Here is a 65670-nt window from a genome sequence, read left to right as displayed (position 1 = left end):
TCCTTTGTATTTCTGTGGTATCTGTTGTAATCTCTACTCTTTCATTTCTGATTGTGTTTATTTGGGTTTTCTCTCTTTTTTTCTTGATGAGTCTGCTTAAAGGCTTGTCAATTTTGTTTATCTTTTCAAAGAACCAACTCTTGGATTCATTGATCTTTAGAATTGTGCTTTTAGTCTCTATGCCATTTAATTCTGCTCTGATCTTGGTTACGTCCTTCCTTCTGCTTGCTCTGGGCTGTCTTTGTTGTTGTTCCTCGAGTTCTTGTAGACGTAGGGTTAGGTTGTTTGTTTGAAATGTTTCTAACTTTTTTAGGTGGGCCTGTATCGCTATGATCTTCCCTCTCAGGACTTCCTTGGCTGTGTCCCATAAGTTTTGGGTTGTTGTGAGTTCGTTTTCATTTGTTTCCAAAAACCGTTTGATTTCTTCCCTAATATCATTCTTGACCCATTCATTGTTTAATAGCATGCTGTTTAATCTCCATGAATTTTAGTGTTTTGGGTTTTTTCCTTGTGGTTGGTTTCTAGTTTCAGTCCCTTGTGATCCAAGAAATTGCTTGGTATGATTTCAATTTTTTTGAAGTTGTTGAGGCTTCTTTTGTGTCCTATCATGTGGTCAATCTTTGAAAATGTTCCATGTACATTTGAAAAAAAAAATGTGTATTTAGCTTCTTTGGGATGGAGGGTTCTGTAAATATCAATAAAGCCCAGTTCGTCTAGGGTATTGTTCAATGCCACAATATCTTTGTTGATATTTTGTTTGGAAGATCTGTCCATTTTTGATAGAGGGGTGTTAAAATCCCCCACAGTAATTGTGTTGCTGTCTATATCTTTCTTGAAGTCCTCTAAGATTTTCTTTATGTATTTGGGTGCTCCTATGTTGGGTGCATATATATTTACTATATTTATGTCTTCTTGGTGAATTCTTCCCTTGAGTATTATGAAATGACCTTCTGGGTCTCTCTTTATGGATCTTCTTTGGAAGTCTATTTTGTCAGATAAGAGTATTGCTACCCTGGCTTTTTTTTTCCTGTCCATTTGCTTGGAAAATTTGTTTCCAGCCCTTCACTTTCAACCTTTGCAGATCTTTTATCCAGAGGTGGGTCTCTTGTAGACAGCATATGTGTGGGTCATGTTTTCTTATCCAATCAGCTATTCTCTGTCTTTTGATTGGAGCGTTTAATCCATTTACATTTAAGGTTATTATTGATAGGTACTTATTCATTGCCTTTTATGTACGTGTGATCCTCTCTCACTCTCTCTTTTCCTTTCTTTCCTTAAAGCAGTCCCTTCAGCATCTCTTGCAGAGCTGGTTTAGTGGAGGTGTATTCTTTTAGACTTCTTTTGTCTGAGAAGCTTCTTATTTGGCCTTCTATCTTAATTGAGAGCCTTGCTGGGTAAAGTAGTCGTGGTTGCAGGCCTCTGGTTCTCATTACTTGGATTATTTCTTGCCATTCTCTTGTGGCTTGGAGTGTTTCCATTGAGAAGTCAGCTGTTAGCCTTATTGGGGCCCCCTTGTATGCTACTTCCTGTTTCTCCCTTGCTGCCTTTAAAATTCTCCCTTTGTCTTGAAATTTTGCCATTTTAATTATGATGTGTCTTGAGGTGGGCCTCCTTGGGTTCCTCTTGATTGGGACTTTCTGTGTTTCCTGTATTTGTGTGACTTTTTGTCTCATCAAATTAGGGAAGTTTTCCATCATCACTTGTTCCACTAGGTTTTCTATCCCTTGTTCTTCTTCTTCTCCTGGTATCCCTATTATACGGATATTATTACGTTTCATATTGTCTTGCATTTCTCTTAATCCCTCTTCATTCTTTCTGAGCCTCTTTTCCCTTTCTTGCTCTTTCTGGGTGTTTTCTTCTATTTTGTCCTCTAGCTCGCTGATCCAGTCTTCTGCTTCATCGATCCTGGTTTTTATTCCTTCTACTGTGTTCTTCATTTCAGAGATTGTATTCTTCATTTCCTCTTGGCCCTTGTTGAGAGTTTCTATTTCCTTTTTTATGCTGATGTAGTTTTCATTGAGTTCATTGTAGCTTCCCTGTAGTTTCTCGTAGCTCATTGTGAGCTCATTGAGCTTCCTGACAATCACTGCTTTGAATTCAATATCTGATAGTTGAATTGCCTCTGTTTCATTTAGCATTCTTTTTGAGGCTTCCTCCTTTCCTTTCATTTGGGGAGTATTTCTTTGTCTTCCCATTTTTTGTGAGACTCTTCTTGTTCACCTCAGCTTCTTATATTGATCTGTTCTGGCTCCCTTGGTTTATGATGTGAACTTCTTTAGTAGAGTAGCAGTGAGTTTCAGTGGTGCTGTTTCCTTGACCCCCCTAGCTTGCTGGTCTTGGACTGTTGTTTAAGTTGGCTTTGTGTTTGCCTTTGGGTTTTGATTGTTGTTGAGTCTTTCTTTGGTGGTTCCTTCCCACCAGCTGGTTAAATGTGGGTCACTCTGTCCACCACCTTCTGTATTTTGTTGTGCTGGTGAGGGCAGGTTGTGTTGAGGCTGGTTCTTCTGTGTGTACAAGGTTTAAAGAAATCTTGTTCAGTTGTTTGTATTGGGTACTGTCTCTACTGTTTAGTTGTATTTCCAGATAAGTCCTGGATTGAGGTTTGTGTGGTTACTACTCCCTCCTTCACCTTCTTCTGCTGTTATCTGTTAGTGGTTCCTTTGTTGTTGGGTTTCCTCTTCCAGTGGGTATCCTGGTGTTCACCTCTTCCACCTATTCTTTTTTGTCATCAGATGGAGGGGAAGGCAAAATGGTTTAAGACAGCAACCGAGAATTCTATGCTATTTACAGTAGTAGCAAGTAGGGAAGATATAGGAGATCCTTTCACTATGCATAGTGGTAACCGTGATCTTCCACCCAACTAGCTGATTTTTAGAAAGGATGGAAAGAAGATAATACTCTTGTTGGGGAAGGAAGGATTGTGAGTTGGATCTATAAAGCAGAGAGGTTGTGGGCGGTCAGATTCTGGGGTAAGGTGAGAATAAAGGATAGTAAATAGGTGTAGTGTGTGAGAGAATAGAGTTAACCACTACAGTAATAGAGTTCAGGAAACTGAAATGGGCTAAGATCTGGGGGGGTGGGTGTTGTGAAGTAATTACAATTGCATGGAACAGCAGTTATTTATAATAATATTATGGCAACATTCATATGGCAGAGTCTATGAAATCTGGGTAATAAGGATAGGGAGTACAGAACATTGAGTAGTATGCTGATAGGACACAGGTGAGCTAATGGACAGTAGATTAGTAATACGGTATAGAAAGAGATATCAGGGGAAAGCTGTCAGGTCATATAATAAAACCAGCCTAGCAAAGCAGGCTATACAAAAATAAGAGGGATATAAAAATACTGTTAAAAAAAAGATATAGGAACACTGGAAAAATAATAATAATACAAATATGCAATAACTTGCAGGTTCTCTGTAATAGCAGAGTGACCTTTATCTCACTGTCCCAGCTGTTGTGATGCCCCTTCTTTGGGTTCAACTTTGGTCTTTTCACCGATCCAGGATTTTGTCTCACTTGTAGGTATTTAGGAAAAAATTTAAAAAAGAAAAAAATAGAAAAGGCAGACGAAGGCAGGAAGAAGAGATAAAATTGGAGGACAGGAAGGAGGAAGGAATAAAACAAGAAATCAGGTAAGAGAGGAAAAAGAAATCAAAAGAGAATAAAAACAATAAAACTTAAAAAATTAAAAATTGTTAAAAAAATAGAATGAAATTAAAAAGTCTCTTGATTTCAAAGTGGCCAAACCGGTTTTTCTGCTCTTGCTGCTTGAGGCAGGCTGAAGGATGACTTGTTTGGCTTTTCTTCCTAGGCCCGTGGGGTTCGCACTGGCTCCTCAGCTTTGGGTCCTGGGTGTGGTAATCAGGTCTTTCCCCAGGGTTACTGCTGTGGGCTGGTGTGAAGGGATACTCCCCCCACAGGCGCCGCCCCCGCACCGGCGCTCCGCTGAGCAGACGTGGCCCGTGCACCACCGGCGCAACCTGTGGTCCCGTGAGCTGGCTCGGCCCGTCTGCTGCTCGAGCAGCCATCGGCTGCCGCGCGACCGGTACCCCCGTGGGCGGGCGCGGCCTGTCAGCCGCCTGCGCTCTCACAGCTGGGGAGCAGATAGGCCAGAGCCACTGATCACTTCAGGAGAATTCCCCAAACAGTGTCTGTGTCCATTCACTCCTTCCTCTTGAGAAATTCCTCCCGATCGAGCCCGCTGCTCTCCGCAGTGGCCCGGCTTCTCTCACCACCAAAGCTCCAGCCAGAACGGTGACTCTGGGAGTCCGGGTCCACAGCGCGACTTGGCTCTGGAGTTCACCGCCTCCAAAGCTGCTCGCCACGCCACCCAGTGTGTTTGCAAGCACCTGGATTCCTCCCAGAGCCGCCCAGACCTTGCTCGGCTGGGGAGGGAGCAGTTGGCCTGGCTCTCTCCCAATAACCCTATGGTAAACCCAGCCCCGGCCCGCGGGCCTGGGGCTGCAGCCCCGGGACCACACGCCTGTCCTGGGAGCCTACCTTGATGCAGCACTCCCCCTAGGATCCGTTCTTTGTTCTTTCGGTTCTGCCACAATCCTTGGTCCTCTGTTTTCAAAAATGCTGAAATATGTTGGTTGCTTGCCTTTCTACTCCAAAGATCGGTCAGGACTCTCTCCCCTGAGCAGAGGAAAGCCAAATCTGCTCCTTCCTACTCCGACGCCATCTTAGAAGGTGTTCTGTAGATTTCTGAGTACAGGTCTTTTACATCCTTGGTTAAGCTTATTCCCAGGTACTTTATTTTTCTTGTTGCTTAGTAAAAGGGATTTTTCTCCTAGTTTCTTTTTATCATATTCATTTTTAAAGTACAAAAATGCCTTTGCTTTCTGAATATTGACTTTGTATACTTCTGTTTTGCCAAATTCATTTCTTTTTTAATGATTGTTTTTATTTATTTTTAGAGAGAGGGGAAGGGAGGGAGAGAGAAAGAGGAAGAGAAATCCCAATGTGTGGTTGCCTCTCACATGTCCCTTACTGAGTACCTGGCTGGCAACCCAGGCCTGTGCCCTGACTGGGAATCGAACCTACCACCCTTTGGTTTTCAGGCCCGTGTTCTATCTACTGAGCTACACCAGCCAGGTCCCAAATTCATTTATTAGGTAGAGCCATTTTTGGTGGAGCTCATTGTATTTTCTATGTACACTATCATGTCACCTGCACACAATGACAGTTTTACTTCCCCCTTTCCAACTCAGATGCCCTTTTTTTCCTTGTCTGGTCACTGTGACTACAACTTCCAATACTATGTCAAAGAGAAGTGGTGAATGAGGACACCCTTGTCTTGTTTCTAATCTTAGTGGGAAAGCTTTAAGCTTTTCCCTGTTGAGCATGATGCTGGCCATTGGTTTCTCATATATGGTCTTTATAATATTGAGGTATGCTCCCTCTACTCCCACTTTGCTGAGTGCTTTTATCATAAATGGGTGTTGTACTTTATCAAATGTTTTTTTCAGCATCTATGTGCGTGATTATGTTTTGTTCTTTCATTTTGTTTTTGTGATGTATTTCATTTGTTGATTTGTGAATATTGTACCACCATTGCACCCCTGGGATGAATCCCATTTGATCATGGTGTATGATTTTTTTAATGTGTTGTGGGGTCCAGTTTGCCAATATTTTGTTGAGGGTTTAAGTATCTATGTTTATCAGTGATATTAGCCCATAGTTTTCTTTCTTTGTTGTGTCTTTACCTGGCTTGGAATTAGGATAAAACTGGCCTTATGAAAGTAGTTTGGTTGTTTTTCCTCTTGAATGTTTTGGAATAGTTTAAGGAGGGGTGGAGTTAGCTATTTCTTACATGTTTCATAAAATTTGCTTGTGAAGCCATTGGGTCCAGGGCTTTTCTCTGCCAGGAGATTTTTTTATTACTACTTCAATTTTACTAGCTGTTATTGGTCTATTCAGGCATTCTGTTTCTTCTTCATTCAGTTTTGGAAGGTTATATGTTTCTAGAAATTTGTCCATTCCACCCAGGTTTTCAAATTTCTTGGCATATAGTCGATCATCATAGTTTCTTAGAATCTGTTGTATTTTTGTGATATCCATTGTAATCTCTCCTATTTCTTTTCTGATTTCACTCATTTGGTCCTCTCTCTTTTTTGCTTGATGTGTGTGGTTAAGTCCTATTGATTTTTATCTCTCTTTTCAAAGAACCAGCTCCTGGATTTATCAATTCTTTGGATAGTTCTTTTAGTCTCTACGTCATTTAATTCTACTCTGATCTTAATTATTTCCTTCCTTCTACTCATTCTGGGATTTGTTTGTTGTTCTTCCTCTAGTTCTTATAGATGGAGAATTGGGTTGTTTAGTTGAATTTTTTGTACTTTTCTTTTTTTTTTAAAGAATGAAACTAATCTCCTTTCTTTTTTAAAAATTTTAAAAGATTTTATTCATCTATTTTTAGAGAGGGAATGGAGGGAGATAGAGAGATAGAGACATAGAGACATAGATAGATAGAGAGAGAGAGAGAGAGAGAGAGAGAGAGAGAGAGAGAGAGAGAGAGAGAGAAACATCAATGTGCGGTTGCTGGGGGTCATGGCCGGAAACCCAGGCATGTACCCTGACTGGGAATTGAACCTGTGACACTTGAATTTTTTGTACTTTTCTTAGGTAGGCTTGTATTGCTATGAACTTCCTTCTCACAACTATCTTTGTTGTGTTCCATTGATTTTGTTCTGTTGTGTGTTCATTTTATTTTTTACAGAAACTTTTATTTTTATCTTGATCTCATTATTAACCCATTCACTGGTTTATATCATGGTACTCATTCTTCAAGAATCGAATGTTTTTGAGTTTTTTCCTTGAGGTTATTTTCTAGTTTCAAACCATTGTGATTTGAGAGAATGCTTGATATGATTTCAATTTTCTTGTAATTGTGTGAAGCTTGTTTTGTGTCCTACCATGTTGTCTTTCTTTGAAAAATTGCCCATGTGAATGTATAGTTTCCTTCTTAGGGGTGAAGATTTCTTTATATATCAGTTAAGTTCATTTGATCTAGAGTTTGTTCAGTATCATTGTATGCTTGTGGATTCTTTTTTAGAAGATTGTATTTATTTATTTTTTTTAGACAGAGGGGAAGAAAGTGAGAAAGAGAAGGAGAGAAATACCAGTGTGTGGTTGCCTCTTATGTGCCCCATACTTGGGACCCAGATGGCAACACAGGCAGGCGACTCAACTGGTAATCAAAATAGCGACCCTTTGGTTTGCAGACCGGTGCTCAATCCACTGAGCCACACCAGGCAGGGATGCTTGTGAACTCTTTGTTTGGAACATCTGTACATTGTTGACAGTGGGGTGGCAAAGTCCCCTACTTTAACTGCATTACTATCTATATCTTTCTTGTAATCCTCCAAGATTTTCCTTATATATTTTCTTGCTCTTATATTGAGTTCATATATGTTTACAATGGTTATATCTTCTTGATGGATGTTTCCCTTAATTATTATAAAGTGTTCTTCTCTGTCTGTTTTAATGGCCTATGTTTTGAAATCCACTGTGTCTTGTATAATGATTGTTACCCTGGCTTTTTTCCCTTCCATTTGTTTGGTATATTTTTTTCCATCCCTTCATTTTCAGTGTGAGGTGAGTTTCTTATAGTCAGCACATATGTGGGTCATGTTTTCTTATCCATTCAGCTACCCTTTGTCTTTTGACTGGATCATTTAATCCATTTATATTTAAAGTCACTATTTATAGGTACTTATTCATTGCCATTTTTTCTGTTCTTCTCTTTCTCTCTCTCTCTCCTTCTCTCACTGTCTCTCTTTTGTCTCCTTTTCAGAGCAATTCCTTTTGCATCTCTTACAGAGGTGTGGTGGAGACATACTCTTTTAGCTTTCTTTTGTCTGGGAAGCTCTTTATTTCACCATCTATTTTAAATGATATCCTTGCTGGATAGAGCTGTCTTGATTGTAGGTCTTTGTTTTTCCTCATCTAGAATATTTCATGCCAATCCCTTCTGGGTTGTAATGTTTCTATTGAGAAATCCATGGACAACCTTATTGGAACTCCCTTGTATATTACTTGCTGTTTCTCCCTGCTGCCTTTGAGATTCTTTCTTTGTATTTAACATTTGGCATTTTAATTCTGATATGTCTTGTAGTAGGCCTCTTTGGGTCTATCCTCATTGGGACACTCTGTGATTCCTGAACTTTCATGACTTTCCCCCTCACCAAGTGAGGGGCATTTTCTGTCATTATTTTTTCAAACAACTTTTCTATCTCTTGCTCCTTTTCTTCTCCTTCTCATATTCCTACTGAAGAATGTTGTTACTTTTCATGTTATCCTGAAGTTCCTTTAAGTTATCCTCATTCTTTTTGAGGCTTTTTTTGTATTTTGTTATTTTGTTGCTCTGCCTGTGTATTTCTTTCTACCTTGTATTGTAGCTTGCTGAATCAGTCCTCTGTTTCATCCAGCTTGCTTTTAATTCTTTCTAATGTATTTTTCATTTAAGATATTAAATTCCTCATTTCTTTCTGGTTCTTGTTCATAGTTTCTATTTCTTTTTTCATGCTACTGTAGTTGCCACTCAGTGCTTTGTAGTTGTCACTGAGTTCATTGAACATTCTTATAATCATTTTTTAAAATTCTGTGTCTAATAGATTTCTTTCCTCAACTTCATTTAGATTTTTTCCCAGGTATTTCTCCATTTCTTTTGTTTGGGGGTTGTTTCTTTGTCTCCCCATTTTAGGCAACTCTTTTTGTTTGTTTCTGCATCTCAGGATACTCTACTTTGCCTGATTGCCTACATGAGGTGGAATTCTGTGGTAGAAGTCCTGTAGGACTTAGTGGTGCAGTCTCATTTATCTCCTCATCTAGATGCTCTATACTTGTCCATAATTAAGTTTTAGGGGCTCTCTTGTTGTATTTGGGCTTTGTTTGTTGGTGTCTCATTCATTGGTGTGTTCTCCCCCCCCAGATTGTTGACTGATAGTCACAACTGCTGCTGCATCTTGTATGCTGTTGTACAGGTGTTGGTTAACAAAGCAATATTACCAGAAAACCAAGACCATAAAATAAAAAAGTCAGCAATATCCACAGCATTTGAGTAAAGATTTAATAAAATTGCAGAGATTAATAATATTATAAGATAGGGAAAAGGGTATATGAGATTCTTCGAAGAGGGAAATAATGATTTTTAATGAGAAGATGGAGAACAAATAATAAGAGTCTGGAATACAAATGAGGCAAAAAAGGGAAAGAATAAAATTTAAAACATAAGTGACCCAGGGAAGAGCAATTGCAATAATGGAGCAAGAAAAATGAAGAGTATACTATGAAGTTTGAAGTAAAATTACAAAGGTATTAAACCAATGGGAATCCAACTGCTAGCAAACCATGGCAGGGTCAATAACAATAACAGCTGAGTGAAGGTTAATGAAGGTGGAAAGGGACTAAGAATACTAGAAATAGAGAAAAGTGAATATGAGATATCCACAGTAAAGAAAAATGATTTTATGAGGGTGGACAGGAAAACTAACAAAAGTAAGGATTAGAACCCAGTCTAAGAAAGGGAAAATAATTTAAAAAATAAAAAATTAAATTCCTAACTCAACTGATCAAGGACAAGGAGAAGGCAAATTTGAGTAAGACAGGGAGAAACTATCCTATGGGATTTGAAGTACAAACAAATACTGAACAAATAGAGATACCACTGGACAAGAACAATAGTAACCATGATATCCTCACTGACTAGCTACAATTTATAAAGGTGGAAAGGAAATAAGATTATTATAAGAGTGGGAAAAAGAATATCAGCTGATGTGGGAAGGAAGAATGCTTTGCAAAGATAGATGGAGGAGAAATAGTAAGAGTAAGGAATAGGAACATGACATAATGTGGGAGAAAATAAAGTTTACAACAACAATAAGAAAGGTATAAAAGGCAAAATGCCATAAGACCAGCGAAGGGTGCTATGTGAGATTTGAAAGAACAATAATATGAGGAAATGATAATATGAATAAAAGAATAAAAAATAAAAGGTCAATTGTAGTGAGTCAGTTGGAATACAACTGAAGCAAAAAAAAAAAAAGGAATATAAAACACTATGTGAAAGGAAAAAAGAAGAAAGAGAAAACATGCAAGTTCTGGGGAAGAGTGAGGTGAAATTCATCTTAACTGTTGGTGTTCACCTTATGACTTCTTTCTGGACCTGTTTGGTTTTTTGTTTGTTTGTTTGTTTGTTTTTTATCAGCTCAACTTTCCAGAGTGGATCCTCCAGCTTCTGGCAATACCACCTATATTTCCTTCACAAACCTCTAGAGAGAGCTTCTGCTGTGATGGAGAGGGTGGGGCTTCTGTGTCTACCCTGGCAGGCACTATTCAGTCTTCTGGGAAAATCATGGATGTGTTACTCCTTCCCCTACACATCCTGCATCAGTCTGTCCCAGTTTATTGCCAATAATGTATAGTTTCTTATTAAATCACTGTTCATTTCACAGGGTGGAGGGGGAAATCTGTGTAAGAGTGTCAGCTCTTCTTGCTTGGTGTGGACAGCAGCTCTGTGTGCAAGCCAATGTTTGACAGAACCCTGAGTCTCCTTTGCTATACATCTTCTGAACTTTTATGGCCTCAGTTAAATAGATCCCTAGGACCCAGTATACTTTGTCTCCCTGTGAGGAGTTCAAAATGGGCCCTCTTCATCATTTGCCTTGCTGTCTTTCTCTTGTGGAAATGCCCTTTGCATGTTGTTAAGCCTGTCTAGTTAGTTTTGTGGATCTTCCCCTGCTCCTGTAGGAGGTGGCACCTTGGTGCAACCTTCTCTTCCCAGAAGTTCCACCATGGAAGAGCACTCAGTTTGGCTTTAAATAATCTCAGGTGCATAGTCCCCAGCTCACTGTTCTCACAGTATACAGTGTCCTGCACTCTCCACTCTGCATAGCTGCACCTGGCTGGGGCTGAAAAGTTATGTTGCATTGCACATTTGTGATCAATCTGCCCAGCTCTATTGAGTAGGAGAATATTGTGCCCACAATCCGTTTTCCTTATTGGTAGGGCAGCTGCATGTGCAGGGTCCTTACCCAGCATGCCTTATCTCTCCTTTTTCAAAAGTTTTTCTGGGTACTTCTACTACAGTGCTGAGTCATTGTCCAGCCATCTAGACACACCACCTCTCCAAAAGTCAAGAGTTCATCCCAGTCATGGTTAGCCACGGTTCTCCTCCACCAGATCCAGGTGCACATAGTATCTCTCTCTCTCTCTCTGGCACTCTTCAACTTGGTGTTTTCTGCTACAGCTATGGGTGTGCTGCTAGCTGTGTCATTCTCCTCAATGACTCTGTATACCTAAGTCACTCCTGGCCTGGGAAAGGAGGGTGCTGCTAAGCCGCTGTCTCTGACCAGGCTCTCCATGGATGTAGGCACCATGGCTACAGGTGTCACACCAGGGAATTTTCCCTGTCCACTTATAAAACCCCCTTACCTCTTGTTTTGAAGCATCTTCTGTACTCTTTGGCTTCCAAACTTCATATCAGCCAAGATTCTGTTGACTATTCACTTTATTTTTGAGAAGATCACCTAAGTGTCAGAGTTCAGTGGAAGAGCAAGTGGACATGGCTCCCACCTACTTGGATGCCATCTTCTCAACCTCAGCAATGGATATTTTATTAATGTTGTTGTTTCACATTCCCTTTCAATCTCAAAGGCATTATTTAACATCTTGGCTAGTTTAGTTTGATACCAAGGTCTTGATAATCTACACAGGGAGATTTTTTTCCCCAGAAAAAAATGCATCTGCAGAACACTTGTATGCCTAACAATGTGGAATTTTACTTTTTATTATGTTATTTCTTCAAACATATATTTTCATATGTGGGGGAGATAGACATAGCCCTCAAACAACTATCTGAACAAATTGAATACAGTGTAACAAGAATTGACTGCCCTTTTGCTGTGATTGCCTTTTTCAGTGCTTGTTAAGAAAGGTGCTAAGTTTATCTACAAATATGGAAAAGAGATGAGGAAGATTGTAGGGAAGATTCCATTAAAAATAATGAGAGTGTAGACCTGAATTGAAGTTTTACACCTCTTGATTATTTGATCGTTCAAAAGAATAATGTACCCAGCGCCTAACCATCATATTCTTCTCCCGAAAACAACATGAGCTTGTGTGCACACACAGACACACACACATAAAACACTGTTTATAAATATTTGGGTGACTTTGCTTGGCCCTCTGGGAATGTGATGCCTCCCTCTCTAGGATCTGTGAAGTATAATAAATTCTTTAATTTCATATACCTCCCCAAGTATAATATCTGCAACTGTGCTTGAGCAATACTTAAAGTCCCCACAAAGGGGACTTACTCCTCAGTTTAGGAAACAATGTGGAAAACACACTTAGGAATTCTGCACCTATCTGACCCCCCACTCCTTTATATCTGTGTAAATGGTGCTACCATCTTCCTATTTATGTAAACTAAAAGCTTAACCATCATCTTTGACTTATTGCTTTATCTCTCCCTCAACACAATCTACCTGTAAATACTAGTCCACCCTACCTGTGACATATATCCCTATTTTATCCATGTCTCTTCATCTCTACCACCATTATCCTAGTCCAAATTCCCATGTTCTTTTGCCTGGATTATTGCAATAGCTGCTGCTTCTACCTTTGCCCCTTCCACCATATATTTTATTTATATAACAACCTGAGTAATTTCAAATAACAGGCAGGCCATGTTACTTCTCTGCCAAAACTCTGTAATGACCTCCAATCCCACTCAAAGTAAAATGAACCCACAATAGCCTACCAGGTTCTCCATGACCATGGCCCTCCTACCATCATTTTATGACTTAATTTTTTACTGTTCTCTTTTTACTCATCCTCTCATATTTGTCTCATTTCTTTTTCACATAAATATCAATCATACCCAAATTTGGGAATTGTATGCTTGTTGTTCTTTTCCCAGAATGTAATATTCCCCTAATATCTGCAAGATTTATGCCTTTACTTCGGTCAGATTCATGCCAAAATACCATTTTGTTAGGGAGATGACTTAACTTTATAAAATAGAACACTTTCCCCATTATCTCTGGCACACTTTTTTAAAAAAATATGTATTATTCATTTTTAGAGAGAGAAAAAGGAAGGGATAAAGAGAGGGAAAGAAATATCAATGTGAGAGAGAAACATAGAACAGTTGCCTTTTGTACATTCCCTGACTAGAGACTAAACATGCAAACCAGGCATATGCCCTGAATGGAAATGGAACCAGTGAGCCTTTACTTTATGAGATGATGCCCAACCAACTGAGCCATACCAGTCAGGGCACCACTGGCATTCTTTAAAAATGCTTAACTTTATTTTTAATTTTTCAGTACACTTCACCATTGTCATATTGTGATATATGTGTGTATTTATTTACTGAATTTTATCTAACTTACCTCCTAGAATATGAGATTTGTGAGGACAGACATTTGGGTTATGTGTGTGTGCACATGGGTGTGTGTATGTGTACCTGCTGTATCCCTAGTATTTAAAATGAACCCTGTCACATTAGTATGCCCTCAATAGCTATTTGATATTTTTTTAGATTTTAAAGATTGTATTTTTACTTATATTTAAATATTGTATTGTTCTATTACAGACTTCCCAATATTCCCCCTTTGTCCTCCACCACCCAACCCACTGCCTGCTCCCACAGTCAAACCCCCATGTTGTCCATATCCACATTCATACATGCTTTTTGGCAAATCTGTTCTCTTTCTTTTCACCATTATCTCCATCCCACCTCCCTTCTGGTCTCTGTCAGACTGTTCCATGATTTCATGCCTCTGATTCTGTTGTGCTCATTAATTAGCTTTTGTTCATTAAGTTCCTCTTATAGATGAGATCATAAGATATTTGTCTTTCATTGAGTGGCTCATTTCACTTAGCGCAACATTTTCCAGTTCTAACCATGCCGTTGTGAAAGGTAAGAGTTTCTTTTTTCTTTCTGTTGGGTAGTAGTCCATTAAGTAAATGTACGACAGTTTTTTGATCCACTCATTTACTGATGGCCACTTAGGCTATTTCCAGCTGTTAGCTATTGTAAATAACACTGCTCTGAACGCAGGGGTGTATAGGTTCCTTTGAATTGGTATTTCAGGATTCTTAGGGTATAAGGCTAGAAGTGGAATCACTGGGTAAAAAGACAGTTTCATTTTTATATATTGAGGAAATTCCATATTGTTTTCCACAATGGCTGACCAGTCTGTATTCTCAGCAATAGTGCACTAGGGTTCCCTTTTCTCCACAGCTTCATCAGCACTTGTTGTTTATGATTTATTAATTATGGCCATTCTGATTACAGTGAGGTTGTATCTCATTGGGGTTTATACGTCTCTCTGATGGCTAGTGATGTTGAGTATCCTTTTATATGTCTATAGGCCCTCTGTATGTCCTCCTTGGAGAAGTGTCTGTTCAGGTCCACAGCTCATTTTTAATTGGATTGTTTGTGTTCCTGCTGTGGAGTTGTGTGAGCTCTTTGTATATTTTAAAGATCAAACCCCTGTCTGAGGTATCATTGGAAAAAACATTTTTTCCATATGGTTAGATTCCTTTTTATTTTGATGTTTTCTTTAGCAGTACAGAAGCTTTTTACTTTGGTGTAGTCTCATTGTTTATTATTTCTTTTATCTTCTTTGACCTTGGAATTATATAGGCAAGAATATTTCTGCAAGAGATATCAGATATTTTATTGCCTATGTTTCCCTCTAGGACTTTAATGGTGTCACAACTTACAATTAAGTCTTTTATCCATCTTGAATTTATTTTAGAGTATAGTGTAAGTTGGTGGTCTAGTTTCTTTTTTCTTTTTTTCTTTTTTTTTTTTTTTTGCATGTAGCAGTTCAGATCCCCCAACACCATTTGTTGAAGAGGCTATTTTTACTCCATTTTATGCTGTTAACCCTTTGTCAAATATTAATTAACCATGGAGATATGGATTTATTTCTGGGCTCTATATTCTGCTCTTTTGGTCTATGTGTCTGTTCTTGTGCCAATATCAGAATGGTTTGCTTACAGTGGCCTGTAGTACAGTTTGATATCAGGTGTTGTGATCCCTTGTACTTTGTAGTTCTTTCTCAAGATTGCTGAGTGTATTTGGGGCCATATTTGGTTCCATATAAATTTTTGAAATATTTCTTCCACATCTGTGAAATATGTCACTGGTATTTTAATAATGTTTGCATTGAACCTGTAGATTGTTTAGATAGTATGGACACTTTAATTATGTTAATTTTTCCAATTAATGAACATGGTATATATTTCCTCAATATATATCTTCCTCAATTTATTTCTTCAGTTTTCTGTATATTTTGGTGTACAGGTCTTTGATCTCCTTCATTAGGCTTATTCCAAGGTACTTTGTATTTCTTATTGCTATAGTAAATGAGATTTTTCCTAGTTTCTGATTCTGATATTTTCTTGTTGGTGTACAAAAATGTGCTTGATTTCTGAATATTGACTCTGTATCTGAATACTTTGCCTAATCCACTTACTAGGTCTAGTAGGTTTATTAGCAGAAACTGTAGGACTTTCTATGTACACTATCACATCATCTGTAAATAAAGACAGTTCCATTCCCTCCTTTCCAACTTTTATGCTTTTTATTTCTTTTCTTTGTGTGATCATTGTGGCAAGAACTTCCAATGCTATGTTGAATGGAAGTGGTGAAAGCAGACACCTTTTTATTGTTCCTGAACTAAAGGGAAATGTTTTATTTCATGTCCATTGTTTATAATGTTGGCAACAGGTATATTGTATATAGACTTTAATATATTGAGGTATGCTCCCTCCACTTCCAATTTGCTGAGTGTTTACTCTTAAATGGGTTCTGTATTTTACCAAATGTTTTGTCAGCATCCATTCATATGATCATGTGATTTTTAATTGATGAAAATATTTCATGTGCATTTTAAAAGAATGTACATTTTGCTTCTTTGAGGAGAAATTTTCTGTATGTACCAATTAAGTACATATGATTCAAAGTATTGATCGATGTCACAATATCCTTGTTGATTCTCTGCTTAGAAGATCTATCCATTGTTGACAATGGGGTGTCAAAATCCCCTACAGTGAGTTGTTGATGTCAATATCTTTCTTGGAGTTTTCCAATATTGTCCTTAAACATTTAGGCCTTCCTATATTGGGTGCATGTATGCTTACAAGGATTATATCTTCTTCATGGATTACTCCTTTAAGTATTATATAGTGTATTTCTGTCTCTTTTTATGGTCATTATTTTGAAATATATTTCATCTGATATATGTATTTCTACCACTGTTTTTTTTTATGTCCATTTGATTGGCATATTTTTCCCATAAATTTCCTTTCAGCCTGTATAGGTTTTTTTGTTCTGAGCCGGGTCTCTTGTAGACAACATATATGTGGGTTATGTTCCTTATTCATTCAAATACCCTATGTATTTTGAGTGGACATTTAATCCATTTACATGTAAGTTATTATTGATAGGTACTTATTCATTGACATCCCCCCTTTGTACCTGCATCCCTCTGTCTCTGTTTTTTTCTTCATCTTCTTAAAGAAGTCTCATCATCATGGGCACCACTGCCACTTTGAGCTACTGCCTAGTTTTCCACACACTCCAGCTCTCTGGCAAGTCAGGAGTCTATCTCAGTCACAACCAATCATGGCCCACCTTTTCTCCTAGCTCCAGGTACCACTAGAATCCCCCCTAGTCTCTGGCATTGTCCCAGCCAGCAACTGCCACTCCAGCTTTGGTACACAGCCAACTGTATGTGTGTGTGTGCTGCCATTTTCCCCAAGTGATTTGACACGTTCAAGTCACTCCTGATGTGGGTCTATGATTCCCTTACCTAGGGAAAAGAGAGAACCCCTAGGCTGTTACTACTGGCCTGGCTCTCCTCCAATGATGTCACCCTGGCACCTGAGGTTTCTGGCTCCACACCCAGGAACTTTACCTGTCCATCTATAAAAACTCCTTACTGTCTATTTTGAAGCATCTTCTGCACACTTTGGCTTCCAAACTTCATATCAGTTAAGATTCTGTTGGCTGTTAACTTTTTTTCCCAAAGATCAGTTAAGTGTCTCAGTTGAGTGCACAAGCAAGTGCCAGATCTCTGATTTGATCCTCTGCTTCATGTAGCCTGCTTTTAATTCCTTCTAATGTATGCTTCATTTTAGATATTGTACTCTTCATTTCCTCCTTGATCTTATTGATAGTTTCTATGTCCTTTTTCATGCTGATATAGTTCCCAGTATGTTCTTTGTTGCTTTCATGGAGTTCCTGGTTGTTTTCACTGAGCTAACTGAGCATTCTTATAACCATTATTTTGAACTCAACATCTGATAGTTCACTTGCCTCAATTTCATTTAGCACTCTTTGTGAAAATTCCTACTTTCTTTTCTATTGTGGATTGGTTCCCTGTCTCCCAATTTAAGCATATCTTGTTGCTTGTTTCTGCATATTAGTTTGATGTGCTTTGACCCCCTGTCTTTGTGGTATGATCTTCTCTGGTAGGAGACCTGGGGGGGCTTGGTGGTGAAGTCTCCTTGATCTCTATAGTTGAATGCTCTTGGGGTGCCCTTTGTGCCATTTATGTGGGCTTCATGGTTGTAATTGGGTTTTGGTTGTTTGGTCATTTTGTGGTGGGTTCTTCCGTCTAGCAGTCTGACTGAGAGTCACACCACCCACCACATTTTGTATGCTGTTGTAGAGGTACTGCCAGAACAAAACCAAACAGCCCAGGAAACAAATGTGCATCTACAAAAATAACCCTTCCACAACCACACTATGAACAGCAAATGAGCAAATATTTATAAAGGTGCAAACAGACTGAGACTATTTTAAGAAAGGAAAAATGAAAATGAGATGACAAACTGAAAGAAAAATGATTTTGAGAGGTTTGAGGGAGGAGAAATAGTAAGAGTAAAGAATAGAAATAAGGTGAAGAAAGAATAAAAACAAAAATTACATCATAAATAAAAAGGGTGAATATAAGATAGGATAGAAGAAATAGGAAGGTTATATTATTGGGTTTTAATTGTTTAAATATACATTAAAAATATAACCAAATTGGAGAAATAAACCCACCACAGCAATATCAACAGCAATGTGCAAAAATTAATATAGTTGGAATGTGAATGAGGAGGGAAGCAGGAAGAATAAAAAGCTGATGAAGTGTCTAGAGGAAAGAGAGATGATTTTGACAGGATGGAGGGAAAAGGAATGCTAAAAATAAGGAAAGAAATACAGGCTAAGGGTGGGAAAAATTAAAATTTAAAATGAGAAAAAGCAAAAGGAAAGGAAAGATGGAAGGCAAAATGAAGTAAGAGAAGGGAATGGTAAAACTTGAGATTTGATATAAAAAATAGTGATCTAGAAATACAATTGAAGAAATGCAAAAACCAACATATCAACAAGCAATGAGCAAAGATTGGTAAAGGTGGGGAGAAAATAAGGGTATTTTAGAATGGGGAAAAGAATGTGAGGTGACTAATGACACAGATGATGGTTTTGAGAGGCTGGAGGGGTGAGAAATAGAGTGCAGAATAGAAACAAGTTTCAGCAGGAGAAAAATACAGTTTAAAACAAAAACAAGAAGAGGAATGAAGGTGATAAAATGGAATAAGAGAAAGGAGGAGCAAAATATGAATTTATTTCAAAATTTGAAATAAATTAAAATATGAAAGCTAGCGATATATTAGGGACAAACTTGAAGGAAAAGAAATTAACATTAAAAAACTATGCAGGAAAAGAAATAATGCAAGTCATGAAGAAGACCACCGTGGAGTAGAATCCAGTATATCCCATTGTATTCTCTTTCTTGATCCACCCCTGGTATTGTCAGATGGTGTCCTAGTCTGGCCCTGGGCAGCCTGTTCAAGACTACAAGCAGTCCACAGTCTGTGTCTCCTTCAGGTTTGGTTTGAACCCGCTGTTCCACCTTGCGAGCTTTCCATCAGCCCAGAGTTCAGGAGTGATTCATTGAATGACTCGAGATGATTGCCAGTATCTTTTCCATGTGTCTCCACAGGGAATCTCTGGTGCAATAGGGAGATGGGTAACCTGTGTCAACTCTAGGAGGCACTGTTCAGTCCTCCTGGAAGATGGTTGGTGTTGTTTCCTCCCCCTTCACCACAAGTCTTGATCTGTCTTGGATTCTTTCCATTAATGTATGGTTTCTGGTGAATTAGCTGTTCATTTCCTGTGAGAGGTCAATTTCTGTAACAGAGGTTGCCCTTTCCTGCTGGGTACAGATAGCAGCTCTGTCTAGGTGCCAAGGCTGGGCTGGGCCATGAACACACTTTGTTGCTGCTGTCTCTAGTCTCTCTACTCTGTTGGTTTCAGCAGATCAGGGCCTGAGGAACAGCATAGCTCATAGTGTCTGGAAGAGGGCCCTTTCAAAGTTTTTTCTTCTGAAAAGGTCTTCAGAGCCTATAATCCTATAAGTGGGGATTGGGTTCATCTGTCTGGGAGGGGACCTGCCTGGCTGCAGCAAGTATCAAGGGTCCATCTCCTGACCATCCAGTCCACAGGCTGCTGCTGTCTCACTGGATATTTGGGCTCAACCTCTCCACTCTGAACAGACCCCTGCTCACCAGCCATGCTGGATTGGATCCCACTGTCCCTTCAGTGTTACTCTATCCTTCTCATTTCTTTGTTTGCAGAGTTGTTGTACACACATGCACTTACACATAAGCTGAGTACCTGCTAAGTCTCGAGTTTTGCCTCAACTCCTCTCTTAAGAGTTTCTATATAGCCCCCATGCTGCAGCACTGAGCCCTGGGGGTCTTTTCTCCACTTGCCCTCTACCCAAAAATCACTAAGTCTCTCTCGGACAGGGCTGGCCATAGCCTATCAGAGCCTCCAATAGTTTTAGATAAAGTTTCTTTCTTGGTCACTCTTGGATGGCTCTGGGAAGATTCCTGAAGTGATATTATAATATGGGGCTGTGGTAAGGTGCTCTCACTGTTCCCTCCAGTGATTCTCAGCTCCAGGTGGGCCTGTTCCTATGATGCTGTTTCTACAGCCAGCACTCCCTTGGCCATCCTTCCCTGATTCAGGGGCTGCCAGCTCCTGAGCCAACCTGCAGCCACCCTGAATCTGCATAGCCACTAGGAGAGCCTGAGTTGCCCACTCCTAAGTGCCCTGCAGGTGGGCATGGTCTTTCCTACTTATGCATGCTCCGCACACTCTTGTCTGTGTATGCACTCACACACACTCTCACTCTACACTGGATTTTTTAGTTAGTTGTTCTGCGGTTTAATTGCAAGACCAGCCTGAGTCTGGGAGAAAGTGAATGGAGCTTCTGGCTACTCTGCAGCCATCTTGGGATCTAATAAATATTTCTTGAATGAAGAAACAAACTGAACTTATGACTCATTCCCCAGAATGGCTGTTCAGTACTTCTTTCCTTCTCAAACTCAAATCTTCTACCTATTCCTCTACCTCATTCATTTATAGAAGACTTGTAAGCATATTTTTCTTTGACAGAGACTATCAGATGCAAACTTGCCAAACTATTTCTTTTCCATCTCAATTATTCCTTATTTCTGTATTGACTTTTTAATATTTCATGTTGTTTTAGGAATGTCCTTCCACTTACTTATTCGATATCTGTCTTTAAGAGAAAGCAGATCAGTGAAATTTTCAAAAGCATGGATCTGTATTCAACTCTTTGGCTTTATCACATACATAGAACAGGTTACTTAATGGTTCTCTGCCTCAGTTTTCCATCTACAAAGTAACAGCAATAATAATACCTGCCTCATAGAATTTTTAGTGGATTAAATGAATTAACATGCAATCAAACTTATCATCATTGTCATCATCATCATCATCATATTAAACAATTATATAACACATGATGTATGCAAGGTAGTAGTCTAGCCATTTTCAATACATTAATATTTGTGTTCTTGTCTCACTTTTATAATGTCTTTATGGTTTGTTAATTATGTTTCTTTCTTCTACTTTATTATTATGTGTTTGTCATGTTTGGACATTCTTCTTTGAAATATTTTTGTTTTTATATCTTTTTGAAAGATTTTTTTTATTTTTTGAGATTTTATTTATGTATCTTTGGAGAAAGGGGCAAAAAGGGAGAAAGAGAGAGAGAGAAACATCAATGTGTGGTTGCCTCTCACGTGTCCCCAACTGGGGACCTGGCATGTACCCTGACTGGGAATCAAACCGCTACTATTTGGTTAGCAGGCCAGCACTCAATCCATTGAGCCACACCAGTCATGATGCACTGTCTTCTCTTAAATGTTAATATAACATTCTTCACTATCAGGTCATTTCTCTACCACATGGTATAAAATGCCTCATATTCCTGAAATATATATTTATTATGTGTTCACTAATGCTGAACAATTCACTGTGCTAGGTGCTGAAAATATTATGACTATATATAATATATGTTATCAACATTTAAAAAGCCATAATATTAGTGTTGGCAAAGTTATCACATATTCTTATTGGTAGTATTTAAAATTGGAAAATAATATGGGATATACACAGAGTAAGGCCAGTAAAGCTATGTTTTCTCTTTGATCAAGCAGCACTTGTTACTGACATACATCCTAACCTTACATTTTGTAGTATGCAAAAAGATAAATAAATAAACAGATTCATTATAGCATACATATGAGAAAACAACTGGAAACATTCTACATGCCAATAAAGCCATGTTGAAAAACAATTATGAGACCTGGATGGTGTGGCTCAGTGGATTGAGCTCTGGACTGCAAAGCAGAGGGTTGCGGGTTTGATTCCCAGTCAGGGCACATGCCTGAGATGTGTGCCAGGTCTCCAGTGAGAGATGCATGAGGGGCGACCACACAGTGAAATTTCTCTCCCTCTATTTCTTTCTCCCTTCCCCTCTCTCTAAAAATAAATAAAATCTTGAAAAAAAGAAAAATAATTGTGGTATATTAACAGAATGGGATACTGAGCCACTATTAAAACTTAAAACATGGGAAATACATAATGTATTAAGTTTTATTAAGTGTTAAAGCATACACTTAGGTATACCAAATTGTTTGAATTATGTAAAATATAGTTTTACATGAGGCAGGATTAGAAAATAATAATAAGCAGAAAAAGTAGGGTGCAGATATCTTGTATTAATTTGCCTTTCTTTTTTTTCAAAATCATCTTAAATATGTCTATTTCTATTGACTTTCATTTAAAATGGAAAAATAGAAAATCATGCAAAATGTATGGTTCTTATATTTGGTGATCTTACAAGTCTGTTAGAGTGACATGACACATACATCAAACCATTAAATAAGGTAATACAATAAGGAAAATGATTCAACAGTTATTCACTCAATGAGTTTCAATTAATATGCATAGTGTGATATACATTTGTACAAACATTAAAAGTCCAATCATTGTTAATGTAATGAGATTGGTTTATGAGACATTGATGTAAACTGACAGCCAAGGAGAGTGGACTGGAATGCACATGTGTGAACAATGATGACTTCACTGTACTAGTCAGTGGGGGCTGTAGACACCATTGAGTGAGCATGTGTACTGTGTGTCCATCACATTCAAAATGACTGAGTAGAGCAATGAGTCTACATCATATTCTGCATTAAGCTTGAAAATTCCTCCATGGAAACTATTTGGATGATTCAGTAGGCTGCAGCTATGGACACCTGGTAATTAGCAGCTTTAACAGGATAATGTGCCCACTCATGCATTATGTCTTGTGCAGAGCTTTTTTCTCTAAACATCAAGTCACACAGTTTATTCAGTCCCCTTCTATCCCAGATTTGGTGCCCTGAGAATTTTGTGTTTTCCCAAAACTCAAATCACCTTTGAAATGGAAGGGATTTCAGACCATCCATGAAATTCAGGAAAATATGATGGGGAAACTGATGGTGATTGGGAGAACTTTGTGATGTTCCAAAGTGCCTATTTTGAAGGTGACGGAGGCATCATTGTCTTATGTACAGTGTTTCTTGTACCTTGTATCTTCTTCAACAAATGTCTTTATTTTTCATATTATTTGGCTGGATACTTTCTGGACTGAGCTCATACATATATGTAATATTAAGTGTTGTATAGACAACAAATGAACATGAGGGTTTGGGGGAGAAGGCAGTAAATAAGTTTCAACTTCTAAGTCCAGATAGTGGTCTTCTACTGTTTTATTCTGGAATTTCTCATCACTTTTTGGTAACATATTCCTCAAATTTGTTATTCCCAGCAGCAACTGCTCTTATTGTCTAGTGGCTAGAAGGAGTAAATTTGGCTATTAAGCAATAGGAGACTGATTACATTCCACTTGGATTTGCAAATGTGAGACTAATAATTTTTCTTGTCAGTTTTTTTTTGTATGTGCTCTGTTACATTTCTTATTTACATAAAAATATCAGCAATTTGTTGGAGGTCCAGAAATATAGGAAATTAGTTGAGGGATTAGGAAGAGCTCTTGTCAATTGGGAATATGTTAACCTATAAACCTACAGCTAAATAAGTTTAAAAAAACAGTGATGATCCTCTAAATTAACTGTATTTATTTTCACATTCTGATATTATCTAAAACTTTATAGTATTAATAGTATTTCAAAGAATTGATTGTCATCTGAATATCTTCCTTTTATTTTATTAAAGGTTTAATTTATTTATTATTTTTAGACAGAGGGGAAGGAAGGGAGAAAGAGAGGGAGAGAAACATCAATGTGTGGTTGCCTATCATGCAACTATGGTTGCTCCCCACTGGGGGCCTGACCTGCAACTCAGGCATGTGCCCTGACTGGGAAACAAACCAGCAACCCTCTGGTTCACAGGCTGGCACTCAATCTGCTGAGCCACAACAGCTAGGGCTGAATCTCTTCATTTAAAAAACCAGCTTCATAACTAGCTAAAAATAATTTCTTATTTTCATTTCCCATCACTCCATTTGACTTCTTTAGTACTTCTTGAATTTTAAGCTAGAACAAAAATAGTTGATGTACATATTATAATAGCTATTTCTGAATCCCAGGACTCTATAAGTGCACAAAAGCTTGTAAAACTGCTACTAAGATATCTGAGAATATTTCTATAAAATACATATGAAAATCATACTGATTTTCATTAAAAATAATGCCCAATATATGTCATATTACTTGAGATCACTATAAAAAAGTTAAAATTTAGATAGCATTTTGCTTTTCTTTCATTTTTATTTTTATCAGAGGTCTGTAGAACAGTTGTTTGAATTCATTCAATGAATGAATTCTAGATAATCCTCTGAGATGTTTCAAAATGCCAGAACAAGATGTTCTCATGTTATAACACCTACTTTTTTGAAGCTTATATCAAATATTACATCTATGAAAACTTTGTTCATGTCTGTTTTTCCCTCTCCCCTTTAAGTGAGAACCTTTGTACCAGCCACTGTATGGATTTTTTTTTTTTTTTAAAGATTTTATTTATTTATTTTTAGAGAGGAAGAGAGAGACAGACAGACAGACAGACAGACAGACAGACAGAGACATCAATGTGCGGTTGCTGGGGGTTATGGCCTGCAACCCAAGAATGTACCCTGGCTGGGAATCGAACCTGGGACACTGTATGGATTTTTTTAAAGAAAAAAAAGTGTAACTTCATTTATTTGTTTACATGTCTGTCTTTCACATTCTGTAGACTCATTGAAAAAAAGGATGACAGCTCATACCCCTTTGTGTCCATAGTTCCTACACTGAGTGTGAACTTTAAGTTTTAATTTATCTCCCTTCCCTTTTTTTAGTAACTACTTGTCAATTTGTAGTACCCTCCCATTCTGACACTGGGATTGTGGATATGTTTAACTTTGGCCAATGGAATATTATTAAATTTTAATACAAAAATTAGTTTGAAAAGTACTGTGTAATTGGACATACTTAGTTAACCTGCTGGAGGTTGAAGAACACAGAATCACACCAGTTGTTCCAGGTGAGGCCATCCTAGATCACTTTTATTTAATGTCTCCTTTATACTTTAAAAATATAATTTGAGCCCTGGCTGGCATAGCTCAGTGGATTGAGCACGGGCTGGGAACCAAAATGTCCCAGGTTCGATTCCCAGCTAGGGTACATTCCTGGGTTGCAGGCCATAATCCCCAGCAACCGCACACTGATGTTCCTCTTCTCTCTCTCTCTCTCTCTCCCCCCCTTCCCTCCCTAAAAATAAATAAATGAAATCTTTAAATATATATATATATATATATAATTCCATTTAATTGCCAAAAATGTTTTTATGGACTTCACATACCTTATTTTAAATGGTTTTTGGACCACAACATTATATGTTTGTGCAAATTTTACTAAATATGCACATTTTAAATTTATGTTTTTTACCTTTTGACCCACTTCACTCACTTCTTTCACCCACCACACCCCACCTCTGGCCACCACCAATATATTTTCAGTATATTTGAGCTTGTTTTTTTTATTTCACATATGGAAAATCATACAGTATTTGTCTTTTTCTATCTTACTTATTTCACTTATCATAATGCCCTTTATGTCCACCTATGTGTTGCAGAAGGGAAATTTTCCATCCTTTTTATGTTGAAATAATATTCTATTGTACATATACAGTATATACTAATTTTAATCCATTCATCCATCAATATATATTTATCTTATTTCTAAATCTTGCCTATTATTAAACATTGCTGCAATAAAAATGAGGATGCACATACCTTTTCAAGTTAGTGTTTTTGTTTTCTTTAAATAAACACTGAAAACTGCAATAGCTAAACCACATAGTATTTCTATTTTTAATTTTTGAGATAACTTTATATTGTTTTCTATAGTGGCTGCACCAATTTGCATCCCTGCAAACAGTGTACAGGAGTTTCTTGTTCTTCATATCTTGATCAAAACTTGTTATTTCAAGTCTTATTGTCTTATTGATAATAGTCATTCTAACAAGGGTGAGGTAATATCTCATTGTGGTTTTGATTTGCATTTTTCTGATGATTAATCAGGTTGAGCAATTTTTATGTACATGTTGGACACATGTATGTCTTCTTGGGAAAATGTTTATTTAGATCTTCAGACTATTTAAATCAGATTTTTCATTTTCATTCTTAAATTGTATGAGTTTTTAAAATTTTTTTTAAATTTATTGTCAGAGAGGGAAAAAAGAGGGAGAGAAACATCAACATGAGAGAGAAACATCAGTTAGCTGCCTTTCACACACCCACAACCAGGGACCTGGACCTCCAACCCAGGCATGTGCCTTGACTGGGAATCAAACTAGTAACCTTTTGGTTTGCAGGCCAGCACTCAATACACTGACATATACCAGCCAGGCTATATGAGTTCTTTATATATCTTGGTCACTAGCCCTTTATCAGATATGAAGGAGGCCTGCCCCCCAAAACCAGAATTTATTTATAAAAAATTGTGAATTTATTCTTACATGTTTAAATGTCAGTCACTTTCAAAGTACTCATTTAATGCACTAACCTATTAAGACATCGTTTTCCACTGTTCAAAACATGTTTTGAACTCATCAATTTGATGCCTTTTGGTGCTTCTGCCACTTTTTGTTTTACCTCTTCCACATCGGCAAAACATTTTACTTTGGTGACTTTTTCATTCAGGGAAACAAAAAAGGGAGTAGTTGGTGTGAGAGATTGAGAGACTAAGAAGGGTGGGGTGATGGGGTCTTGCTGTTTTTGGTCAAAAAATGCTGAACACTCAGCACAGTGTGGGCAGGAGCACTCATGAATCATCCATTATGAACTTGGTAAACATGTTGAAAATCTTCATAAAAATTCACTGAAGCCAAATGCAGCCTCTCACAATGATGCCAGCCAGTACACTGATACAAATGGGTTCCCAGAGCACTCACCTAGTGAGAGAAACCTGTAGTACAAGGGGCCCCCTAACCAGAAGATAATTCCAGTTTTTTGGCATCATCCCCATGTATATGATTTGCAAATATTTTCTCCCATTCAGTAGGTTGCCTTCTGATTTTTTTATGGCTTTCTTGGCTGTGCAGATGCTTTTTAGTTTGATGTAGTCCATCTTGAATATTTTTTTTTACTTTTTTGCTTTTACTTTTGGTGTCATATTAAAAAATTATTGCCAAGACCTAATCAAAGATTGTAGCACTTACACTTTCCACTAGAAATTTTATGATTTAAGGTCTTACATTGAAGTCTTTAATCCACTTTGAGTTAATTTTCCTGTGTACTATAAGATGGTAGACAAATTTCACCCTTTTTAATTTTTTCAATCACATTTTACATTCAAAATTACTTTATATTGTTCAGGTGAACAGCATAGTGGTTAAGCAGTCATATAATTTACTAAGTATTCTAACACTGGTACTTCCAGTACCCACATGCACGATACATAGTTATTACAATATTATTGACCTCATCCCCATTGCTGTAGTTTATATCCCCATAAATATTCATAACTATTAATTTGTACTTCTTAGTCCTTAAACTTATTCACCCAGTCCCCTAAGCTCTCCTTGTTCTGGCAATCATCAGCTTGTTCATTGTTTTATGAGTCTGTTTCTAGTTTTTTTAATTATTCACATAAGTATATTAATGTATATTTAATTTTTAAATACATAGGAGAAATTATAACAAAATGTAACATTTGTTCTAATTTATTAGTAATAACCATTCTATAATTTAATTTGTTTTATTGGTTTATGTTGTACAATTAAGGTTTTCCCAATTTTTCCCTGGTTGCTCCCTCCTATTGATGCACATGCCATTCCCTCAGTCAATCCTCACCCCCATTGTCTTTGCCCATGGGTCTTTTATACATGTTCCTTGACTAGACTCTTCCTCTTCCCCTTGTTATCCCTCTCCGACCCCTTCTGGTGACTGTCAGTTGGTTCTTTATTTCCATGACTATGGTTCGATTATTCTCATTTGTTTTATTCATCACCACCTTGCATATTTCACGTAGCATAATGCTCTGCAGTTCCATCCATGCTAACATGAAGGCTTGTAGTTCCTTCTTTCTGCTGCATAGTATTGCATTGTGTAAATGTACCACAGTTTTTGATCCAGTCAATTACTGATGGACACTTAGGTTGCTTCCAGTGCTTGGCTAATGTAAAAATGCCACTATGAACATTAGGGTACATAGGTTGTTTTGAATTGATGTTTCATGATTCTTAGGGTACAATTCCAGCAGTTGGATCACCAGATCAAAAGAGTGTCATCTTTAGTTTTTTGAGGAAATTCTATACAGTTTTCCACATGAGCTATACCAGTTTGCATTCCCACCAACACTGTACTAAGGTTCACTGTTCTCCACAACCTTGCTAGCACTTTTTGTTTGTTAGTGTGTTTATGATGGACATTCTTGTTGTGTGAAGTGGTATCTTATTGTGGTTTTAATTTGTGTCCCTCTGATGGCTAGTGATGCTGAGCATCCTGTCAGATGTCTCAGGGCCCTCTGTAGGTCCTCTTGGAGAAGTGTCTCTTCAGGTCCTTTGCCTATTTTTAATTGGATTGTTTGTCTTCCTGGTGTTGAGTCATATGAGTTCTTTTTTATTTTGAGATCAAACTGTCATCTGAGGTATCATTGGCAAATATATTTTCCCATAAAATTGGTTTTATTTTCACTTTGCTGATGGTTTCTTTGGCTATGCACAAGTTTTTTCTTTTCTTTTTTTTTTTATTTGATGCAGTACAATTTGTTTATTCTTTACTTTATATCCCTTGCTCTATGGGAGATAAAAGTAAAGATATCCTGCATGGGATGTCTGACACTTTACTGCCTTTGTTTTCCTCTAAGACATTTATGGTGTTATGACTTTTTAAAGCCTTTTGTCTATTTGAGTTTTTCTTGTGTATGGTGTAGTTGGTGCTATAGTTTCATTTAGTTGCATATACCTGTTCAGATCTTTCAGCACCATTTATTGAAGAAGCTATTTTTACTCCATTTTTTTTTTTTTGCTCCTGCCCCCTTTGTCAAATATTAATTGACCATAGAGACATGGGTTTGTCGCTGGGCTTACTATTCTCTTCCATTGATCCATGTGTCTGTTCTTATGACAGTACCAGACTGTTTTGATTACATTGGCTTTGTATTATAATTTTATATTAGGTATTGTGATCCCTCCTACTTAGTTTTTATTTCTCAAAATTAATTAGGGTATTTTGGGTCATTTATGGTTCCAACTAAATTTTGGAAATATTTGTTCTATATAAGTGAAATGTGTCATTAGTGCTTTGATAGTGATTGAAGTGAATTTGTATCATTTTGGATAATATGGATATTTTAAAGATGTTCATTTATTCAATACATGAACATGGCATATGCTTCCATTAATGTGTGTATTTCTTAATTTCTTCCTTCAGTTCTGTAGTGTACTGACTACAAGTCTTTTACCTCCTTGGTTATGTTTATTCCTAGGTACTATATTTTTCTTCATGTTATAGTAAATGGGATTTTTCCTAGTTCCTGATTCTGATATTTCATTGTTGGTGTATGAAAATGTCTTTGATTTCTGAATATTGACTTTGTATCCCACTGCTTTGCCAAATTCACTTTTTAAGCTAAGTATTGTTTTGGTGAAGCCTATGGGGTTTTCTACATCATATCATGTATAAACAATAACACTTTTACTTCCTCCTTTCCAATTTGGATGCCTTTTCATTCTTTTTCTTGTCTGATCACTGTGGCTAGGATATCCAATACTATGTTGAGTAGATGTGGTGAAATTGGGCACATGTGTGTTGTTCCTGATCTTAGGAGGAAAGGTTTTGGTTTTGCCCTTTGAGTATGATGCTGACTGTAAGTTTCTCATATATGGTCTTTATTATGTTGAGAAATGCTCCCTCTACCCCCACTTTGCTGATTGTTTTTATCATAAATGGGTGCTGTACCTTATCAAATGCTCTTTTGGCATCTTTTGATATAATCATTGGTTTCCATCTTTTGTTTATGTGATGTAGTACATTTATTGATTAGCAAATATTGTACCATCCTTGCATCCCTGGAATGAATCCCACCTGATCATGGTGGATGATCTTTTTAATGAATTGCTGGATGCACTTTACCAATATTTTGTTGAGGATTTTAGTGACCATGTTCATTAGTGATAGTGGCTGTTAATTTTCTTTGTTGTTGTTGTTGTTGTTGTTGTGTCTTTAACTGGTTTTGGAATTAGAATAATATGGGCCTCATAAAAAGAGTTTACAAGTCTTCCCTACAGAATTGTTGGAATAGTATGAGCTCGAGAGAAGTTAGCTTTTCTATAAATGCTTGGTAAAATTCATCTGTGAAGACATCTGGTTTAGGCCTTTTTTGTACCTGTAGTTTTTGCATTACTGCTTCAAATAAACTAATTATTATTAGTCTATACAGTCTTCTGCTTCTTGATTCACTTTGGAAAGATTATATATTTCTAGAAATTCGTCCATTTTGTCTAGGTTTTCAAATTTCTTGGCTTATATTTTTAAAGGAATTACTTTTTTAAGTATATTTTACTGATTATGTTATAACAGTTGCCCTATTTTATCTCCCCTTTATTCCCCCACCCTGACAGACCCTCTCCAGTATCTATCCCCCCTATTTATTTCATGGTCATGAGTCATATATATAAGTTATTTGGCTTTTCCAGTTCCTATACTATTCTTAACACTCACCTGTCTATTTTGTACTTACCAATTGTGCTCCTTGTTCCCTGTACCTTTTCCCACATTCTTTTCCTTCCCCCTCCCTGATGATAACCCTCCATGTGATCTCCATTTCTGTGAATCTGTGTATGTTATAGTTGTTTGCTTAGTTCATTTCTGTATTTTTAGGTTCGATTTTTGATAGTTGTGTTTATTTCCATTTTACTATTCGTATTTTTTATCTTCTTCTTTTACTTAGATAAGTCCCTTTAACATTTAATATAATAAGGGCTTGGAGATTATGAACTCCTTTAACTTGACCTTACTTGGGAAGCACTTTATGTACCCTCCATTGTAAATGATAGCTTTGCTGAATGCAGTAATGTTGGATGTATGTCATTGCTTTTCCATAACTTTAAATAATTATTTCCATCCTGTTCTTATTTGTATGGCTTCTTTTGAGAAATCAGCTGATAGTCTTATGAGAACTCCTTTGTATGTAACTCTATTCTTTTCTCTTGCTGCTTTTAGGATTCTTTCCTTATCTTTAATCTTGGGTAATTTAATTACCATGTCCCTTGGTGTGTTTCTCCTTGGGGCCACCTTCTTTGGGTCTCTCTGAGCTTCCTGGACTTGCATGTCTAGTTCTTTAACCAGAATGGGGAAGTTTCTCTTCATTATATTTTTAAATAAGTTTTCAAGTTATCGCTCTTCTTCTCCTTCTGGTGTGCTTATGATTTGAATGTTAGATCATTTAAAGTGGTCCCAGAGGTTCCTCAGACTCTCATTTTTTTTTATTCTTTTTTCTTCATTCCAGTCCAGGCAAGTGATTATTTCTTCTTTATATTCCATGTCATTGATTTGATTTCTGGTTACCTTTACTTCTCTGTTAATTCTATGTATATGTTTTCTTTATTTCACTTTGTATAGCCTTTACTTTTCTCATTATTTTCCATCCATACACAATCATTTCTATGAGCATTCTGATTAGCAGTGTTTTGAACTCTGCATCTGATAGATTGACTATACCCTTGTTGCTTAGTTCTTTTACTGGAGTTTTATTTTATTGCATTGTTATTGTTCAAGTACAGTTGTTTACATATTCCCCCTACCAATACCCCCCACACCACCCATACTGACCTTCCACTCTCAAGCCTTCTCATCTGTGACTTTGTCCCTGAGTACTATATATATGTCCTGCGTTAAATCTTCCCTTTCTTTCTCCCATTATTGCCCTCCTCCCTCCTTTGGTTACTGCCATGTGTTTTTTATTTCAATGTCTGGTTATTTTTTGCTTGCTGGTTTGTTTCGTTGATTACGTTCCATCATAGATGGGATCTAATGATATTTGTCTTTCATTGCCTGGCTTATTTCACTTAGCATAGTCCTCTCTAGGTCCATCCATGTTGTTACAAAGGATAGCAGCTCCTTCTATCTTTCTGCTGCATAGCATTCCATTGCGAAAGTGTACCGTAGTTTTCTGAACCACTCATTTACTGATGAGTACTTAGGTTGCTTTCCAACATGTGGTTATTGTAAATTGTGCTGCAATGAACATTGGGGTGACTTGTTATTTTGAATTGGTGCTTCAGGATTCTTAGGGTATAATCCCAGCCATGGAATTGCCAGGTCAAAATGCAATTCCATTTTCAACTTTTTGAAGTAATTCCATACTGTTTTCCACAGTGACTGTACCAGTCTGCATTCCCACCAACACATACTAAGGATCCATTTTCTGTATAACCATGCCAAAACATATTTTTTGTTGATTTGCTTATGATGGTCAATCTGACTGATGTGAAGTGATATCTCATTATGGTTTTAATTTGCATCTTTCTGATGGCTAGTGATGCTGAGCATCTTTTCAATGTCTTTAGTCCCTCTGCTTGTCCTCCTTGGAGTAGTGCCTGTTCATTTCCTTTGCCAAGTTTTTTTTTTTTTTTTTTTTTAGATTTTATTTATTTATTTTTTAGAGAGGGGAACGGAGAGAGAAAGAGAAGGAAAGAATCATCAATATCTGGTTGCCTCTCATGCACACCGTAATGGGGACCTAGCCTGCAACTCTAATTTAAATTGGTGGTCCAGATTCACTTTTCTTTTCCATGTATCTGTCCAGGTCTACCAACACCATTTGTCGACAAGGCTATTTTTACTCCATTTTATGCTTCTGTCTTTTCATCAAACACTAATTGACCATAGAAACTTGGCTTTATTTCTGGGCTTTCAATTCTGTTTCATTGACCTATGTGTCTGTTCCTATTCCAATACCAGAATGTTTTGTTCACAGTGACCTGATAATAGTGTTTGATATCAGGTATTGTTATCCCTCCTGCTTTGTTCTTCTTGCTCAATGTTGCTGTGGCTATTCAGGTTTTTTATGGTTCAATATAAATTTTTGAAAGGTTTCTTCTGTACCTGTGAAATGTGTCACTGGTATTTTCATAGGGATTAAGTTGAATCTATAAATTACTTTGGTGAGTATGGACATTTTGATTATGTTCATTTTTCCAACCCATGAACACTGTATATCTTCCATTTGTTTGTATCTTACTTAATTTCTGTCTTCAATTTTGTGTAGCTTTATGAGTGCATGTTTTTTTACCCCGTTGGCTGATTTTTTTTTTCCCTTGGTACTTTATTTTGCTTGTTGCTGTAGCAAATGGGATTTATTTCCTAATTCCTACTTCTGAAATTTTGTTATTGGTGTACAAATATGTCTTCAAGTTCTGGATATTAACTGTATCCCAATACTTTGCCCAATTCACTTATTAGGTCAAGTAGTTTTTTTTTTTTTTTTTTTTTTAGGAGTCTAGATTTTTCTATGTACACTATCATATCATCTGCAAATGATGACTTTATTGCTTCCCCCTTTGAAATTTGGATGTATTTTATTTCCTTTTCTTGTCTGATGGGCGTGGCTAGGACTTCCAGTACTACTTTGAACAGAATTGGTGAAAGTGGACACCTTTGTCTTATTCCTGATCTTAGTGGAAAGCTTTTAGTATTTTTCTCATTGAGTATAATGTTGGCTGTATGTTTTTTATATATGCCCATTATTATGTTGACATATGCATCTTCCAGTCTCACTTTGTTGAGTGTTTTGTCATAAATGGGTGCTGTACTTCATCAAATGATTTTCCCTCATCTATTGCTATGATCATGTTAGTTTTGTCTTTCCTATTATTTATGTGATGTATTATGTTTATTGATTTGTGAATATTGTACCATCCTTTCACCCTTGGAAGGAATTCCACCTTAAAATGGTGTATGATCTTTTCAATGTATTGCTGGATACAGTTTGTTGATATTTTGTTGAAAATTTTAGGGTATATGTTCATAAATTATATCGGTCGGTAGTTTTCTTTCTTATTTTTTATTGTTCAAGTACAGTTGTCTCCATTTTTGCCCCACCATTCCCCCCACCCCACCCATCCCTGCATCCCACCAACAAACCTACCCCCTTTGGCTTTGTCCAAGTGTCCTGTATACATGTTCCTTGATGGTTCTTCCCCTATTATTCTTCTCCCCACTCCTCTCTGGTAACTGTCAGTTTGTTCTTTATTTCAATGTCTCTGGTTTTATTTTGTTTTCCTGTCCATTTTGTTGATTAGGTTCCACTTATAGGTGAGATCATATGGTGTTTTTCTTTCATTTCCTGGATTATTTCACTTAGCATAATACTTTACAGTTCTATCCATGCTGTCTTGAAGGGTAGAGGCTCCTCCTTTCTTTCTGCTGCATTGTATAAATTTGCTATAATTTTTTGATTTATAGTTTTCTTTCTTTGTTGTATATTTATCTGGTTTTGGAATTAGGATAGTGCTGACCTCATGAAAAGAGTTTGGGGGTTTTCTTTCTTCTTGGACTTTTTGGAATAGACTGAGAAAGATAGGGGTTAGCTCTTCTTTAATGGTTTTCTAAAACTCTCCTGTGGAAGCATCTGTTCCAAGACTTTTGTGTGCTAGCAGTTTTTTGATTACTGCTTCAACTCACCACCTGTTATAGTTATGTTCAGGATTTCTGCTTCTTCATTTAGTTTTGGAGGATTATGTTTTTCTAGAAATTTTTACATTTCACCAAGGTTTTCAAATTTCTTGGTATGTAGTTGTTTGTAGTAATTTCTTACAATCCTTTCTATTTCTGTGGTATCAGTTATTTCTCATCTTTCATTTCTAATTTCATTTATTTGGGTTCTCTCTCTCTCTTTTTTTTTTTGATGAGTGTGTTTTAAAGCTTGTCAGTTTTATTTATCTTTCCAAAGAACCAGTTCCTGGATTTATTGACCCTTTGAATTGTTCTTTTAGTTCTATGTCATTGAATTCTGCTCTGATCTTCATTATTTCCTTTCTTCTACTCATTTTTGGGCTTTGGTTGTTGTTCTTGTTACTCTAGTTCTTGTAGACGTAGGTTTATGTTGTTTATTTGAAATGTTTCTGTCTTTTTAGGTAGGCTGTATCACAATGAACTTCCCTATCAGGACTGCCTTTGCTGTGTCTAATAGATATTGGACTGTCGTGCATTAATTTTCATTTGTTTGAAGAATTCTTCATTGTCTTCCTCATCTCATTATGAAGCCATTTATAGTTTAATAGTGTGCCATTCAATCACCATGAGTTTGAATATTTTTGAGCTTTTCCCTTGTGGTTGGTTTTTATGTTCAGTCCCTTGTGGCCCACGAAAATGCTTGATATGATTTCAATTTTCTTGAATGTGTTAAGACATCTTTTGTGTTCTATCATGTGTTCTAACTTTGAAAATGTTCCATGTGCATTTGAGAAGAATATGTGTTTTTCTTCTTTGGAATGAAAGTGTATATATCTATATATCTATATATCTATATATCTATATCTATATATCTATATATCTATATCTATATCTATCTATCTATCTATCTATATATATATATATATATATATATATAGAGAGAGAGAGAGAGAGAGAGAGAGAGAGAGAGAGAAAGAGAGAGAGAGAGAGAGAGAGAGTTAAGTCTATTTGATCTAATGTGTTATTCAGTTCCACAATATCCTTGTTGATATTTTATTTGGAAGATCTATCTATTGTTGAAAGTAAGGTGTTAAATCCCCTACTATAATTTGTTGCTGTCTATATCTTTCTTGAAGTCTTCTAAGATTTTCTTACATATTTGGGTGCTCCTATGTTTGGTGAATATATGATTATAATATTTAGGTCTTCTTCATGGACACTTCCCTTGAAGTGTCCTATGTCTTTATTGTGATCTTTGTTTTGAAGTCTGTTTTGTCTGATACAAGTATTGCTACCCCAGCTTTTTTTTTCCTGTATGTTTATTTGGAATAATTTTTCCAACCCTTCACTTTCAGGCTGTGTAAGTCTTTGTTTTCTGAGGCTGATCTCTTGTAGGCAGCATATGTGGAGGTCATGTTTTCTTATCCATTCAGCTACCCTATGTCTTTTGATTGGGACATTTAAACCATTTGTATTTAAAGTTATTATTGATAGGTACTTATTCATTGCCATTTCAATTCTTTGTACCTGTGTTCCTGTCTCTCACTGTTCTTATTCCACCTCTTAAAGCAGTCCCCTTAGCATATCTTGCAATGCTGATTTGGTGTAGGTGTACTCTTTTAACCATCTTTTGTCTGGGAAACACCTTATTTCATTTTCCACTTTAATTAAGAACCTTGCTGGGTAGAGTAGTCTTGGTTGCAGGTCTTTGCTTTTCATTACTTGAGATATTTCTTGCCATTCCATTCTGTCTTACAGTGTTTCTGTTGAGAAGTCCACTACCAACCTTAACAGAGCTCCCTAGTATGTTGCTTCCTGTTTCTCCTTTGCTACATTTATGATTCTCTCTTTGTATTTGAATTTTTCCATTTTAATTATAATGTATCTTGTAGTGGGCCTCTTAGGATTCATCGTGTTTGGGACCTTCTGTGCTTCCTGGACTCACCTGACTTTTCCCTCATTAATTAGGGAAATTTTCTGCCATAATTTTTTCAAACTTTTTTTTTTGGTCTTTTGCTCTCTTCTTCTTTTTTTGTTGTCCTTACTACATAGATATTATTTTGCTTCATGTTGTCTTGCAGCTCCCTCCCTTTATCTCTCTTCATTCTTTTTTAGTCTTGTTACATTTGTGCTCTGTCTGGGAGATTTTTTTTTTTTCCTTCAGCTAACTAATTCAGTTTTCTGCTTCATCTAGCCTGCTTAGAATTCCTTATACTGTGCTCTTCCCTTTAGATATTGTGTTATTGATTTCTCTCTGTTATTCATAGTTTTTATGTCCTTTTTCATACTAGTGTGTGTTTGTTTTTTGTTTTTTTGTTTTTTTTTTTTTTGGTAGTAAGTTCCTTGTATCCTCCTTTGATTTCTTTGTAGTTCCACTGAGAACATTAAGCACCTTTATAAACAGTATTTTGAACTCAATATATGATATTTAGCTTGCCTATCTTTTATTTACCACTGTTTCTGGGGAGTCCTCTCTTCCCTTGGATTGGGGGTTGTGTCATTGTCTAGGTGACTCTTCTGGGCTTCTTTTTCTGCTTCTTAGATTCATCTGCTTTTACTCCTTGTCTTCATGGAATGAACTTCTGTGGTGGGAGACATGCAGAATTCTGTGCTTTAGTCTGCTAGTTCAACTTGCTCTTGGGATACCTTTTATGCTATTTGTGTGGGTTCTTTGGTTGTAATTTGCTTTTGGTTTTTGTTGGACCACTCCTTTGTTGATCCTTCCCTTTGGATGTCAGACTAAGAGTCACTCCACCCACTATGTCTTGTATTTTGTTGTACAGGTACTGCCAGAACAAAACGAAACAACCCAGGAAAAACCTACACTTGAAAAATTAACCCACACCTACCATCACACTATCCACAATAACTAAGCAAGTATTATCAAAGGTATAAATAGATTAAGAATATTGTAAGAAAGAAAAAACAAATATGAGGTGACTAACTGAAAAAAAATGATTTTGAGAGGATAGAGGGAGGAATAATAGTAAGAGTAGATAATAGGGACAAGGCAAAGAGAGAAAAAAATACAAATTTACATTGTAAATAGAAAGGGAAAGAAAAGTCAGAATGGAGTAAGAGAAAATAAGTGTATAGCATTTGGTTTAAACAGAAATTTAAAAACATAAAAAATTAAAAAAAGTTAAAAAGTAGTAAGAGAGATAAGAAAAAAGGCACCAAATTGCAGAAATAGATCCACCATAATTCTACCACAACAATGAGCAAAGATTCATATTGGTGGGTTGGTAATAAGAGGTAAAAAAGAAAGAAAAATAAGAAATGCCTAGAAGAAAGAGACGTAATGTTAAGATTATAGAGGGAGAAGAATACTAAGAGTGAGGGATGAAAATGGGGCTAAAACAGAAAAATACTTAAATTTCAAATTAGAAAAGAAAGTGCATGAGGAAGGCAAAATGGAATAGTTGAGGGGAACAGTAAAATTTGATATCTAAACTACAAAAATAGTGAAGATCTAGCAATTAAGTTGGAAAAATTCAACAAGAATCATCATATCCATAATCAGCAGCAAAGATTGATAAAGATATTGAGAGAATAAGGGTATTTTAAGAATGGGAAAATAAATGTGAGATGACTAATGACAAGAAAAATGGTTATGAGTCGCTGGAGAGGGGAGAAATAGTATGAGTGTGGAATGAAAACAAGTTATAAAAAGAGAAAAAATAAATTTAAAATGAAAATAAGAAAGAAGAAGGTAAGATGGAGTAAGAAAAGGGAGGAGCAAAATATAAGATTTGAAATTATAATATAAACACTAGTGACTTAGTATGCACAAACTTGAAGGACAAAAATGGATGTTAAAAAGCTATTCGGGGGGAGAAAATAATGCACATCATGAAGAAGTCCATGGTGGAATTCATCTCACTGTTTTGTCTTCCTGGATCTGCCCCTGGTGATGTCAGATGGTGTCCCAGTCTGGCCCTAGGCAGCCTGTTCATGTCTACCAAAGGTACACAGTCTGTTTCTGTCTCCTACTGTTGTTAATCTAGTCAGTCTATAATGAGCAGTGAGGCTTAACCACCACAGTGTGGGGAGAGTAATTCCTGTGGGTGGGGCTATTGCTTCCATTCATGCTGATGCCATTTGGAAGGGAATGCTCTGCCTGAGCATGATAGCTGCTGCAATATTGTGGGATAACTCAGCACAGGGATCTAGCTCTTCACAGCTAGATATAATCTATGTTCCTTTCTGGCTCTGGTGCTGTAGTCTGGAGAGCTCAGCTTGAGGTTTAGATCCCACACTTCTCAGCAGGAACTACAGCCAGTGAATTTCTGTCTAGAACTTCAGCTGCTGCCCATGGAGGCCCAGCAAGCCCTCTCATATCTCCTCCACACTCCATATGGGTCATATTGTGGTGAAGCAGCTTCTTCAATCTGCCTGTGGTTATAAGACTTCTCTCCAGCTATTTTCCATTGGTTATTCAGGATGAGTTCTCTGCAGTTTAGTTGTAATTCCAGGTTGGTCCTGGGAGGAAGTTAGTATAGCTTCTGCTTACATCCCCACCATCTTGAATCTCCTAGCTTTGTTTTTCTTTTTCAGGATTGTTTTGGCTATTTGAGATTTTTTTTGATAATGGGACTCAAGTCAGATACCTTATAATTCTTACTCAATAGTTTTCTATTTTTGGCACTTTTATTCATTCATTCAAACATTTCTATCATGTAGACATTTTACTTTAAATTTTTCAGACCATTGTGTGTGCTACATATTTCCATCATCTCCATATTTTCTATAATTATAGATAATATTCAAAAAAGTCATTATTATTTCCAAAAAAAGGTCCTCAGTTTAGTTGCATTATTGTGTCAAGCACCTGCTAAGTTTATTTATATTCCCTTGGGTGTTTATCCTTTCAAACATCCTAGGCTTTGGCCACAATCATAATACTCATTCTGAGGTCAAGATACAGGGTTCTTTGAGTGATTAAATAACTTTGTCAAGGTGATACAACTACTTTATCATGGAGGCAGGATTTGAAGTTGGTGTGTCAGATGCCAGAAACTATATACTCTTAGTCACAAAACTATATTTCTCTTTTTTAAGTTTCTTTTTATTTAGAGTCGTAATGGGAAAACTTGCACAGTCATTATATAGACATGAAACACAATTGTAATTTGACTTTTAAATTTGAGTAAATATAAGTTGAAGAGCCTTGACTTGATATTCAAGAGTGACATGCTGCTTAGTCATAGAACAATTTAAAAATCTTCACTTGCTACCGAGATTTAATGCTCCAACTGGGGCAATGCATGCTATCTTTAAAGGGCATCTCCTTCATTGAGAGCTGACCACTTTGGGCTCATTGCAGCCTCATTAAATTAGAATTTAATTTTTTAAGTCTTGGACATTATAAGTATTTAATCATTCTATTTATGTTGTTGCCTGTTGTGGCATGAATATAATTGCCTTTGTTTCAACATTTCATGTTCCTTTGAAGGAATCTCTGAAATATGACTTTTATCACTTAAAAATTGTGGTAAAGATAATACAAAGGAGCTGTGTGAAACATTATCCTTATATATCACTAGCACTCCCTTTTGTTCTTTCAAATTGTCATTCTAAGCCTCTAGCTAATGCTACTTTATGAGATCAAACAAATTTCATTTATCACAACTTATTTCCATCTACTATGTCTTCTTCCCAATCAATTCTTACCAACACATCTTTATCATGATTTGAATTTCTTTAATTTCTCTTTTTTTGTCTTAATAAACCAATTTCCCACCATTTCATTCTGTTTTCTGATTAACATTTTAATTCTAATACAGTAACATTTTTGTCTTAATTGCTTGGTGAGTTGCTTCATCAATCTTCATCAATTATCATGGAGTAAGTTATTCTATGTACCTTGCTTATTACTGATTTGACAACTTAAGCATTAAGCTTTGTAGTACTGTTGCATTTGATGTCCTTTGTCTCTCCTAGGTGTCTTTTTTTTTCTTTATAAACCTCATCACCACATCTGATTTTCATATTTACCAAGGTTTGTTATTTCAAAGTAAGTGTTTTCATCCTTTCTACCATTGACATTCACATTTGTCACAACACTGTCAGCCAACATAATTTTTCTTAACAGATCTTTAAATATTATGAACACAGATCAGATAAGCTCATAAATATTCACCAAACTAAATCACATATTTAGAAAAACATGTCAATGGAACATTAGCAATATATTTAATCAGCAGCTAGAGAGACTTGACTGAATAAACAAAATAAAAGACTTTAGGCATAAATATAAATATATTAGCACAGACTAACTTTCAACCCAACAAAATTTAGCAATTATTAACCATTCAACCAAATGTAGGGCCTGCATTAAGAAAAAAGTAATCATTGTTAAGAAATTATATTCACACAATGGGGCTTGAAATGATAAGATATTAGCTATGCAAAAGTAGTGAGTCTGTCTTTAGCATCAGGTAGAAGACACTGTAGTATATAAAGTCAGCTTAATTTGTAATCCAAGATGATTTATATGAATTTGATGTTCAGGGCTGATGTTATTTTAGTAGGAGTTACAGAAAAGCCATGCATGTTTCATCAACTTTTCAGGAAATTAATAATGTGGCTATATGGCAATTATGTGGCCTGTCGTGTTGGATGAGATTCTGGCCAAAAAAGGTAGACAAAATTATCAGAACTTCAGAGGCTACTTTAATGATTTCTTGCCATGAAAAGTAAGGTTTGGGCCAAATTGAAGTTTGCCTTTTTTTACTAATTAAAACTTTAACTCAAGATGATTTGCTTATTCCTCTGTGGCGTGTTTATGGGATTGAGGAATTTCCATTTTAAATGTATATGAATAATAAAATACCTGGAAATCAGCAACACTTGGAAACTCAGGCTTTATTATTCAAAAATATCAGAAATCCAATGTAAAATATCTTATACTAGGAGAACAAGCAACATTTAGATATATGCACATGTTGTATTAGAATACTAAAATTAACCAAAGTAATTATAAAATGTAGCCTTTAAAATATTCATAAATTAATACATGGCAATCAAATGGTTTTATTTTTAAGGTATATTTTATTGATTCTGCTATTATAGTTTTCCCAGTTTTCCCCCTTTATCCCACTTCTGCCCTGCACCCCACAAACCTTCAGAATTTTCCCATTTAGTTAATGTCCATGGGTTGTACATGTAATTTCTTTGAATTCTCTGTTTCCTATACCATTCTTGACCTCTCCCCATCTATTTTATGCCTACCAATTATGCTTCTTACTCCCTGTACATTTGCCCCCTATTCCCCCCTCCTCCTCCCCACTGAAAACCCTCCTTGTGATGTCCATTTCTCTGATTCTATTCCTGTTCTACTTGTTTGCTTAGTTTTTGTTTGTGTTTATTAGGTTCATTTGTTGATAGTTGTGAGTGTGTTGTCATTTTACTGTTCATAGTTTTTCATCTTTTTCTTAGATAAGTCCCTTTAACATTTCATATAATAAGGGCTTGGTGATGATGAACTCTTTTAACTTGACCTTATCTGGGAAGCATTTTATCTGCCCATCCATTCTAAATGATAGCTTTGTTGCAAAGAGTAATCTCGAATATAGGTCCTTGCTTTTTATGATTTTGAATACTTCTTTCCAGCCCCTTTGTGCTTGCAAAGTTTTTTGTTTGTTTAGTTTTTGTTTGTTTGTTTGTTTGTTTTAGAAATCAGCTGATAGTCCTATAGGCACTCCTTTGTAGGTAACTGCCTCCTTTTCTCTTGCTGCTTTTAATATTCTCTTTTTATCTTTGGGTAACTTAATGATGATGTGCCTTGGTGTGTTCCTCTTTGGCTCCAACTTCTTTGGGACTCTCTGGGTTTCCTGGACTTCCTGGAAGTTTATTTCCTTTGCCAAGTTGGTGAAGTTTTCCTTCATTATTTGTTCACATAAGTTTTCAATTTCATGCTCTTGTTCTTCTCCTTCTGGCACCCCTATAATTTGGACAGTGTAACATTTCAAGTTCTCCCAGAGGTTCCTAAGCCTCTCTTCATTTTTTTTTAATTCTTATTTCTTCATTCTGTTCCAATTGGATGTTTATTTCTTCCATTTGTTCCAGATCGTTCTGAGCCCTGGTTTCCTTCCTGTCACTGTTGGTTCCCTGAATATTTTGCTTTATTTCACTTTGGGTAGTCTTAATCTGTTATTTCATATTTCAACCAGGCTCAATCAGTTCTGTGAGCATTTTGATTACCAGGACTTTGAACTCTCCATCAGATAGGTTGACTCTCTCCTCAATGCTTAACTTTCTTTCTGGAGTTTTCTTCTGTTCTTTCGTTTGATCCATATTTGTTTGTGTCCATGCACCTGCAAAGTTGTAAGGGGGAGGGGCCTTAGGTATTCACCCAGGCAGGGCATTCCTCTTTGCTGTGTTGTGGTGCTATCTGTGGAGGAAGGGTTAGAGAGGGAACAATGCAGCTCGCTTGCTTGCCTCTAACCCCACTTTCCACCAAACTCATATGTGAAATTGGGAGTTTCTCCCACAGTGGAAACCACTGTCGGAGTCAACAGTCAGCTCTGAGTCTGTTTCTCATTCAGTCAGCCCTGCCCACACAGTACACTGCTGCACCACAGGTACTTTCAGCAAGCCCTGATCGCTCAGTTCTCTACCTTACTGCGGGTTCTCTCAGCCAGCCCCTGCTGTGTGGCCTGGTCCATCACCTCACCATGGGTCCTTTAACCCAGCCCTGCCAGTGAGGTCTGCCACCTCCGTCCACCCATCCTACCAGTCTGGTTTGTCTAATTGACTGTGTCTTTAATTCCTTGGTTGTCAGAGTTCCATGCAGTTTGATTTTCTGGCATGTTGTTTTTGGATTTTAGATTGGTTGGTATCCTCCTTTTGGTTGTGCAAGGAAGCAAAAGGTTTCTACTTACACTTCCATCTTGGCCTGAACTGGGCAATCTAATCATTTTAGAGAGGGTCTGGGGATCTTTCATCCTCTGACATCATTTTAGATATATGGCAGGCAGCCTCTAATATGGTCACCAATGGGTCCTACTTCTTGATATTCATGCCCTTTTGTCATCATTCTCTCCTTGATTGTGGGCCAGAACTTGTGATTCCCTTCTAAATAACAGAACACAGCAAAGATAACAGATGGCATTTCCATGAATAGGTTACCAAGAGATTGCATCCCTTGCTTTCTTACTTTTTGGCTCACTCACTCTGAGGGAACACAGCTGCCATGTTTTGAGCTGCCCCATAGAGAGTCACACATGGCAAGGAACTGTTGTCTCCATCTAACAACCAGTGATAACCTGCAGTCTCTTCACAGCTATGTGAGTGTGTTTCAAATGGGATCTTCCCCTAGTTGAACCTTGAGATGACTACAGCCTTGTGAGACATTTTGAGTGTCAGATACACACAGATGAGGCACACTTGAATTCCTGACCCACAGAAAATGTGAGATAATAAATGTTCATTGTTTTAAGCCACTACATATTGGGGTTATTTGCTACACTGTGTAATGTCATTAATATACCATAGAAGCACTGTTTATAATTATTTCGTTATGACTAAGGACCTCATTTATTTGCAATGTAGGTAAAAGTGATAGAATATAATGTTTTAAATTAAAAACTCTATTGTTCACTTAAGAAGGTACTTTACAATCAAAGAACTTGGAAGATTTTAGCTATCTTTAAAAAGTTACATTCCATAGTCACTTCATAGCATTACCAGGATCTGAGAATCAATGTGAGGCTTGCATCACAGAGATGTTCAAACTGCAAATATGAATATTATAATGATCAACAACAAGGTAAGTGTGAAATTAGACAGGGAATAGCACCACAGACCAGAAAATTGTACTTCATGTTTTCCATTGAAAAACAGTTGTCAACATTAAATATTACCATCTATATCTACTTAATCATATCAGAGCTCAGTTTCTTACCTGGACCTAAGTAAACATTGGGGATACTCTCATTCTTCTGTTCTCTTCACATAAAATTTACTTAAATTTAAAGAAAGAGTAATAAGAAAGTGTTGGTTCAGATACCAAAATGGGGAGGGAAAACATCTTTCTGTAAATTTGCTGTGAGAATGTCATTTTTTGTTTGTTTATTTTATTTTGTGAGGCATACTTCAAGAAAGAAGGTACTCTCAGATGTGCAGCAAATTATGGACTGATTTGTGGGGGAAGTATTTTTCCTTGGCAGTCAGTGTGAAAGCTGAGACAATTCTAATAGGCACAGCTCTAAATATTCATTGGTCTCAGAGAGCAGTATGTTGACATTTTCATCCGCTGCTAGTTAGTGTAAAGTATTATCAAGTGATAGACCAGTGGAGAAGATAAAAATCTTGTGGACATGGACAAGGATAATTTATCCAAATAATTACTGAAAATATTTAATTAGGGGGCTTTCTATACATATTTATTTCCAAGGGCTTCTCTAACAAAATATCATAATCTGGTGGCTTAAAATAATTTATTATCTCATAATTAAGGAAGCCAAATGTCCAAAATCAAGGTGTTGTCAGGGATGGTTTGTTTTGGAGTCTTCAGAGAGAAACCATTACATGTCTCTCACTTAGCTTCTGGTGGTTGCTGATAAGTGTTGGCATTCCCTGGCTTGTAAGACAAATACCTCTAATATGTACCTCTATCTTCCCCTTGTATTTTCCTTTGTGTCTTTATGTATTCTTTGCTTCTTATAAAAATACCAGTCATTGAATTTAGGGTCCAACTTAAATCCTGAATGATTTCATGTAGAAACTTCACTAATTATAACTGCAAAGAATTTATTTCCAAATAAGATCAAGGTCTGAGGTTCTGAACAGATATGAATTTAGAGGGGGAGCACTATTGAACCCACTACAATAAAGTTAGGTGTATAAAAAGATAACAATATCTTACTTGAATATTGCATAAGATTGAATTTACAAGTAACAGCCACAGTCAGACATTGGTTAAGATTTATCTAAACTTTTTAAAATATTAATAAGCAAGAATAAGATATATTCTAATAAAATTTTGGAACTTTTACTTTTTTGTGAAATTAGACTTATTAGAATGGTGTTATCAGTCAGGAGGTATTTTAAAAGATGTGAAACACAATAGACTCTCAATGATACTTGACAATATATTGGGTGTTCTGCAGCAAAACTTCATGAACAATGCAAAAGTAGAAATCCTTATCTCTAAACATTTGCTGCAGGATAAGCATTCTGGAATATGTGATTCCTGTGTGGGTAACACTGATCCACCCAGTAAATGATTCAATGGTAAGCCAACTTCTAAGAAGTTATACTTTCCAAGGCCATAATTTCGTTCCTACTTTCATTCACTAACTTTGAATAAAATTTGATTGACTTAAGGATAACAATCTGAACTACTTCTTATAATGTTCTACATGCTGCTCCCATGTTGTTTTTCACTTCATTTCCCATATACACTTGAATAATGGTTGTTGGAGTTTATATCACCTGCCTGGTCACTAGTAAATTTTTAAAATTTACTAATCCTATTTAAAAGCAGCATTTCAGTGTACTTTACCCTACTTCAGCATAGAATGAAGTAGATGTTCTTACACATTGCTGGGAAGAATTTTATTCCCTAGAGACTTTCTAGTGAGAAGCCTGGAAATATGTAACAAAAGTTTTAGCAATACTTGTATTCTTTGATTCAGAACATCCATTTATAGAAATTTATCTTAAAAATAAACAGATAAGTATACAAAATAAATATTCTAGAGTATTCATTAAAATATTAGTTTTTTTTAATTTTAATTTTTGTTAAAGTAGTTTTATGCCATTTACCCCCATCCCAATCCACTCCCCCAACTCTCCCCACCTCCCTCCCATCTCCACCCCCCTTGTTATTGTCCATGTGTCCTTCATGTTTAACTGTGAAAAATTAGGAATATACTTAATGTCCCAAATAAGGGTTTGATTAGCTACATTTGAAGACACAGAAAAAAAAATGAAATGAAGTGTTATGTAATCGTTAAAGGTAATTGAATAGAAAATATGGAATGACATAACTTTTATGATTTTTGGTGAAGTAAGACAAACAATATGAAAAACATGAGCTCATTTATGTAAAAAATGTAAAAAAATCCTGAATCTCTATAGATTAAAAAATTACTGGGTAATTTTCCCCTCAAAGGATGTGATTAGGGTATTTTTACTTTTTAATTTTTCTTAATTTGTAGTTTATAATTAAGAGTAAACACATTTAGCCCTGACTGTTATGGCTCAGTTGGTTGGGTGTCAGCCCACAAAGTGAAAGGTCAACCATTTGATTCCTAGTCAGGACTCATTCATGGGTTGAGTTCTCGGTCAGGGCATGCCAACTGATCAATGTTTCCCTCTCACATCAATGTTTCTCACCCTCCCTTTCTCTTTCCCTCCTTCTCCCTCTAAAAATAAATAAATAAAATCTTGAAAAAATAAACACATTTAAAAAGAAAACATCAGTAAATGATAACAAATGTCTTAGCTTGAAACATGAGTTTATTAGGGCATGTGTTCCAACTTCTTCCAACTATTTTCCTCTTCTCTTGTCAATATTATTTACCAATTCAATAGCCAATTTTTAATAAAAGTAAATCAAAAGAAGATTTTTCAGAACTTTAGCTGAACTGAAATCAATTTATTTTATTGAAAGTCGTATTCATAGATATTTTATGTTTGGGTGACGATGTTTCCCTGAGCAACCTTAAAAACAAATGTAACTATTAGAATGAAGAATTTTTTTCACCTGGCTGGCGTAGCTCAGTGGATTGAGCATGGGCTGTGAACCAAAGTGTTGCAGGTTCGATTCCCAGCCAGGGTACATGCCTGGGTTGCAGGCTATAACCCCCAGCAACCGTACATTGATGTTTCTCTCTCTCTCTCTATCTCCCTCCCTTCCCTCTCTAAAAATAAAAATAAACAAAATATTAAAAAAAGAATTATTTTCAAATGCTCTTACATTGCCATTTATTAAATTATCTTTGGAGAGCAACTAGTAAATCTTAGGTCAGAACATTGGAAATTGTAATATCCCTCTTTTGTTTACACTCCAACATTGTATCATTGATTTTTTAATTGTAAGATGTATTGTAATTCATATTGTTATTAGATCCCTGGTACATGCAATCATTTTCTATCTGTTGCTCAGACATATTCTTCCAGCATAAGGAGAGTTATTCTGATTATACAGGATTTGACATCAGCACATCAACACTTTAGAAGGCTAAGTTTTAGTAACATTTGATTTTCGCATTATCATATGACAGGAATAAAGTTTAATGACAAGAAATAAATTGGGCTACCAGAGAAAAATTAACCTGCTGAATAGTTATTATGGAAAAAGTATAGACTAGTCTTGTATCCAGAAAAATTCATATTTCAACAGACATTCTACTGCAATTTTTATACAATTTTATTAAGTACGTCCATGAACACTGGAGCCATTCCTTTGAGAAAAATTGGAAATGAATCTATATTGGAGATTAAGAGCCACATTCTCATATCTCTGACCAGGTAGGTGTTTAATTAAGTACTGAACATTGATGTAGAAAAACAACAAACATCTTCAGGATATTATATATTTATTTTAAGTATATTTTATTGATCATGCTATTATAGTTGTCCCAATTTTTGTCTTTTCTACCCCTCTCCCCTCCTGCCCCCAACCCCCCATCAATCTCCCCTTAGTTCATGCCCATGGGTCATACATATGAATTCTTTTGCTTCTCTATTTATTATACTATTCCTAACCCCTTCTGTCTATTTTATACCTATCAATTATGCTTCTTATTCCCTGTATCTTTTTCCCCATTCTCCCCCTCCTCACTGATAACCATCAATGAGATCTCCTTTTCTGTGATTCTGTTCCTGTACTAGTTGTTTGCTTAGTTTTTGTTTCCTTTTATTTTTAGGCTCAGTTGTTGATAGTTGTGAGTTTGTTTTCAATTTAATGTTCATAGTTTTTTTTATCTTCTTTTTTCTTAGATAAGTCCCTGTAACATTTTGTATAATAAGGGCTTGGTTGTGATGACCTCTTTAACTGTACTTTATTTGGGAAGCAATTTATCTGCCCTCCCATTCTAAATGATAGCTTTGTTAAATAGAATAATCTTGGATGTATGTTCTTGCCTTTTACTGACTTTGAGTACTTCTTTCCAGCCCCTTCCTGCCTGTAAACTTCTTTTGAGAAATCAGCTGATAGTCTTATAGGCACTCCTTTGTAGGTAACTCTCTCCTCTTGCTGCTTTTTAGATTTTCTCCTTATTTTGAATCTTAGGTAACTTAATTATGATGTGGCTTGGTGTGTTTCTTCTTGGAACCAATTTCTTTGCGACTTTCTGGGCTTCCTGAATGTCTATGTCTTTTGCCAGATTGGGGAAGTTTTCTTTCATTATTTGTTCAAATAAGTTTTCAATTTCTGGCTTTCCCTCTTCTCTTTCTGGCACCCCTATGATTCAAATGTTAGAACATTTAAAGTTGTCCCAGAGGTTCCTCAGCCTCTCCTTACTTTTTTGAATTCTTCTTTCTGCATTCTGTTCCAGTTGAATGTTTATCTCTTCCTTTTGTTACAAATTATTTATTTGATTCCTCATTTCCTTTCCTTCACTCTTAGTTTCCTTTATATTTTCCTTTATTTCACTTTGTGTAGCCTTCATTTTTTTCCTTCATTTTGCAACTGAACTCAATCAATTCTGTGAGTATCCTGATTACCAGTTTGTGAACTCTGCACCTGGTAGGTTGTTTATCTCCTTGTCACTTAGCTCTTTTTCTGGAGTTTTGATTTGTTCTTTCATTTGGGCCATATTTCTTTGTCTTGGTGCACCTGTTATGTGGTAATGGGTGGAGCTTTAGGTAATTGCTAGGGTAAGGTAACCCTCTTTGCTGTCTGTGGGGGAAGGGTTAGGGAGGGAACGATGCCACTCATTCTGCTTTAGTCCCACTTTCCATCACTTCTCTCACTTCCCACAAGCAGCTTGTGCCCTTTCAATTGCTGAGTCCCAGGTGGGTGGGTGTGTGTATGTTCTAGGATCCCTGTGGCCTCTCCAACAGATTTTCCTGTGAGACTGGGAGTTTCTCTTTCCCTTGCAATCCCTACAGGATTTTACAGCCAAAGGGTTTGAGTCTTTAGTTTCCTGGTCAGCTAGCCCCCACCTTATCTGCACAGCCTGCTATGTTTCCATGTGTCCTCTCAGCCCAGCTGCCCATCTCTGCCCCTCCTATCAGTCTGAATGAATGTTTATTTAACTCCTTGGTTGTTGGATTTCCATGCAGCTTGATTTTCTGGCAATTCTGTTTTTTAAATTGATTATTATTTTTCATTTGGTTGTGTGAGGAAGCAAAGTGTTTCTACCTATGCCCCAACATATTTAATACTTAAATCATAATTTAAGCATTGTAACTTTTTCCAAATGAAATATTTATTTTATGACATTCCAAAAAATAATTAAAAATTCACATTAACACCTCAACTAAGTTTATAGTTTTATTCCAGGACCTAGTAGGCAATGAATTCAAATTCCTAACTTTTGTGCAAGATGAAGTGATTTAGTTCTTCATGGGAGAATGAAAAAGGGTTCTTGTGTTTAAATCAAGGAACCTAAAATCAACTCTTGGTTCAAATTCTTCAACTGCCAAGTAAAAAAGTTTGAAAGCCTATAATAGACAAGTCAGTAAACATTCTCAAACAATAATGAGAAAACAGAGAATAGAAAGGGTGGTCATGACAAAGTTACTTAGGAATGTGTCTTCATCTGTAAAATGTACATGAAGATACTTCATATGTAGGGTTTGTGTGACAATTATATTAGATAATATATGCCTATTTAGTTGCAGGCTTAAATTTGGAATATCTTTTATCCTGTATTTGGTTAAAACAATAAGGAAGTACTCAATATTATATTAATTTTGTAATTCTGACAGCTTAGGAACAAGCTGCTCTATGAATCTTATTCAGCCAGAATGATGGCTCCTGCTACTATCTCCAGTTCTTTTAACTCCTACTTAATCACTGTGGAGAAGTGAAAAGGAAGCAAGAACCCCTTTCTCTTTCATGGCCTCTGTAAATAGAACAGGGTTTCTTATTCTGGACCTGCTGCAAACAGCTTTCACAACATATGTCATGATTATTAATCCAGGTCTACACAGAGACCACATGTAGGTATTTTCAATAGAAAAAGAGATTATTTCTGAGGTCAAGCACATTAGCAAGTTGTAGTCATGCTATTAATTGAAATTATTTTTTATGTCTCCCAAGTTATAATTTTGTCACTGCTTCTCAGATTGTTTCCAAAAAAATTCTTATGAAAATCAGGAGAAGATGATACATGAAGCAAAGAGAGGGTAAGAATGTGGTGGGTTGGGTTGGAAGCTGTTGTAGGGTATTTTTTAAGTCATGAGCAATATTTTTAAATCATAAGCAATAACTTTTTAGTACATCCTTTCAAAACAATTTTGGTGAAGAAAAAAATCAATGACCAAGAAATAGTACAATGTATTTATTAGGGATTAAAGTGAGGTTTTGGGCCTTGGCTGGTGTGGCACCATGGATTGAGTGCCAGCCTGAGAACCAAAAGGTCATTGGTTTAATTCCCAGTCAGAGCACATGCCTGGGTTGTGGGCCAAGTTCCTAGTTGGGGGGGTGCAAGAGAAAACTGATCCATGTGTCTCTCCCTCTCTTTTCCCCTCCCTTTCCTCTCTCTAGAAATAAATAAATAAAATTTTTAATAACTTAAAATAAAATGAGGTTTTGGGACATACCTCAGTGTTGTATAAGAAGACAACCTGAAATAAAAACAACATCTGCATTTATCTACTCAGTACAATGTAAATAGAGCAAATAATTTCCATAAGTAGTCAAAATTGTATACCTTTATATTTTGATTCTGTATTTCTCCTGAATCACAGAATTTTGAAGATATTAATTAAAATTTTATAACTTCTCTTGGGCTCCAAGAAATATTGTGAACACATTTATTTTATTATATGTAGCCATTGATTAAGGTACTCCTATTTCAGGTATTATATGGTAATTTATGAATCAGTTGTGAATAAACAATAGCAGAGATGGAATAATCTGGGGTACAAAATTACTTCTGGAAAGATCTTTATTTAAAAATATCAACTTTCCCACTGGGAGAGTCTAGACTTATAAAATCTTTCAAGTCATATTATTTTATGTTTTTTATGGAAGGACAAAAAGCCTTTCTGGTTAGTATTTCACCTTTTTCAACCAGCCAGGCTTCCCTGCTCCCCTCATTGTCACCTAGGTTCGTTAACTGTACTTACACAGAACAGCATTCATCAGGATCCAGGATTAAAAGAAGCACGAGGCCAGTTTTTTTAAATCCTCATCTTACAATATAGTTATTGATTTTAGAGAGAGAGTAATGGGGAGGAGAGAGAATCAGTTTCCTGTATGCACCCCAAATGGGGGTTGAACCTACAGCCTATGTGCCCTAACAGGGATCAAAACCATGAACTCATGGACATTTTGTGGATGGGATGATGCTCCAACCAGCTTAGCCACCTGGCCATGGCAGCACTAGTTCAGTTTTGAATAAAATTTTGGTAATACAGATTTTAACAGCAATAAAGTCACAGTGCCAATGGTTTAACAGCTTTGAGATGGCCTTGATTTAATCCAGCTATTTTAAAATTGCAATGTTATAAGAATTTACTGACCAAGTCTATAGAAGAGGTTTGTGAAGCAATTTCATTTGACTCAATAAATTCTGTCATCACACAGTGACATGATTTATCAAAGTTCATAAATAATGTAAAAAAGTTAAGATTATAGTAGCCAAAGGGTAAGCATATTTGCATCATCTACTTTAGAAAAAAGATTAAAGAGCTGAGCTTTGCTCAGGGATTGGAACCTCTTTCTATTTGACCTGTATTCAGTATTTCTTTTCAAAATAATTTTTATGCAGATAAGAAGTTCCTTGAAGAAGTGTGTCATGTTACCACTTCATATCTCTCAGAGAATTTACCTATTGTATACATGGTTACAAATAATTTCAGTAAATACTTTTTTAATGAATGCACCATTTTCCCCTCACACAGTTTCCAAATATGTGTGCATATTCAAAGGAATTCTCATAACATATGCTAATGACACAATTTTCTTAAACACACAAAAGTCGACACTGTTGAGACTGAATGAAGTGAATTTCTAAAAATTAAGGAGTAGCTAGAAGGTAATCAAATTATACTGAATCTCAACAAAACAATTACAATTTCATTTGGTTACAGTTAGAGATGTGATTTTAAAAAGGAACTTCTTAGAAATTAATGTTAATGGTACTACAGTTTACTTTAAAACATTATCTTAACAATGTACCTGGGTGTGAAACTAAAATGAAATTCAGTCATGTGAAGACCATTTAACAGGTCTAATTGGGGAAGTGGCATCAAAATGGATTTTTCCTGACTTGTTAGACAGTGTTGATCACACAACGCAGCAGAGGATCCTACAATGCATCAATTCTGTCCCACTTTAACTATGGAAAGACATCCTGAGTCAATGTTCAAACAAAAACTTTTAAGACAAGCAAGCAAAATATAACCAAAGACATTGTGATTGGGAACAAGCTGAGAGTAACCAGAAGGGAGAGGGGAGGGGATAATGGGGGAGAGGGTGAAGGGTTTACAGGAACAACTATAAAAGACACATTGACAATAACAAGGGCGGGGTGGAAACAGGGGAGGGAGGTGGGGAAGGCTGGGGTGGAGGGGGTGGGGGGAAAGGCAGAAAATTGTACTTGAACAACAATAAAAATCAAAAGTATTAAAAATTAAAAAATAAAGTGTAACACTTTAGAAAACACTCACTAAATGAGTTAGGCCAAAAAACAACTAAAAAGAAATTCACCACAACTTGGCTGAAATTAATCTATTCCCACCTAACATTAAAACAAAGACTCCAAGGTCCTAGCCTCAGTTGAGAAAAGTAATTAGGAAATTAATGCAATAACATTCTTTTCATCAACAATAGCTTGCACATGATAATTATATTAATGTTCTGGTTATATATACACACACAATTCAGCTCACTAGACTGACACTGGGATTTTCTTTGAGACAGAATTCTAAGACAATTTAGGTGCCAAGTTTTAGTCAGATACAATTTAGAGGTTGTAAAATATATCAGAGGGAAAAAAGAAACACTGATAAAAAAATGCTGACAAAGTTTAACCACAGAAATCTACCCAGTCCCACCCACTAAAACAGGGGTGTCAAACTCATTTTCACCAGGGGCTACATCAGCCTCATGGTTGCCTCCAAGGGCCTAATGTAATTTTAGGACTGTACAAATGTAACTACTCCTTAACAGTTAAGTGAGAGCTTCGTGCTTCCACCAGGTAGAAACAAGGTGACAGGCTGGATAAAACTAGGTGGAGGTCTGGATGCAGCCCACAGGCCTTGTGTTTGCCACCTGTGAACTAAAATGTAAACACCTAAGGGAAGAACAACTGTTTTGATAATATAAATGACTGTAATGAAAGATTTAGTTGATACTCAAAAAACACTATTGCATGCACTGTAAATGTTGTTAGTAAATTGTTAAGTATTACAGAAACCTTTTCAAGATTAAAATACTTTAAAAAAATTTATCTCTAGTTTTTGGTATGTTCTCTGGAATAATTCCCAGATTTTATTTTATAAATAATGTATGATTTGCTGTGTGATGGAGTTGACTGGTTGCAATGGGCCTGTTCAATATTTCTGTGTTTGGTTGTGATGTGTTCCACAATGAGATATCCTTAAACATTAATTTCTATGATAAGAGAACATCACTAAAAAAAGTTTTCAAAAGTAATGTAATCCATTTGTTTACATTATAGGCAGCACCAATGATGAGAGTAATATTTAACTTCTAAGATATAGATATCTTGAAATCAAAGGGATGGAATGATTAGTTCAATGATATTCTGTGATATTAATGTGGTTACTACTATCAACAGTCCTGTCAAATGAAAGCAAGAATTCACTCTGCTGTGCTTCAAACATAGAATTTTCCTTTTACTATTGTTAAATTTCACGTGCCAGGTCTTACTACCTAGACTGCATTAAAACATCCTAACTCAGTTTCAAAATATAATATTTTATTCATTTATATAAAATTGTATATAGGCAAAAGCAATATAAATAATGAGTGCTGAATAATATAGTGGAAAAAGTGAAGGACTTCTGGCTATACAGATTTGAGTTCAAATTCCAGTTTAGACATGTTCTATATGCTTAGACAAGTTATATGCTTCTGGCCAAATCTTTGGTCTCTCTGACCGTTTCTTCTTTGTTTCTTCATCTGCAAAATGTGGTTAATACAACTTATCTTGGCTTGTTGTGAAGATTAGAGACAACATGTGTAAAAGTGCCTAAATTTGTCTGAACTGCCTTAGGGCTCAGGACATGTCTTTCTCTGTTCCATTTCTTCATGAACTTTTATAGGCTTTTTCTCCCACATGGTGTATCTAGGATCCCCAGTTTCAAGAAAGCTCCAGTGAACAAAACCCAGCCACCTCTCCTATTGTTCAAAGTTTTTGAAAAGGAAGATGACCAAGCACAGTACCTGGCATATTGTAATTGTTTGATAAATACTTAAAATTGTTATATTTACATTATATATATATTTTTGCAGGTATATGAATTTCTATCAATGTACAAAGACAAACATGCATGGTATATTGAGAAAGTAAACTTTTTTTCCAACCAACATCATTATTTATGTATCTTTCTTTTAGCATCACTCTCATTTTCCTATGTAAAACCAATCACCCTCCAGTTCTCTCAGTCCACGAGGTGTTGTGGAATATTTTATCTCAGAAGTAGTAGCATGACCCAGGCTTGATCAACACCACAACTCATTCATCTATATGGACATGAACAAGGCAAATAAGAGTGCACTCTGAAATTTTGTTGGGTCACTTTTTATGTCAGGGTTCCTAGCTTGCAGCAGTAACCCTGGGGGTTATTGCCTTGACCTGGGGAGAATCCACTGAATATAGGAAAAACTGATACAGAGAAGAGCACATCCAACAAAGACAGACAAAAGCTGAGGCAAGAGATTGTCTTGATAAAAATGCTTAAAAGTGCTTAAATTAGATATTTTTGGACATTTTAGTTTTGCCCAAAATGTCAAAAAGCTTCAAAATTTGCCAGATGGGAATCTGGCCCAAAGTGGGTCTGTGTAAGGCCAGCTATAGTTTGTGGGTTCTTCATGCTGTGTAGGAAAAAATTCACAACACAAGTCCAAATGATTTTGAGAGTATTTTTGTTAAGGCTGGTGTCAGCGAAACAAAGGAAGGACCTAGAGCAAAAGAAGTAACATAAGAGAGACTAGACAGTGTTCTGCTTTTGCTCTCTAGAAAAGTGTGAGTGAGACAAGGCTGGACTGCTGTTAGCACTCGGGGAAGTCAAGGTCACAGTGCAAGAAGTAAGCCAAAACATGGCTGCTTTTAGCTTACCGGAAAGTCAGAGAAAAATGGGACCCTGGAGATAGGGTCAGGGGGTAAGCCTGGGTCAAATTTCCATTGCCTACTGCTCCCCAGGTGGCCAGTATCCTGGGGACCCTCAGACTTTATAAGGAAATAAATTGTTCATTCCTGGGAATGTGCATGGGCATGTTCTGAAGCAAGCCTGCCCTGAGTCTTTGTCTTGAGGGTTTTTTATCTTTTTTTCTGTAGGTGGGAATCTTAAGAGGGGGAGAGGGTTAAGAAAAATATTCATCAGCTTTCCAGCTGCATTTTTAATATTCTGGTTCATTAAAATGAATTCATAGGTAAATTTGGGAATATCCCTTGGTCTGCTATACTGTTACTTTTATCATGGGTCTGTCCAGCTTTTAATGTTTTTTGTGTTTTTTTTTCTTTCCCCCCTGATTTCATCTGTCCTTAGGTTATCTGGCACTACAAACATTAATTAGTTCTTATTGTCTATTTTCCAGGCCACAAAGATTTAAGCTATGTATTCTTTGGTTAAGGAGGAGAGGTATGAACCATTCACTCTCAAGTGTCCTTGGCGCAAGTTGTTCAAACTGTTTGGCCTTGATTAATTTTATTGCCTCAGTTTTCCCATTCCACTTGCCCAGGAATTTCCCTAGCTTCTTACTATCCTGTCACAATCACTATCATCATCATTATCATTAATTACTCAAGTTAATTTCAGATCAGTCTCTGTTACTTGCAATCAAGAGTCCTACCTAATATAGTCAGTGGGTGGGGGGGGTCCACAGAAATGCAACCTATATATAGATGGAAGCATAACTGCTACCTCTGATTTTTAGAAAATCCCCAACAAACATCGAGTGAGTGCTTTCTGAAGTGTAATCAACAACAAGATAATTAAACAAACACATGTTTAAAAATATCACCACATTTAAAACTAGTATGTTTCACCACCACTTCTGATAATTTCATTTTAAAAGCCTCAGTACTAACATTTAAAGACCGGAAAAATAGCTTTATAATACTGTGGGTTGGATCATTTAATGCTGGTCTGCTTTGAAATTGTGAACACTTTATTTGAATTCATGACTTTCAATAAATATACTATGTGACATATTTTTGTGAAATGAAATGAATTAAAAGTAATTTTATTTTGAAGGATTTTGACAGCTCTTGACATTATTGGAGAAAACTTGAATTGCTACTCAAACAGGATTAGGAATCATGGCCTTGGGTTCTCCTCACACAATGAAAATTCAATTGGCAAAAAGAAAAATAAATCTATCAAATGGTTTTGGGTAATAAAAAATGTATTACTTCTTGGGATTTCTTTTTTACTACTGAGCTTAGTAAATGTTTGATTGAGCTGACTAACCTGACCTATGGTTTTGGAATCACATAGAAATGCCTTAGTTAAATCTATCCTAAGAAAGAACCTGTTTTTCCTTCTTCAGTTATGAGGAACCAAGTTCATTGAGGCTGAGCTTATAAATTTTAATCTGGCCCAACTGGTTTCCCAGACTGAAAGACTCTACACAATATAGATTTATACCATCCTGCTGAGATAGCAATCCTCTTATAGTTCAAATACCTCATTGGTTTGTGCTGCGGCCACTGACCAGCAGTGACCATGGAACACTATAGATGACTCGTGGACACATGAGAAAAACATACACAGAGACAACCAGGTCCTGTGGGGAAGTAGGGACGGAATGGCTACTCTCTCTAGTGGGGAGCACCATGGCCACCCTCCCTAGGGGAGAGCTCCCCTAAGGGAGAGTGCCTCGTTCTCCCACCCGAGCAGGCTTTTATTACGTTCGTTCAGGAAAATATCATTATTCATTGCCAGGAAGTAAGGATTAAACAATAGATAACAAGGAAGTCTGAGGGCCTATTTTGAGTCAGGGTCAAAGAGCTGTAAAAAACTTTAAGGAACAAACTTACTTCTTCCCTGGACCCTTATCATTCAACTGAGAGCATTCTAAACAAAGCAAGTTTCACAGGATTTTACATATTCTTTCTTAGGCCTGATCACCCGGGGAACCCGCCCTTTCCAACACAGGGCTGCACCACCTTCTGTCATTATTTCAGGCTTTGGTGGAGCAAGGGAAGTAAGGCAGGCACGAGATTAGGAGATTCTCTCGCAGACAATGAGGACTCAGGCTATGTCAAAGCCAAGGGGTGAGGGTCTGTCACCCCCTTTTGCTGTAGTCCCCAAAGTCCTTCCTTGGGGGCCTCCCACATGATCGTGCCTGTCTTAGATTGTTCCCTCCTTGGGGAATCTTACCCATCATTGGCTAACTGACCAAGCATTGGGAGCCAAGCAGGGTGAAGTAAAAGGGGCAGAAGGGGAACTCCTTCCAGGGAGATAAGCTTTTGTCTCCTTGCTGGCTTATGGTCCAAGGTCATTCCCTCAGCCTTTGCCTTGGCAGAGGTTACAGCTTCTGATACCAGGCAGGGCAGTTCCCAAAAGGTTTTCCCATTTGCAATATTGCTGCTTTCTAATAGAAGCAAATTAGCTTAAGAACCTAAGTCTTATTTCTCCCATAAATAATTACCATTCTCTATTAGGTGGCACTGGTCTACCTTTGAGAATTATGAGTTAGTCCTCTGTTCCTAACAATAATTCTCACATCTATGAATCCATAGATGTGAGATGGAATTTTTAATTTGCAAACTACTATAAGTGACAAAATTGAAAAAAAATTCAACTAGCACATCGACAAAACAGTTCATCATTAAACTGCAATTAAAAGGCAATGCTTAGGTATCCATAGAATAATCTGGCACATTAATCTGAAAGAAACTGAATAGTGAGAAAATGAAATTGTTGTGGCCAATAATCATTTAAATTTTAAACTATTTTCTGAGTTTTTATTTTTACATTTATCTTGACAACAGGAAGTCTCCAACACAAATGTGGACAATAGTTAATAATGGAAAAATACAATAAAATTTTTAAAAAGTTACACTAAAAGAGATATGCATCTTACATAACAATTAAACAATTTTATTTTTCTTTTTTTTGTATGTACCTACAAGTGACAGCCACTTGTGATCCTAATCACAGGTGCTAGCACAAAAGATAACATAGTCTAATGCTACTGTAAGATGGCAGTCAAAATATCTTGTAAAATTCTGGTTGTGAAGATGGTGGTGAGGTAGGTGGGAGCTGAACCCACTTACTTGTGCACCCAACTGGGACACCTAGCCAATCTTCTTTAGAACAGCCAACAGAATCCCAGCTGATATGAAGTTGGAAGCCACCGGTTGCAGAAGACGTTTAAAAAATAGAGGGTAAGAAGATTTTGCAGGCTGACAGGAAGGTCTCTGGTCCTTGCACTGGAGACTGTGGCTATTGTGGGAGCATTGGAAGACAGCTGTGTTAGTGATAGCAACTTAGCAGCTCCTTCCCTTCCCAAAGCAAGGAAGTCACAGACCTATGCCAGGAGAGACCTGGACACTTAAAGTTGCTGGGGGGATAAAAAGATAGTAAGTGACACAAAAACAGCAGCGTAACCTGGCTGGATTTGTGTCCCTTACTGTCACAAAACCAGTGGCATAACCCAGTGGCAGTTGCCAGCTGGGATAGTACCAGAGAAACTGGGGAGCAGGGTAACACCAGGAGATGGGAGAAGAGATGGGCCATGACTGGCCCTGACCCAGAGAGACTCTGTACTGGTCAGAGAGTTGGTCTGTGTGGAAAGCCAGATGCTTGTTAGAAGTTGCTGGATGCACACAAAGGGACCTCTATCAAAAGAGGATCTCAGCCACTGTACAAGGAACTCATTCACACAGGGATCTCACACACACAGAGTTCTTGGGCACACAGGATCCTCACCTGCTAAGGGGCCAGGTCAGCAAAGAGGGAAGAGTGGGGGCCCAATTTATTCCCACTCAGGACACCTCACAGATTGATCAAAGGGGGGAAGCTGGGGATCAGAGAAGTAGCAGTACCCAGAGAGACTTCTTTCAATAGGAGAACTGAGCTGCCCCAAAGCACTCTGAAGGCATAGGCTGGAAACTGGGCACCTGTGGTTATTGTAACCTAGGCCAGCCCCCATCCTCAAGGAAACACAGGAAAAGAATAAAAAAAAACAGAGCCCAGGCTCCCTTTGCCTGCAGGATCAAGGAAGGTCTGCAAAACCTGCTGACAGTCACCAGGAGGCTTTTTTTTTTTTTTAGATTAAGACAATCAGACCCAGAGCTGTGAGAAAGCCAGAGACAGATGCAGAAGGAACTCAGAAGGCAAGTAACAACAGCTGAGACAAATTTAACTTTCCTCTTCATCGTAACTTGAATGTTTTTTTTTTAATTTCTCTTCTTTCCATTTCTTTAGGTTCTTTTTATTTTGTTTGTTTGATTTTATTGTTTGATTTGTTTTCTTTATTCTCCCTTTCAGACTGCATTTTGTTTTTTCTCCTTTCACTTCATGCATACCCCAATAGCACACTACTATTTGTCTTTTACTTTTTATTATTTTTATTCACATTATATATTTCTTACTGTATTATATTGTTATTCCAAATCCCACAAAGGACCCTTCCCTGGTGTTAATCCATTCTGCCATCTTTCTGAGCTTTATTACTGTTGTGGTTAAATTTATTCTCTCTCACACTACACCAAGTTCCTATCCCTTACTTTCACTATTTCTCCTCCATCTAACCTTGCATAAGCACTCTGCTTTCTAAAGTCAGCTCACATCTTTTCTCTTCCAATACAAGTCTTATATCTTTTTTTACCTTTTATTATAAAAAGTGGCTAGTTTGGTAAAATATCATAGTTATTGATGTACTACTCTAAAGGATCTCTTATTATTTCACTACTTGTTAGTACTTTAAATCCCACAGAGTACTCCCCAGCCATCTTACTCCATTTTGCTTTTGCCCTGGCCCTGACCAGTTGACTAAGGAATTTTATGCCATTGCATTCTCTCTCTCTTTTTTGTTCCTTTTTTCTCTCTCTTTTTTCCTCTCTCCCAACCTAGACTTTACTCCTTACACTTATTAATTTGCTTCCCCCATCCTCTCAAACTCATTTTTCTTATCAGTATTCACTTTTCATATTCACTTTTTGTTTTTCTACAATATTTTTATTCCCATTCCAGTACTGTTAAACTTCATCCATCTGGTGTGTCTATTGACAAAGCTTTGGGTTTTCTGCAATTTTGCTTCTGTTGGACAAGTACAGTTTCAATTTCACTTCAAACCTCATAGTATACACTTTCCTCTTCTTATCCCATTGTTCCTATTGCCCTTTTGTATTTTACTTACATTGTAAAGTTTGCTCTCTCCCTTTCTTTGCCTTCGTTCCCAACTATTATCCCAACTATCCCAACTATTATCAATTCTCCTCCTTTTACTATACAAAATTTCCCCCTCTTTTAGCCATTTCACAATCCCTTTGTCATATCACACAATATCAGCAATCCCTCTACACATTTGCTAATCTTAGTTCCATTGCAGTTGAAACTGTTTATGTGGTGGGGGGTTCTTTTGGCTGGTGTAGGTTTGGTAGTCTGGTACTACTTCTCTGTTAACCAAGAACTGTACAAAAGCACACAAGACAAGGTGGGAGTTGTAAATTCCAGGAAAATTGCTGGAGGGGAGAACCCAACAAAGGAGTCACCAACAGGTAAAACCCAAGTACAACGAGACAACCCACACAAACTGAAGAAAGGGAAACTCTAGAGTGCCCAGACACGGAGATCAAAGAGACTGCACAACTGACTCCCACAGAACCTCTACCACAGGAGTTGACCACACAAAGACAGCTGGCAAAGCATTAGGAATCACAGAAACAAACAGAGTCACCTAAAATGGGGAGACAAACAAAGAACCTGAAATTGAAAGGAATGGAAAAAAATCCAGTAAAAGAGTTAATGAAATGAAGACAGACAGATTATCAGATATAGAATTCAAAATAATGGTTATAAGGGTACTCAAGGAACTCACTGACAACTACAAGGAACTGAGTATGAACTAAAAAAGAATGACAAAAAAAGGGAAATAGAAACTATTAACAAGAACCAGGAAGAAATAAGAATACTATACCTGAAATATATATATATATATATATATATATATATATATATACACACACACACACACACACACACACACACACATATAAATATATAAATAAATAAATATATGTGTGTGTGTGTGTGCGTGTGTGTATATATATATATATATATATATATATATATATATATACTAGAAAGAATGACAAGCAGGCTGGATGAAGTAGAGGACAGAATTAGTGAGCTGGAAGACAAGGAAGAAAGAAATACCCAGGTACAGAAGCTGCATGAAAAAAGACTAAAAAAATATGAAGGTACCTTATAGGAACTGCAATACAACATGAACTACAACATTCAGATTATAGGAATACCAGCAGGGAAAAAAAAGGAGCAATGGATAGAAAACATGTTTCAAAAAATAATGACAGAAAACACCCACACCCTAGAGAAGGTAAAATACATGGAAGTACAGGAAAAACAGAGGGTACAATTCAAGATAAACCCAAAGAGGCCTACCCCAAGACACATTATAATTAAAATGCCACGTTTTAAAGACAAAAAGACAATCTTAAAGGCAACACTGGAGAAATAAGAAGTAACATACAGGAAACTCCAATAAGGCTAGCAGCTGATTTCTCAACAGAAACACTACAAGCCAGAAGGGAATGGCAAGAAATATTCCAAATAATGAAAAGCAAAGGCCTGCAACCAGGATTACTTTACCCAACAAATCTTTCAATTGAAATGGAAAGCAAAATAAGGAGTTTCCCAGACAAAAAAAAAAAAAAAGCTGAGAAATACATCTCCACCAAACCAGCATACAAGATATACTAAAAGGACTGTTTTAAGAAGAGGAAGAAAAGCAGTGAGAGAGAGAGAGAGAGAGAGGAACACAGGTACCAAGGGAGTAAAATGGCAATAAATAAGTACCTATCAATAATAACTTTAAATATAAATAGATTAAATGCTCCAATCAACAGACATAGGGTAGCTGAATGGATAAGAAAATGTGACTTGCACATATGCTGCTTACAAGAGAACCACCTCAGAACAAAAGACCTACACAGACTGAAAGTGAAGGGATAGAAAAAATATTCCAAGCAAATGGACAGGGAAAAAAATCCAGGGTAGCGATACTTATATGCACAAAATAGACTTCAAAACAAAGGCCATAAAAACAGATACAAAAGGACACTTCATAATACTCAAGGAAAGAAAGCATAAAGAAGACGTAAAAATTATAAATGTATGTATACCCAACATAAAGGTACCTAAATATAAGTAAAATCTTAGAGGAATTCACAAAAGATAAAGATAGCAACACAATTATACTAGGAGATTTTAACATCCTAGATGTAGAAAGAGATGCAGGGAAAAAAAGGATAGATCTTCCAAACAAAACATCAGCAAGGATAATGAAGCATTGACAATACCCTAGATCAAATGGCCTTAACTGATATATACAGAACCTTTCATCACAAAGAAGCAAAAGACACATTCTTTTCAAATACACATGGAACATTTTCAAGGATAGACCACATGATAGGGCACAAAAATTTTTCAACATATTCAAGAAAATTTAAATCATAACAAACATTTTCTCAGACCACAAGGGCCTGAAACTACAAACCAACTTCAAAGAAAAAAAGTAAAAATACTCAAATTCATGGAGATTGAATAGCATGTTATTTACAATGAATGGGTTAATAATGAGATCAAGGAAGAAATCACAAAGTTTCTGAAAACAAATGAAAATGAACACACAACAGTCCAAAATTTAGGGGACACAGCAAAAACAACAGTCTTGAGATGTAAGTTTAGAGAAATACTGGCCTATCTAAAAAGAAAAAGAAACATTTCAAATAAGCAATCTAACCCAACATCTACAAGAACTGAAGGAATAAACAAAGCCAAGAATGAGTAGAAGGAAGGAAATAAGATCAGAATGTAATTAAATGACATACAGACTAAAAAACAATTCCAAGAATCAATAAATCCAGGATCTGGTCTCTGAAAAGACAAACATAATAGGCAAGCATTCAAGCATAGTAACAAAATAAAAAATAAAAAGTAAAAGAAGACCCACATAAGGAAAATCAGAAATGAAAGCAGAGTAATACCAGAGAAATACAAAGGATTGTCAGAAATTACTATGATCAATTATATGCCAAGAAATTTGAAAACCTGGGTGAAATGGACAAATTTCTAGAAACATAATATCTTCCAAAACTGAATTAAGAAGAAGGAGAAAGCCTGAAGAGACCTATAACAGATGGTGAAATTGAAGAAGTAAAGGAAAAATCCAGTGCCCCAAAGCCCTGGACCAGGCAGATTAGAGGAGAATTTTACAAAACATTCATGGAAGAGCGAACCCCTATTATTCTCAGACTATTCCAAAAAGTCCAAGAGGAGGGAAAACTACAAAACTGTTATTTTGAGACCAGCATCATCCTAATCCAAATACCCAATAAACACACAGCAAAGAAAGAAAACTACAGGCCAATAATGCTGATGAACATAGACCCTAAAACCCTCAACAAAATATTGATAAACTGTATCCAAAAATACATCAAGAAGATCATACACCATAATCAAGTGGAATTTATCCCAGGGATATAAGAATGGTACAATATTCACAGATCAATTAATGTAATACATCAGATAAACAAAAGCAGAGGGAAAATCACATGATCATATCAAGAGATGCAGATAAAGCATTTCATAAGGTACAGAACCCATTCATGATAAAAACCCTCAGCAAAGAGGGAGCAAAGGGAGCATTCCAAAGCATAATAAAAGCCATATATGAGAAACCTACAGCCAATATCATATGTAATGGGCAAAAACTAAAAGCTTTGCCACTAAGGTGAAGAACAGGGCAAGGATATCCCCGTGCACCATTTCCATTCAACATTGTATTAGAAGTCCTAGCACCAATGATCAGACTAGAAAAAGAAATAAAAAGCATCCAAATTGGAAAGGAGGAAGTAAAACTGTCATTGTTTGCAGATGACATGATAATAAACATAAAAAATCCTAGAGATTCCACGAAAACTCTACTCGACCTAAAAAGTGAATTTGGCAAAAGAGTCATATGCAAAGTCAATATTCAGAAATCAGTGGGCATTTTTTGCACACTGACAACAAAATATCTGAAACAGAAATTAGTAAAAAAAAAAAAAAAGCCCCATTTGCTATAGCAACAAGAAAAATCAAATACATAGGAATAAACCTTACTAACGAGGTAAAAAAAAAAAGTACTCAAAACTATACAACATTGAAGAAATTAACAAAGACAGAAATAAATAGAAGCATATACTGTGTTCACAGATTGGGAAAATTAACATCATCATAATGTCCATACTACTCAAAGCAATTTATACATTCAATGCAATCCCTATTAAAATACCAATGATACATTTCACACATATAGAACAAACATTTCATTAATTTATATGGAATCATAAATGACTCCAAATAGCTGCAAAAATTCTGAGAAAGAAGGGCAAAGTAGGATATATCACAATACCTGATATCAAACCATATTACAAGACCACTGAAATTAAAACATTATGGTACTGGAATAAGAACAGATGCATATATCAATGGAAGAGAATAGAGAGCCCAGAAATAAACCAAAGTCTCTATGGTTAATTAATATTTGACAAAGAAGGCAG

General features: G+C 36.5%; 1 long non-coding RNA gene across 1 annotated transcript; it reads right to left on the bottom strand.

Moving 5' to 3' along the window:
• Window positions 1-5325: 5325 nt before the first annotated feature.
• LOC118498466 lies at window positions 5326-15879 on the bottom strand. The gene is made up of 3 exons (XR_004900955.1): window positions 15825-15879; window positions 15499-15501; window positions 5326-5430 (listed from the first exon to the last, which is right to left on the bottom strand). It is a non-coding gene; the product is annotated as an uncharacterized LOC118498466 (long non-coding RNA).
• Between the last annotated feature and the right edge of the window lie 49791 nt (window positions 15880-65670).

The sequence above is a fragment of the Phyllostomus discolor genome, chromosome X (assembly GCF_004126475.2).
Source record: "Phyllostomus discolor isolate MPI-MPIP mPhyDis1 chromosome X, mPhyDis1.pri.v3, whole genome shotgun sequence".
Lineage (NCBI taxonomy): Eukaryota > Metazoa > Chordata > Mammalia > Chiroptera > Phyllostomidae > Phyllostomus > Phyllostomus discolor.
The sequence above is the reverse complement of the archived record's forward strand: the minus strand, read 5'-3'. Positions and strand labels throughout refer to the sequence as shown.